The sequence below is a fragment of the Schistosoma haematobium genome, chromosome ZW, assembly GCF_000699445.3.
Source record: "Schistosoma haematobium chromosome ZW, whole genome shotgun sequence".
NCBI classification, from domain to species: domain Eukaryota; kingdom Metazoa; phylum Platyhelminthes; class Trematoda; order Strigeidida; family Schistosomatidae; genus Schistosoma; species Schistosoma haematobium.
The window spans coordinates 62122924-62195012 of NC_067195.1; the positions used below are offsets into that span (position 1 = coordinate 62122924).

At 37.3% G+C, this 72089-nt stretch overlaps 2 protein-coding genes across 2 annotated transcripts; one reads left to right on the plus strand and one right to left on the minus strand.

The window, feature by feature from the left end:
- Positions 1–2529: 2529 nt before the first annotated feature.
- TNPO1 (Transportin-1) lies at positions 2530–51680 on the minus strand (the record flags this gene model as incomplete). Its single annotated transcript, XM_035731826.2, has 26 exons — positions 2530–2916; positions 3773–3857; positions 5833–5966; positions 7850–8148; positions 14103–14340; positions 16561–16639; positions 16682–16867; positions 23847–29506; positions 31181–31469; positions 33018–33192; positions 41294–41369; positions 43158–43253; positions 44458–44803; positions 45352–45546; positions 45581–45805; positions 45837–46009; positions 46042–46243; positions 46280–46372; positions 46404–46583; positions 46618–46822; positions 48202–48335; positions 48369–48625; positions 48665–48740; positions 48772–48908; positions 49896–49995; positions 51663–51680. 18 exons carry the CDS (start codon positions 51678–51680, stop codon positions 31362–31364), a joined length of 2796 nt encoding a protein of 931 aa, XP_035589792.1. The 3' UTR covers positions 2530–2916; positions 3773–3857; positions 5833–5966; positions 7850–8148; positions 14103–14340; positions 16561–16639; positions 16682–16867; positions 23847–29506; positions 31181–31361.
- MS3_00004095 (uncharacterized protein) lies at positions 8800–9900 on the plus strand (the record flags this gene model as incomplete). The annotated part of the gene is made up of 1 exon (XM_035731825.1): positions 8800–9900. One exon carries the CDS (start codon positions 8800–8802, stop codon positions 9898–9900), a length of 1101 nt encoding a protein of 366 aa, XP_035589791.1.
- Positions 51681–72089: the final 20409 nt, after the last annotated feature.

Sequence of the window (72089 nt, forward strand, 5' to 3'; positions counted from 1 at the left end):
GCAACTAGATTTTAGATCAACCTACGTTGTACTAGGGTTCTGTACTAGAATTCAGAAAAGTTTATGGTGTCGAGTTTGTAATTTTAAAAAATGTTGCAAATTCATCTATTGGATTTCAACAAGGCTGATATCTACTGTGATGGTGATTTCCTTTAATTTTAAGACCTAATTAGAAAGGACAAAAATTCTAGTTTGATAACTACAGAAGAATCAATCCGACTGGTATAGTTTCTAAAATACTATCCTCTATAATCTTTTGAAGTGTAACTAAGGCTCGTAATGAGTAAACCAGACTGGTTTCATACCGAGACTTTAATGTACCAACCAAATATTCACACTCCATCAGGATTTAGAGCATGGGAATACTTGCCGACACCCAACTATAGCTGTATTTCTCAACCTCAGGGCTCCATTTGACTCTGCTGACCGGTAGGTTCCTTAATAATGTCTGCCATTGAAAGGCGTACGAAAGATGTACACAAACTTGCGGAGGTTCTCTATCCAGATACTATTGGTCAAATCGGATCTTATTAGCGAACTATCATCAAAATTCTCAATGTTTAATTGTGTTCATCACGGTTACTTACTGTCCCTCTTTCTATCTAACTTCATCCTAGATGTACTGGTAGGATTAATACTTCTTTCACCTGACTTTTCAACGATTAGTCTACCAGAAGGTCCACCTATTGAATTAGAATACGTAGACTACATAGTTATAAAAACGCTGACAAGGTGCAGACTTGTGATCACACTGAGCAAAAGTTCAGGCATGTTTGGAATGCAGCGTTCATCTATGAATACATTCCGACTCCATTTTTTCGAACCATATTTTCAACTCTCAATCCTCATTATTATTGCTACTACATTATTTCAATCTCGTTTGATATTCACCTCGTTATATTTATTTCGTCATCCTAACGTGATTCGCTAACGCACATCTGCGTCAGACTCGGTGTATTGTCTCTTTTTTGGAAAATGTGTATTTCTGAGTGAACACTAGTTTTACTGCAGAGTTTACATTCGTTGTTATGACTGCATCGAACTTTATGTATTACACTGATCAATACTTACTGTCCGAAGGTAGACACGATTACCAGATCACTGAAATGGCTATTATATTTTAATTGAGATCAGGTTGGCTTATTAGCAATAAAAAATCTTGTTCCTTAAGCGGTTAGACGATTTAGTTCTGATAACCCTTTAGGTAGTGGTGAACGAATCTAATTTGCCGAATATGGTCAGATATAATTCTTGATTATATGTATCTGGTCAATTATGTTGATGCTGATGTTAACCGGCAATTTATTTGCTTTAATTTACTAAAACATACACTTTGTTTACAAATTCTCCTCAATGTAATATATCTGTAATTCGCATTTAAAACACGTAATTCACCAAAGGGATCTCTATTCGACAAATGTATTATCAGGCTGTATATATCTAACGTTTTAGAGACTGATTTCGTGTGGAAATATGAATACTGAGTGAGCATGTTAATGTCATAAGATTTTAATACTAGGTTATTTAGTGCAAATAATAACAATAAAGGGTTGTATAAATTCTGTTAACAACATGATTAGACTGAAATTCGTGATTACGACCAACTGTCAGTTTTGTACACAGTTCAAAACAAAGTGATATAAATCTGCATAAAAGTAACCAAACCAAAATAGGAACTAGATAAGTCTAGTACAATCAGATTGCGAAGCGGTATGGACAGTTGTAGTTCAAAGAAAGTTCCATTAAAAGTAGGAGGATAATGAGTGCTAGTATTTCAGAACACTGATGATTGATTCGCTTTTATAATTTGGAACCAGATGATTCAGTTACATTATGGTCTAATGTAGGTTCATGTACTCGACTTTAAGCAACCCAATCCGTTTCTACTGATTTCTCTATCTGTTATCTCTTGAAGACTCACTGATCATTAACATGTGCCAAGTCACTAGTCGGAGGCATAATTCTAATTTGATCCGTTACTTACTCTACAGGATAGTATCTCTGACTTCGCCAATTACACGCCCGACCAGTACTATTATCTTTGATTCGGTAGCTAGGTTCCTATTGGCCCATTATTTGTTAGCCCGTCTCTACGCCCAGCCGTGAGTCCAGAAGTAGCAACCAGCCTCTACTGTATTTATATTCAAGACCTAAGTGGTTTATATACAGAAATCCCAGACCGCATTACATAATATGGGAAATAACAATTATACATAAACAGGTCAAAAGTGACTGTGGATAGGGGAGACAATAATAGATAGGCAATAAAATAAGAATATTAAGTCGTATGTTAGTAGTTTACGGGCTAGTTGGAAGCTTATAATAAAAGAAATACATATACATAACAATCTAGTTACTCGGTAATTACACAACAAAATTATCATTAATAATAATCCGGAAATCCAGTTCCAACTACTATAATATTCTTTCAGTTATGACACTATCCATTTGTCCAAAACTCAAGTAATAGTGAACCTGCGACCCATTAGTTAGGAGTAAAGTGCTTTAACCACTAAGCTACTGTTCTACGAATATAATTATTCAAGGATACAAAATTACGATAAACAAGGTTTTGCGTTTAGTCTTCCTACATTTTTGAATATCTCAACTGCCTATTAGAATATGAAGTAATAATAGACGTCATGCACTTGATCACAGTTAATTTTAGCTGTTGACAAAAAGTTAATAATGGAAAGGTATATAATATAAATTACTTATTTCAACACAAAAACGTGTCTTTACTATTTACATGGTTCGTTTAATGTCACATAAAAAATTGTTATTTGATGCTAATAACATTTTAGCATCTTGCTCCCTAAAATGAACACTGTCTCGATTGTTTAAAAATGCTTCCTGCATTTCGCGTAGATTCATTTCCAGTTGTTGGCGTAATTTCCGTTTATTTTCTCTGAGAACCTAAAAAATCAGTAAATAAATAAAAGATTTATTTAAGTTGATATAAAACAAACTATCATCATCAAAATATAACAAATGTTTGAGCTACTACTATTGAAAATGTCGAATCGGTTTGTAAACAGCGATCGATTATAATCAGTTTTTCATTCTTAATTACAAGAAACTGAATAGAACGATAGTAGTGTGGAAGATTTTGCATTCTGCAGACTTGATGGTTTAATCATGAAGAAATTTGACTGTGTACTGTCAATCCAATTCGGTTGTTTGTTTACTTTGAAAAAGTGGCTTACATTAGGTCACGAAACGTCAGAAATACAATATTTCTACTCATTGGGATATAACAAAAAATATATTTATTATTAATTATCTACCCAATGCTCAGTTTATTAGAAACCATCATGTCCGACCCTAGCATTGATACCTATAATGGCTAAAGCGACTGAAATACTTTTCTTAATAAGAGCTCAATAAACTTAAATGATCTCGTATAAATGAAAGTGTTCCATCACCTGATATACAGAGAAATAAAACCAACTTGTCATCAATACAGTCTAACGAATATTTCAATCATAACAATACTGATTGTAAGCCAGATCTACGATTGATTAAAACAACACACTTAGAACACAATGAACATCGTTTCACTATAGCGTATGGAAATAAGCATAATATTATATTTTTGAAAAATAATTAAGTTTCAGTCAAAATGTTCAGAAACAATACAAAAAGCTTATAAAGTAAGAAATAGCATGAGGATAATGGATTTTTTATAAAAGCATTACCCCTCTTACAGTTGGTTATATCATACATATTAAATTACATGATAGACTAAGTATACATTTGAATTCAGGCGTACTTTTTGTTCTTCACGCATACGAATCGATTGTTCTTCTCTTTCTTTATTTATCTTTTCATTCATTAATTCTAAGCGAATACGATGTCTGTGGTTTTCATAGAGACATAAAATTGTCAAAAAAAGTTAAATCAAAATAATCAAGTCTAGGATCAAAAGTGATAGTAACTTTTAAAGTAAATAAATAAATCCTCAATTATATTCATGAAAACGAATCCCCATAAAATAGCCCATCCAGTGATCTAAAATTAAGATACTCGTAGAAAGATCTGAAGGCCCTGAGTTAGATCTTAGGTGGCCGGGTCTTGGATATGCATTGCCAATCAGTCTCATACTAGGATGAAAAAGTTATCCAGTGTTTTTTTGTTTTTCAATGGTTATCTAATTAAGATCATTGTCTGATGTTACCTAGGAAATTTGTTTTATTATTGGAGTCTAACATAATCATTACCATCGAAGCAACATATCCTCTTGTTCCACAGTGTAGAAAAGTGACGATGACTACCAACAATCGTACGTGTTAATTTTTCATAAACCCTTGATACTTTAGCCATTTATGTTCAATGCATTGAAAAAATATCCCTAGTTTTTTAAATATTCCTATGAACGCATTCAAAATAGAAGTTGTGTGAAGTAATTGTTGTGACCTTTGCTCTGTTAATTATCATGTGATATGATTCCCAACGGAACACCAACTTATATTAGCTTGGCACTGTGCCAAACCAATAACGCACAAACCAGTACGAGTAGCCTAGAGTCAACTCTGAGTTCTTATTAGTCCTCTGAAAAACTAGCTTATCGCCTAACATAGATGGTTCAGTCCAGAACACCAATGTCAACCTCCAAGATGTACATCAGACATACGCAGTTTAGATACAAGCAAATCAGACCTCATCATACCATAAAATAGATTATAACAATCATACAACATCAGGCCAAAAGTGGCTGTGATTGTGAGACTGTAACTAATAAATTTGGGACTAACTTAAGAATAGTAAATCGTATAATAGAAGTCAATAGGTTAAATGCAAGCTTATAATAAAAAGAATATGAATATCAGTCAGTCAACTATAACGTGGGACCATGCACACATGTGCATCAGTCCAAGTTGCCATACCTAATTAACACAACAAGATGAACACCGGATTCATAGTAGTTAATTCAGCGTTGGTAATATATATGAATATACATATAATATTGTCACTTCATAGATATACAGTAAGAATATCTATATAATAACAATCCATAAATAGATCCTAGCAATTACCATTCACTTATTCCTTGTTAGTATATAACAGTAATATTTATTTTAAATTAGTACCTTACCAACAGCTCTACACTGGTGATGTGTGGTAGTGAAAGTAAATTATAATTGGTCGTTGAGCGTAGACAAATATCCACAGCTCATAGACTATTAAATATGTGATTTTCCTTCTTATCATTGATTTCTATTGTGTGTGACTGCTATTTTGGGTAGCGAAACCTGTTTCTGGTATAATGTGATTAGTCTTATTAATGTATCATCGTAATAAGCGTGTGAGAGGAAAAAATATTGTAAACCGCCCGTCATATCAACCGGTACGCAAGTTTGATTAAGTATAAAATATATACCTAAAAAAAGTGGTATATCAATTCAGAAATATATCACTATATTTTTTCTAAAGATAGTCACAGTCACTTACTCAATGGATGTAAAATTAATGTTAAAACAAAATTACATAAATACTCAACCAATAATGCAAGTTCATTTTATCTTTATGTTTGTTCAGCACCAAACTGCTTGTTACCTTTAGAGAAAATATTGAGATAAACTTTCAAATTGATACACCATCATTTATTTGACATTGATTTATAATTCATTAAGAAATCTACATATTAGTGTACATCTAGGATGAGGAACTAATTGGAAAGAAATACTTCTTTGATAAACTTGAGCTTTGAAATAAATGAAGATATATCTTATAATTAATAAGCATAAGTATCTTAGTAATCAACCTTGAAATATGACTAACAACTAATATCATAAACTTTAAACTGAGTTGAAAATAAAAATATGCTAGTACTCATGTTCTAACGATTCCATGATTTTCCTTTTTTGTTCTTCTTTCTGGAGATTTTCTTCACGTTCTAGTTTTTTTACCTCAAGAAAATATTCTTTTTGCTTTTGAATCAGTTGCTGAAAAAACTGTCGAAATATCTTAAATAAAAATTGAAAATCAACATAAATTAACATGAAAGATTTAGTGTGTTGTATGCTAATTATGTCAATAGACGTAAGCAGTATATAACAACAATTGCAAGTGGAAAACCTGGCAGAAAATCGAGTTGAAGACAACAGAAAGGAATTGTGAACTGGAAGAATCACGCATAATGTGAAGGACAAATGATGGAAAATTACTAATGGAGTATTCAGTGTATGGTTCCTATACATTATCAAGAAATTCTGTAATTACGTATTTGGATGCGACTGGTTGTCCCAGCCTGTGTTCTTGTTCATTATAGGAGAATATGAAATATTGGTTCTATTACTAGGCAACAAAAAATACAGGATATTTTCAAAGCTTTTCAGTGTGAGTGAACTTTACAATTTGCAAGACTTTGATTTGTGGAAAAAGCCCAATACATATGTGGTAAGTTGATTTGACAGAAATAGCCGATGTTATTTACTTGTATTTCAAAACAACTGTGTAGCATAAGTTTATTTTACTGATAATAAAATTACTGATGTAACGATTTAGTTATTTCAAGAGAAGCGGTTGACTATTTAAAGCACTTGATCGTCAACTAATTAGATGAAGACTCAAATCACATTTGAATTAATTTAATTTGAACAACTTTGTAGTATCATTACATCTAACATAACGAAATTGTCTCTCAAAGCTAGGTACATGAACTGGTACTTGGTAAATGTATTATAACATGAATTTTTTACTGGTTCAGAGTAATCGGAACCGTATAGAATTAATTTGAAACCTATAAAATGTGTTAAATTACTACTATTATTATAGTATTTATAGACTAATTAGTTCCTGGATCTCGAAATTTTATATATTTTCTTTCTTAATGCGACTAACACTGCTATTACTTCAACTACTCTGGGGTTTGGCTTGGTAATTTCATATCTCTGTGTTAATATGGTATGGTAACTTAAACAAATGCGCATATGCGCCAGAGGGTCAACGTACATATGACTAACTGAATGAGTTGGACGGAACACAACTAATACACTTCAGCTGGAAGAATTGTAGAGAATAATATGCAGAGACAATCAGAAGTAGCCTAATGAGAAGGTTAATAGATGGCGAGCAGGAGTAACCTAAAGGACATATGCATTTCATTGACTACGAAATAGATCAATATCCTAAGGATTAGAGTGGTATATATATGAATGAGTATTTGTGCATTTTATTCGGTAGTCCAATACACTTTCCCGCTCACAATTATGTTCTCGCCCAAGTAGTCAGTTGGGAGGTTAGCGCGTAGCACACCATGTATCAGTGTATCAGATCTCGCACACCGCATGTCACAAAAGCACCCATCATTGTTAAAATTATCCAGCACAGCTCGTTAGGACCCTACATTTGGTGCTTTGAAGTGTTAATTTATAAACGGAAGGTGGATGAACATCAACGAAATACTTCATAGTGTTTTATTCATGTTTATTATTGCTTACGTTGATTGTCCGTTAATCTTTCACTACTCTCAATACCAGTTTTGCAAATCGTCTTTCTAAAACCAACTTCTGTGATAATTTTAAATATTTGAAGCCGTTACTGTTATTCTCGTTTTCTGCCACCACTCATCCACTATTAGTCATATCCATTGTATAGTCTTAGTCGACTGGTTTTCAATATTGCTTCAATACACGGATTTGAGTGACACAGGGATAGATAATTGAGAAAACGATAACACTTACCTGAACGGGCTGACTTGAGAATTATGAATGAATTAAGTCATCTGATAAATCCCAGAACTTGTGGAATGACTTTAAATAAATTTTAGTTGACTTAGAATTATTACTAAGATAGTGTATGAAATTAAGCTGTAAAGAAACTACGTCTTATTGACTTCTGTAACTACCTTTTCATCAGTATTAACCTTGGCAATTTTTTTCAGACGGAATTCACGGACAAATTCGTCGAAATATTTCCGAGCTCTAATTAATTGGAATTTTCTCTCTCTCGCTTCTCCCCGGATACGCCTCTCGATGGTTTCGCTTGCTCTTTGTTTTCTGAGGTTTTCAATTTGACGATCATAATGAACTAACTGTGCAAGACGACGTCTCTGTCTTTCCTCAATATTTTGTGAATGAGATTCAGGAACATGTATGGGAGATAGACCAGAGGAGGGATTGCTTGAAAGCTGTCTCATTACGCTTACTTTGCGTTTGAAAAGGAAATAATTTAAAAAATTGTAAGTTCAAAATCACGAAAGTACTATGGCAGTAATAGTATTAGTAGAAAAATACAGATTTTTGCTGCACTTTAAACTTAAGATTATAGAAATCAAATAGTAGTACTGAAATAGATGCAAACCAAGTGAATGTTAAAAGGAGCTTTTACTACTTGAGGTGACGTAAACACGAGTGAAAAATTATTATTTAAATAACCCTAAACATGCAAATTATAAAACAATTTATCACAGGTATTAAAAGAATCTCAGTGACCAATTTACGAAAGAAAGTTGAAAATAAGCGTGGTTGGTATTTTTTAGAGCACGATGTCGAGTAGTAAAGGAAGGTAGTAAAATAAGTAGTAATTACGATTCTTAGAACGACATTAACACACTTGAAATATAAAATTTCCATAAGAACTAATGTATTACTAACTAGAATTCTGGAAAAAATTATAAGTGATGAACTTTCCAACTACTTACTTGCTGGAAAATTTATCAATGATACTCAACATGGATTTCTTAAAACTCGTTCTTGCATGACATGTCATTTTGACTTCTTTAATTTAATCTATTCTCTACGTAGCCAAGGATATCTAGTCTTAGTACTATATCTGGACATTTCTAAAGTCTTTGACATGGTTAGCCAACAACTTCTTATAGGTAAACTCGCATCTTATGGGGTTCAAAATCCCTTGCTGGTTCGGTTTGATTCCTTTATCAGCGATCAACATCAAATAGTTAAAATTAACTCTTCATTGTCTAACGCTGCCCCTGTTAGAAGTGGTGTAATACAAGGTATTGTCTTAGGCCCTTTGCCCTTTTTAGTGTTTATCAATGATATTTGTGAAAGTTTTTGTGTCCGTAAGCCCCTTCTATACGCAGATGATCTTAAAGTAGTATATTCATTTTCTCCACATGAGCTGAAAAATATGCAAAATTGCATCAGCATGGAGCTTAACAAGGTAGCACAGTGGTGCTTAAAATGGCAACTGGAGCTTAATACGGTTAAATGTGGATGGATATGCTTCGGCGATACATCACTCAACCTAGACCTTACCATAAATGGGGAAGTGTTATCTAGGTTACATACAGTAGTAGACTTAGGACTTAGATATTCCGAAGACTTATCGTTTACAGAACAGATATTGAAACAGACCTCTAAGTCTCAACGTCTAATAGGTTACATAACTCGAAATCTTTACAACACTGAGTCATGTATTTTAATGTACAAAGTTTGTGTCCGACCACTTCTAGAATATTGCACGTTTATTGTTAGCAGTGCGCACATAAAGGATAAATTAAAGCTGGAATCGGTACATGGACGATTTACACTTCGTATTCTTGGAGCTGATTGTACCTTAACTTATAATTCTAGATGTAATAAACTTGGGCTAGACCCTTTATGGAAGACGAGACCCAATCTAAATCTTATCTTTCTCTTCAAACTACTTAATAAACTATCCTTTACATCCAATCACGTGATTCAATATGCAGAAACTTCTCATTATGACATCCGTAATTCCGTGGCACTAGTGAAACAAACTTATTCTAAATCATCTCTTCATATGAATTACGTCACCTGTAAATTTTCTAGACTCTGGAATAACCTACCACAATCTATCCATACGATAAAACCACTCCCATTATTTTTTCGCTGTATCGATCCATTTAATGTTCTAGCACCTGTAAGTGTATCTCATACCGCAAGTGATATTATAGGAACTTTAAATGTTTAGCCATTTTTATTAGTGCACTTACTTGCCGTCGCTTTACGTCAACACCGTCCTTAGCAACTTTAACTAATTTGAATATCTAACAACAGTATATCACTGTGTCACATGCATTTTGTTAGACCTGATTGACATTTTGGTAATTACTGATTTGTTGTTCCGTGCTCTCTGTTCTCGTTTTACTTTCTGTAGTTGTAGATAATTATCATTAATTCGATCTGGCACAGGAAATGACCTTAATTACATCGTTCATAAATCAACAGGCTGTCCATTTAAGAAGTATAAAGAGTTCCCGACTGATGCATTGGATCGCTGTAATATATGTACTACCTAAACAATTACTGTACTAGTATACTTAAAACTTTTTTCTATCACATGTTTGTTCCGTACATCTAATGTTACTATTTATATCAAATTGATCATGCCTCTAAACTGACGTGAATTCTGTAATTATTTTCAGAATATATAAAATTATTATTTTGAATATCGGCATTTAGATTGTATTGGTTTTGCTTCGTTAATTAATCACCTTTGTAACCGTTATTATATAAGTCCCATGGTGTTTGATATCAGAAAGCAATAAGAAGCGGTAACTACAGATTATTAGCGGATAGCACAGATCACAAAGCTATAAGCACATCAACTGTATATGAAGCAGAGAGATAAATATGTGCGTGCGGGCCGATACGAAGACGAATTTATAGCCAAATCGAATAAGGGCACAGCAAGGCAAAACAAAGGCTAATAATAGGATTTGAGTGCACATATACATGGGGAAGAGAATGAATCACCAAGTGATATTTAAGCGATCAACATTTCAGCTAAAGTCTGTCATGTGATCAAGCGTATAAGTCTATACAGATATGGTAGTGATCATAATAACACAAAGAAAGATGCGAATTGTTACTATTCGAATAGCATTGTTTGTTAAGTTAATAAAAGGGCATAATCAAAATTAACCATAACCGAATTTGATTGTAGGGGAGTTGCTATAATACCACTCGAAAAATTACCATTCTTTCTTAAGTCAAAAAAGTCATTTCTAATCTCTGTCAAAGTCTAAAGATTTTGTGATGTGAACAGGGAAACAAGAAGCTCTGACAAACTATGAAACCTATTTTTCGGGACGTTATTTCATTTTATTCAAAGCTTGTAAAACATTGACATTTATTTTTGTCCCTAATCTATTCTACAGAACATGAGCTTTCGTTCGATGTATCATTCATTGCCATACCCTTTTTTGTTCCGAAGCCATTGTAATTTAAACATAATATTTTGCACCTTATTTTCTACTCTAATTCCCAGTTTTGTGCATACTCGTATTTTTCCAAATTATTGTACGTTGTGGTCGGGTTAATCACCTATATTTATTCATGTACCTTTTTGCACTAGTCTGAATTCAGAGAATTCACGGGAAGTCGGTATATCGGAATAGAGCGAATAGTGTTCCGATTGTCTTGTCTTCTCTCGTTACCGTGCTTGTCAGCCAATCAGGTAACAGGATAGTTTTCTTCTCTCTACCCCGCCTCGAACTCACGCGTACTGGCCTCAAGGTTAAACCGACCAGCCTATTGCGTCAAGGTCTTAATCTAGAGTACACAGATCAAGGTCATAACATTTTGATAACCAGTATCAAATATATTTGTATTTCATGAAACGCTAAACTGAAACCAGTGTTTGGTAATTCCTGACTGAGCTTACAGAAATCTTCAGAGGATTGTAAAGCCTACAGACATGAGGATTCCGGCTATGAAATCAGCATCCAAAGGTATTTTTATCTATTGAACTAAAGAAAAATTAGACATTTCACTCAACCGTTGAGTTCCCTTAGTGTTGAAGTGGTTCGAACTGCAGTTCAATTTGATTGAAATAATTCAGGTCAAATTCATTGGAACTTCATAAAACGTAGGGATTATAATCTTTTGAATGAAATCGAACCAATGACCTTTATACCTTGAAAGAATCTTTCAGGAGACCAAATCTAATTATCAAGAGTTTACTAAATTTGTGTTGAGAGCATTAATGTGACCAATTATTTTCCCACTTGTTTATATGACATAAATAAAGAGCCAAGAAATAGGAGCACGGGAAGTGAATTGATAACGCTGCGAAGGGACAGAAAGGTTACACAATCAACTAACTAATAAGGAGATTATTTATCAAAAGAAAATAACCGAGGTTAATTTAGCCCAAGTATAGGATTCATTTTACTTATACAAAGAGTTCAAGTAAATTATTAAGCCACCAAGTTCCATGACACGCACGACTCCAGCCAGAAATTCGGGATGGGCAGAAGACACTAATGCTATATATGTTTATATTTTGTGAACAGACTTATCCTCTGAGTTTCGTACCCAGTTATGTAATCATCAAATAATGAGCAGTTTAAAACCCACTAGGATGACGTACAGGATGTTTAAACAGTAGAAGCTGTTATATCCTAGTGGATATTAAATTACAGGTGACTTCTGAGGACTATTAATGGACTAATATTCTTATTGTATAATTATTCAATAGTTAGATTATGTATATTTATATCCCTCTTATTATAAGCTTCATTTTGACCTATAATCTATTATTATGCGATTTACTGTCCCTAAATTATGCTCAGTTTGTTAACTACTGACTCCCACGTTCACAGCTACTTTTTGGCTTTATTGTGTACAAATGTTATTTCCTATTTCATGGTGCGTTGCGGTTTATTTGTTTGATATATAAACACAGTATGTTTGAAATATATGATTCGCATATTGGAAGCTGGTATTGTTGTTCTGGACTCAAATGGACGGGCTAGGCTGACATAGGACCAATAAGGACGCTAGGCTGCTCATACCGGTCGAACGTCATTGGTTTTGGCACAGTGCTACGATTGTATAAGTCGTATTTTGGTTTGGTGGATAAATCACGTGATAAAAAGCCGGACATAAAGTCATAACAGAAGCCAGTGTTTCAAGATAGTAACATCGTGCAATTAGTTCCCTTTATTTAAATTGTAACATTGATTGAACTGCCATTACTGTACCATACCTCGAACGTGAGAAATCCCTCAGAGACTACGATGGCCAAACACAAGCACTTACCGAAAATTCCCAACTTCAAGAATCCAGGGTTCAGATGTATATTTTATTTGCGTACTCTATCTCTGTGAGAGTGGTTCTAGGTAAGAGTTGCGGTGGTCATCATTAGGAGAACATCCATGACGAAAGTAAACTAAAAGGGGAAGAATGCGCAGTCTTGACGGATACCATTTGGAGTAAACGATTACAATGACACTCTCCTGTAAATTGAACTTGAATTAACAGTGACCAAGTAAGGGCTCTCCTGTAAGTTTATTTAGTCATTTAGTATCCCCTATAAAAATAACCTATCAAAAACCTGTAAATCAGTAAGGTCAAATGAAGGAAAATGACTATCATTGTGTCATCAAGTATGCTTAGGCTTCGAAGTCAGTCGGTCACAACGTAGGACCATGCACATTTATGCATCGGTTCAAGTTGTCATACCTCATTAGCACAACAAGATGAGCACTCAAGACCACTCTTAAGCTTCAAAACCTGAGAAGAATAAGGATTCAACCCAAAAACTGCTTGATATTTTTACGTTCGCTATTTTCCAAGCTCCACTTGCGCCTTTAATGACTACAAAAGCTAATATTTTAAGGATTATATTGGTATAAGATCGATAAATATGTCAGATAGATAGCGAGAACACTCTAATAAGCCATCGACTACGTATTAGCCAGTTTGGAGCACATAAACCTAATTATAATCAATAAGATATACAATGAATAAGATGACAAATACTTATGCATATTGTCTTATGTCATTCCAAAAATTTCATTTCCCCAAGCAAATATGAACGCCTCAGACATACGACACTTTAAAATAAATTGTGGTTCAATAATACAGAAAACAAAATTGTGATACTAAGGCTAACTAGTGAAGTAATACCAGTTATCTGAACTCATTGTTTTAAAAAATTGCTTAGTGTAACACGTTCAACTCACCTCTCCTTATGACAGTGATTAGTAAGTTTCATTCGAATAGTTATTCATTAAAAATTCATATGGAATCCTGACACTTACTACAAAAACTATTTCATTGAACAGTTAACAAGACGCTGTTTTATCATGACTAAGTGAGAATTTACTATTATCAATAGATATAAATCTCATCAGTGAAAACCTGTCTTCAAAAAATTCAACTTACATGCCTTTTTGCGCAAAATCCGCTCCTCATGTTCATCTAAATCTATTTTAGGAAATCCACTTAATAATTTATAAAACGATTGATTGGACAGGTCTTCATTTTCTTTAGTAGGACTGACAAGGTATGGTACAGTTGAATGCTTATCGGCATAAATATGCAATGTATCCACTAAAGGTTTGGCATGTAATTTAAGTACACTTTTGCAGCTGCAGTTACAATTGTCAGAAGCACGTTTTAACTGAGATTACATTTTAGGAAGGAATAAAACAAACTCTGATAATGGATTTAAATAAATTTATGGTGAATAAAGCTTTAAACAAATATAAGTGCTGCACAGGTTCTCTCATACCACCAGCTAGAATGATATACTTATCTTTGCCACCCAGGTTTTAAAACAACTAGTATGAACCTCCTAACTTTAAGAGGTTAGATGTGAGCAGGTATTAATTCGGATCTCATGAATACAATTATTTCGGGACTTAGAACTTATTACCATGTATTGCTTTTATTTAAATACAAGCATAAAAAGTGATAGACAACTGATCTGGTACATGTTTACTTTTTCTGTTTAGTTTGACAGAAAACTTTAGTGCCTAAACCTCAGTGTTGATTAGATTGACAAATGAGTACTCTGATCCTGAGTCAGTTTTATATTGTCAGAGAAAGCTTGTTTATCTTATTGTCATGTTTGTACTCAGTTTTTAAGTCCAGAAGTCATTGCTTATCCATATCAAAATAGAAAGCTTATTAACAATTTCGTTGTCCAGATTGTTAGACTGGTTATATTTCAAAAATCGATTTCTACTTACACTCAGTGGCAGGTTGTGGAATGTATGTAGTTGCCAAAGCGCATTACATGTGTCAAAGATAAAGCGGAAATTTAGTATCACTTCCGTGCATTGAAAACCACTTAAGTCATTTCTCCAACAAGAAGTTAGTACATTTTAAAAGGTTTCAGGTTTAGTGATATAGTATCAATTTATGAAATTACAAAGTGAAAATGACACCGATTGGTTATCATTGAAATGTATATTTTCTTAGATTACAACACTAATATTTCACCTAGTGGTTATACGGTTGAAATTATTTCAAATAGTATATGAATGGCCTGAAATTATGATTATATGAAGCGATTAATCTTCAAATAATCACTTTTAGATTGATAAAAACCTAACATGGCAAAGATTATTCTAAATTGTCTGAATGACTTGTGGAAGCTAGTCTAATTTAAGGGTATCTTTAGTCACAAACTGACGTATACCAAACGGCAGCCTGAAACTAAAGAAGACCAAATACGTTTCCCTGCTCTGTCTGGACCTTGTTAGCCGTACCTATAAACTCACCAGGGATGACACGTAGCATCCAAGCCACTGTATTAGAATCCAGTGATCCACCTTTTGAACTTCAACTAATCCATGATTTAACGTAACAGTCATTTGATGTCATTGGCAAAAAACCGCCTCACTTCAGACCTAGATGGGACCCTCCAGCCAGTTCTTTCGTAGCAAGTTAGCAATAAATACAATTGCTAAATAATCTGGTGGATTGCAGGTATTATTTTGATTTAAGGACGAGTCCTGTTCTTAGTGAAGTTAAGGGGGTACAGTGATGATAGGCAGCAGAACAGCTTTTCAGTGTACCTTGTTTCCCAAGCTCACTTCATTTCATAACTGAAACTATTTCAAACTGTATCAGTTTTTCGATAAACTAATAGTCAGTAATCATTGACCTGAAACAATTTTAGTGGGGCCCTTTTATTTGCCGTCATTTTGACCGGACGATGTTCGTTGAAGGGCTCACCAATTTAGTGGCCCGTGGATCTGACTCCTATTTAGATCGTACGAATGATTGTTATCGCCTATTCTCGTATATAATCGTCGACTTAAATCGCGTTAGCCAATAATGGAATTAAATAAATCGAATAACGAGAATTGATTTGTGCATACATATATTTTTGTATATGAAGCGAATGAAACAGAGCAAAGCAAAATGACACGCAGGGAAGATGGCTGGGAAGCCAACTCCATTTTGGTCAAGCGTTACTCAATATTTATAGTCAGACAAAAATAAAGCTACAGACATGTGATTAATGGGATAAGAAGGGCACACACATATACGCTTATATAAAAACAGTCTAGATTGATAAGCGAATAAATAACAAGGTCAAAGTATGGCTCAAGTAGAATGAATAAAATGGGATGTCCGAAAGCTAGAATAAGATATATGGGCTTAAAATAATGACTGACACTACACAATAAATATAGGCTGTATATTCAGAGAACCAAAATTTTCTATGTGGTGTTGTATTGAGCTTTTTTTAATTTTAAAACTAACATAATTTGCATGGCAGTAACTAAAATATGAAAGCCTGATTGACTTAATATTTCATTTTTACACAAATTTGTTACAAAACCGTACAACGCATTGACCGGAACTTAAAAAAATCCAGCGAATCTACCTGTTGAGTACGAAATGAGTTTGACCGAGTTAGTACAGACACACCATCACTTTCTGAACTATTTTCGTCAAGCGGGATACTAGATAAACATGTCTTAAGTTTTTCTTGAAGATAAACCAACCTAGCGCTACTACCTTCTGTAGTTCTATCCATATTCTGTAATTTAGACTCCATATTATCGTGTGATCGTGATTCAAAGTTGTTTTGTGATTCCTGAAGTAGAATCGGCGAGGACGTTTGATGAGAGTATAAGTTACGAAGTTTCTCACGTTTACATGACACGTTTCCATACAATTCATCTGGATTTCTGAATAAATCAAGACGAAAATAATAACTAGTAAATGGCCAGTTTATTATAAGTCACTAATCAACAGGCATAGGTTAATGAAAGATCATATTATTTGAAAAAAACTTCATACGGTGCCTGCACTATGGTAACTAGATCCCCTTTGTAGTCGCAAGCACAGACGAAAAGAGGAGAGTTAAGATTATAGTTATGATCCCAACGTCGTAAAAAAACTACGTTAAAAATCGCCAACCAGAAAAAACAAATTAATTCCTATCCTGCGAGTTTAAGTCTTCATATGTAAGATTTATGTCACCTAATTGGTATACCAAATAGAGATCTTCACCAACTGGTTTCTGACGATAAACTCAATACCTCTTTTTTAAAGAACATATAGATAAATTATAACTTGCTTTGTGTTATCCAGGCCGGATTTCAGTCGACTTTACTTAATATATAACACAAAATAAAGCAGTCAGACTGAAACATCTGCGGGCAGATATATCTTGGCATAACAATATTAAAACTGGGATTAAACGTGTCGAGTAATTTATGGATAATATTGGTACGAGTGATACACGTGCGTTTATTCTTTCCAAGTATCCATAATTTCACTACTCTTAGTCTTTTTTTCCTCTTTTCCGTTTATTTTGACATACTTTTTCTCATAATCCTTCCAAGTGTATTGCAACGTATAACAAATAAAACCCATAAACGTTTGTCATTATACTAATATTACCTAAAGTTTGTTTAGATAGAATATATCTAAGTACTCATGAATTCTATTCATATGTCACCATTAGATCGTTTAAAATTAACACTGACAACCTTTTGCCTTGTAAGATGGATAAATGGGGTCGATAATCAGGAGTGGATTCAAGAATCCTGTAAACTTAAGCGACTAAAGAAGGAAAATATTTGAAACTAATCCAGACAAGTTATTGATTCCTACCGTAAAAATATCTAAAATTCGAACGTTTTGTTATTTTAAAGATACTTCATAACTATTTTTATTGTGGAGTAAAATTAAGTATTCTGCCATAGAATTTACTACTCTCAAAAGTAGTGTTGAGTATATAAGATAGAACTGGACGTTTATTGGCAAGAAACACGAGTTATCTCTGAATAAACTGCACAGATACGTAGAATTAATTAAGTTTAGAAGTTATGTATGGTAATAAGAATTGGGGGAACAATATATATCTGAAAGTTCATCAAATTATGGGCAGATCCCTTGGGTAAAGAAAGTTTCATCGCCCCAATTTTCTTTATCCTTATCTGATTTATCCAATTACAAAATGAAACATTAAGTAACATGCTGTAACATCATAAGATGTACTAATCGAAAATATAATGGAAATATGTCACAGTCTCGGGTGCAGTAAACATTTTCCTACTTCGACTGAGTGTGAATCATACTTACCTTCCATTAAATTAGACGGCACATCTGCATACACTAATTTGTCTAAAGTAATGTGGATTTATTTATTTAAACACATAAACATTGGTACAGGGATGCACCAAATAAATATGCGCCACATAAATCATTCGATTTGTGAGGGCTGGATACTGCCCGGGTGCCCAAACTAAAGCACGTGGTTTCCTTAGGGACCACTCTTGGAACCTTCGACTTAAAAGGTATAATCCATAAGGCAGTGGAGCAACGTCAGAAGATACAGTCACATGGTAGTCGGTGACCAATAATTGGTTCGCACGCCATTTGTTCCTTCAGGATCCTGAAGTTCATGTGCACCAATGGTTTGGAATCAGGGTTATCCGACTCCACTAGGTGAACCCTACGTGTCCACCAACCCGGTTAAAGCGCTGGACATCCGCTTCTCATCCTCTCAATTCCGTAAACACCGCCGCGAGAAGGCAGTGAGTAGGACTTCCCTGGCAGTGGTTGTATGCACACAGCCATATGAGAGCGTTTTGAAAGAGCTGACTATCTTCACTCTCGGCCGTACCAGGGAATTTGAGAGCCATGGTATATATATATATATATATATATATATATATATATATGTATATATATATATATATAAGTCCAAGTTACCACACCAGAACCTTACAGGTAGTGTTTTACGGGGACAGAAAGACGTAGGTGACTGTACATGATCGTTTTAAAAAAGCAACATACCACTGCAAAGCTGGGTTAAAACGTTTATTATCACGATCTCCTGACACACCATACATAAAATTCGATTGAAACAATTTCGAGATAAAATTCATCTGTATTAGACTGAATTATTTCCAGATTTTATGTACTGATTTAGTCTTCCGAACTCGTCACGTAAAGAGATATTAAAGTATGTAAACTTCCACGTCGTGTAATGAAGCATACTATCTCAAATAAGGAAGTGTGTTAGCATGTTCTCTCTGAATTTTCTACCGAGTGAGTAGCAGACAGAACTTCTTTTGATGATATCTAGTCTTAAATACCAGTAAAACGTTTTTGAGGACAGACCAGACTTGGATGTTTGGTTGTTACATCTGATAACTTCCCAATCTCCATATTTTTGGGAAACTTTGGGTAAATGTTGAAGTATCCCCCAAGTTTGATGGGGAAAAACTCCAAAGTGTTATAAAATTCTGGGGGAATATTGGGCTTTCCCCAGTATTTCTATTGCGGTTTCACCGAATTTTACCCGGAACGAACAAACTTTCTCCCAAAACAAGGAGATTAGGCTTTGGATCTTTACAACACGATAATGGCCTTAAATTTGTATATGTGAGTCTTTATGATGAACTAGACTTACAGCCTTTTGTTATGGATTTCTTCTGCCATTCTAAAGTCTTTCTGAACAACAGTATTTTGTGCCAATAGATCAATTAGTTCAAGAAGACTATATAAAACATTGGGATCGAATATGCGTAAATGTCTTATGGATATATAACCAAGCGAACTGCCTATCAATCTAGATAATGATTGCAGCAGGAAACCCCATCGAGGTTTATGATCTAAAGTAGCTACAAGTCATTAAAAAAATAGTGAAACACCCTTGCCATCGTTTTTGAAGTCACTAATCTTCTCTAGCATCGATTCGAAAAACTCTATGTTGACGTCAGATATATTTTTCGGTGCACTTAGTCCAACAGTTGAAGCCAGTTGGGAAGCAAAAGATATTACACCGGCGATCCGCTCCTGCCTAGGCGACATGCGAAAACAAACTTGAAATGCCTCAGTATTAAATTGATAAGTACTAATTGATCCAAACAAATACACAATGAATACATGATAAAGGTGTCTGATATTGAGTCGGAGACAACATTTCAGTGAATAATTCTGTCGATAACTTTCTTTCTTAGGAGATATCACCAGATTCAGGCAGTGACTACTACTACAGCTGATGTGTTGTTTCAAACGTATACGATTCATTTTCGGGCTTTGAGGACAGAAGGCCTACAACCTGTGTCCATCTGTTTTTAGTAGGCCCCTAAAAGTATCTGTTATTCTCTTAGGTGAATAAATCGATGATGCGAACACCACTTTCTCGAAGTTATATTTGAGAGTCTATCGATAGCACGAGAAGTGTTTGATCTGAGTTGGCGAACGGTTGTAGAATATTCTTGGCACGGAGTACCCACTTGTGGTCTGGTGCGCATCGGGTCCTTACCATCACCCTTAAATCCGAACACGGAAAAACTTGGAAAATAGATATTCAACATGTAGCACTAAGAGAAATTCAGTAATGGTGGTTGCAGTAAAATTCATTCGAAAATAAATTAATTGAATGTCATGACTCAACCTTGTAGATGTGGTCATTCCTGTTTATTTTTTATCCGTATTAAATATATTGTTCTACCTCTAATCTAAATCTGTTCTTCAGCATACATTGGTGATTGTTAAATTACGTTTAGACAATGATGTGACTTCCACGTAAGATATTATAAATTAGGTAGGTACATCACGAAACATCCTAGTTTCAGGGCTACGTCTACCATTAGAGCTGTACTAATGACGAAGTAGACCATAGTTCAACAAGCCTGCTTGTGTAATAGTTTAGATCCATATTCATCGAAGATGATGGATCCATGAATTCTCCTGGAGGTCGGAGTGTCGTTCCGTAAAACATTTGAGCTGTAGTGTATCCAGTGTCAGCTTTCAGTGCAAAAACCGAGTATAACTAGTGGAAGAGAGTCTATCCACTGTGTAACATTTGTGGCCGAGGGTGGATCTTTAGTCTGTCAGTAAAAGCGCTCTACCAACCCATTTGCTTGTGTGTGGTAGGCAGTCGTTAAGTAGATCATGTGATTATCAATAGTGTAGTCAGATAACGGAAACGTCTAGATGCGAACTGACGTTCACTGTCTGTAGTGGTAGTTAAAGGGCAGCCAAATTTTGCTACCCACCACTTGACGAAGGCGTTGGCCACTGTTTCAGTAGTAATGCCCTTGATGGGTACTGCTTCTGGCAATCAAGCGAAACTGTCTATCCAAGTCGGGAGATAAGGGTATCCATTTGAATATGCACAGGGTCCCACCAAATCAAGATACCGTATAGAACAATACATGGCTAGGAGTTCCTTACCAAAGGCACTATACTATTCGGTGTCTAGAAACCGTCTCGAATAGAATGTCAAAGATGCCAGAGGTGGTTAACACAGTTTTTCCATCATTATTTTCCATTTCATTTTCGCTTCTATTTGACGATAAATACATAGTCGTTTATTCATGTTCTGTGTTCGTAAACACGCCTACTAAACTATTTGCGCATTCCACGCCTCCTTTATTTCTATTCCCTTATTTTTTCCCTTTCCTTCTTTAAACTCAGTTCAATATTCGTCTCAATTACACAAAACCTGATTTATTATTATTATTCTATTAGTATTACTCTCTTTTTCAAATATGGCAAATATAGCGCTAAGATTATGGAAACTTGTGTATTATTGCATTTTTGAAGAAACACGAAATGGTGTCTTCACAACACTTATGTACCAATAAGGTTTTTGTGAATAACAATAATAATAGTTTTAATACTCCTTCTTTTTCTGATTCAGATGCGTCTACTGCGTTAATAATGGGTACCTGAGTGTTCTGATGTTCAAGCATTGTTGCTTTTGCGATAAATTCTTGAAATTCTAGAGGATGCTTTTCTCGCAGTATCGTCCAAATTGGTGGGTTTCGCAATTCCGCAAAGTTTGGACGCGCAGTTTTTCATGAACCGTGTATAGAAACTTATAAGACCGTTTAACATGCATGATTGCACAATTGTCGTCGGTTCTGGGTAATCCAGAATGGCAGTCTTTTTGTTTCTCAGAGGTCGGATGCCTTCAGAATCAGTAGTGTCCGAGGAAATCTAGGGAATCGATTCCGATTTCGCATTTCTGAATGTTCACAGTAATGCAATGCTTTCGTCGTCGTTCGTAAACAAGATCCAGATGCTGGAGGTGAGATTCATTGTCCGGACGTGCAATCATGCAGTCATCAGCATATGCATGTTCGAAGTTGAAACCTCGAAAAACGTAATCTACGAACATTTAGAAGTTTTGAGAACCTTTTTTTAGGCATGCACAAAACTCATATAGGCCGAGATGTGTGATGATAAGAGTGTTACAAATGTCGTCAGCAACCATGTGGAATTCGTTTGTATGCTTTAACCAAGTCGATTTTCGAAAAAAGCAGCTGTACTTTTCAAGGTAACTGTCAAATCGCGAACGTCGAGCAACAGGTAACGATTGGGAATGGTTTTCGCATCCAGTCGCCGATAGTCACCAGCTCGACGCCAGTAGCCGTCGCCCATGCGCAAGGGAGATGACGATAGGCTGTTTGGTGGCCGAACGACTTCTAGGTCCATCATGTTATCGAATTCGTTTTTAGCCAACCTCAGCTTTTTGGGAGCCAGTAGGCGCGCTTTTGATAATACAGATGGTTCTGTAGTGATGATATAATGTGTAACAGCGCTGGGTACGCACGGCAATTTAGGTTGCGTTTGATATATTTCAGAGCACTTATCGAGTAATTGTTGGTAGAATGGATCTGTCGTGCGCCTAACTGTGACGGGAGATAATCTAAGACCGGAAAAAGAAGTTACTCGAACAGATAAATTAGGGTTTCCGTCTAGTAACCTCTGTTTGCGCATGCCGATGAGTAATCTATGATATTGTAGCAGGTCTATACCGATGATTGACATAGAATCATCTGCAACAACGAAAATCCAGTGAAGTGGTTTGCATAAACTCACGTTAAGATAGATGTACCGTTTACCACATGTGGCGATAGGTTTTCCGTTTGCTGCTTATAATCGGTTCGTGCAGTCCGGCGTTAGGATTTTCTGAAAAAACGCTAACGTCTAAGCCAGCGTTGATGAGGTAGCGAACTTTCATTATCACATTATTGACACATAACAAATGACTGTGTTCGTTGGCTGCGGTTGTCCTTAACGCGTGCCGGCTGGGAATTTTTCCGAAACGTTTTCCGTGTCGGTCGGCTTGGGGTTAGAAAAATTGCATGGTTTTCTGTAATTTCGAGAAGATTTTCCTTACTACATAGGATATCAGCACCAATCAGGGTTATATGTCGCTCATGATCTAGATGCAGATCGTTTTCTGAAGTACTCCTTCGATAAGTTTATGATCATCCACGGTCCTGACGAATACGAAAGTAACGTGCCGGACTATGACATTGTCACGAATATCATTACGTGTCGATTGAGATTTTACTTCAGTGAAAAACCTCCGCATTAGAAGATTCGGTGATCTTCAAAATGAGGTCGGCGTATGCAGCCAGCTCGTCTACAGCGTTGTTTTGGAACGAAACAAGTACTGCCTGAGGCTGTTGCGAAAGCTTGGACATGAAAATGTATCTAAATATGCCATCATCGTAAGTTCCTTGTCCGATAACCTCAATCATTCTTAGCAACATGTCTGTCCCAGAACCATGTTTCAGGATGATACTATTAAGGAGTTGATCTAACCTTTGTCGATCGGTTCGGTCTCTGCGTTTAAGAGATTTGTAAGGTCCCAAATCTTCACTAGGAATCATACTAGGTGCGACGTACCTGTTAAATACGTGCTGTAGTGCCTTGACTACTGAGAGGAATTGTGCACGTGTGTCGTTTACGCTGTGCTTGTAGAAGTCAGCCTCTGCGTAGCAGAACCAGGCTTTGATATTGTCTGGCTAAAACGGCATTATTTGAAATGAAGGTGGAGTTATATCTTTAAATTAACTACATTAGGTGTCCGTTCCGTCATAGTGAATATGAAGTACAGGAATGAACCAGGAGAAGAAAAACACCTAAAATATGAAAAAATCACAATATATAAAAATCAAACTAAAGAAACGATATATAAAGTTCCAAATACAAACAGGTTCACAGTTCATAAATGGATGTGGCAAATCATGCCGGGTTTACCACTGAAGATGCTACAGGTATTTGGAGCTCGACAACACTTTAGCCAGTAAAATCTCCAGGAATCGAAAATTGTCAAAAGTGAAATCAAAAGTCAGAACCAAAGAGGTTCGAAGATGTATTTGATAAGCCAACGATCTATCGAGCAGTGACGGGTCTGATCCGGCTAGCGGTTGTACGAGGAGTTGAGCATAGCGTAACCATTTGTGATCTGGTGCAGATGCGTGATCGAGCGCTTTCAGTGAGGTGAGTCGATTAAAACTATTATGGTCAGCATCAAATGTCGAAAACTTACAGAACTATTAAGTTTCGGGATTTATTATCGCATACACATGAACAAACTCAGATAAAAACAGCCAGTGTAGGAGCAGTCTCTGCATCAGTAGGCCTCAACATACACAAGGGGACAACCAAGGTCCTCAAATATAACACGGAGAACACCAACCCAATCACATTTGACGGCGAAACTCTGGAAGATGTAGCATCCTTCACATACCTGGGAAGCATCATCGATGAACAAGGAGGTTCAGATGCAGACGTGAGGGTGAGGATTGGCAAAGCAAGGGCCTCATTCTTACAAGTGAAGAACATATGGAACTCAAAACAACTTTCAACCAATATCAAAGTGAGAATCTTCAATACGAACATCAAGGCAGTTCTACTGTGCGGAGCTGAAACTTGGAGAACTACAACAACCATCATCAAGAAGGTACAAGTATTTACAAATAGTTGTTTACGCAGTATACTCAACATTCATTGGCCGGATACCATCAGCAACAGCCTTCTGTGGGAAAGAACAAACCAGCTTCCAGCTGAAAACGAAATTAGGAAAAGACGATGGAATTGGATAGGAATACATTACGCGAATCATGAAACTGCATCACGAGGCAAGCCCTAACTTGGAATCCTGAAAGGAAACGTAAAAGTGGAAGGCCAAAGAACACATTACGTCAGGAAATAGAAGCAGACATTAATAAGATGAATAACAGCTTGAAAAAACTGGAAAGTATTGAGGCCTATGCCCCTTCATGAGAACTACGAGGCGTAAGTAAGCAAGTATGTCACTATTTGTAAATCACCGATGCTTCTGATATCTACTTCTAGTTTTCTCCAACTTACGGAAGGTGCATTAAAGTCACATTCTGTAAGGCTTTCACACGTGATCGAACACAGTTCTGACGTTACCCATGTTTCTGAATTGGCACTGGACTTAGGACTACTTGAGTTCACCACGCACTTAAGCTCCCATATTTTAGTTAGTAGGCTACGAAAATTTGTGTAGCACGCGTCCAATTCTGTCAAGAACTTCGTCACACCACTCGGAATGGTTTAAGTATCGTTCTGCTCCAAAGCTTCCAGCGTGTAAACCTTAGAATGAAGCGATTCTTCCGATTTCGACGGTGCTCATTAATTTGTGCTTCTGCTGAGCGTCCCTTCATAAGATCAAACATGTCGAAACACACACGGACACATAGCCAGCTTCAGTGAATCTCCTGGTATCAGGTTTCTTTCTTCAGCTGAAGCATAAGTAACCATTAGGATGCGGCTTGTCTACACACTTCCGAAATCCTCTCTCTATCCTATTACTTGAAGGTAAAAATGCCAAGTCATGATCCCATTTTAAAAACATCTTAATGAATTTGTTCACATTTAAAGTTGAAATCCTGATGACGCTTATTCCTTTAGAAAGACTTGACAGCTAATGTGTGCTTATCTGGAAGCATCTTCCTAGTCATTCTGTCAGTAAAACAACCAACAGAACCACTGTTGAACATCAAATTTCCCACATAAAAATGACAATAGATTGCGTTTCCCATTATGTGCACGTCGTGCAAGTTTGGTAAATGCATTTTCATAGCGAAAACTACACGAGTGGAACAGTCGGATTACACAAATCATTACTGATATCCTCAGAAACATGAATTGAAAGGTTATCGACTACATTCAGAAAATCGTACATACCATATAACTCATACAAGAAAAGACGCGAAGGGGTATTGGAACTTTAAAATGTTATGCTCAACAATTGTCGGTTGGATTGGAATACCGACAGTCGGGTTCCTCGAACTCAATAAACGAGGGAGCTAAACTACGTCTTTAAATCACATCAACTGTGAACTCAGTGACCAGTGCTAACAAGATAAAATCTTGACAGTTGCATACAAACTGCAAGTTCACATCGAAAAATTCTAACAGAGCCGCTTTTAATCAATTCTGATAAATGAGTCGGAAGTAAACTACAGGCCTTTTCTGGAAGTTCTAGATAAACTACTAAACTAATGATGTATTTTTTGGAGTTCCGGTTATTCGGAAAATTTTGCTCTAATTTCATCCTTTTTTATTTTGGAACAAGTCGAGTAAAATAAGCAAATTAGGAGTATCAGACAGTGGGGAACGTAACACGTAGTTGAATCCAACTCATCAAGCCAAATACATTGAATCACTGCAATCATAATAAGATTAGATCGATTTAGCACCCAGCTATTTTATCTTAGATAAGTTATCGAGTGGATCAACCTATTTATTATACAAATGAATATTATTCGTCTACTTGGGATGTTTTCCCAAGTGTATTACTTATATAAACAGACCTTAACATTTCATGAGCTTTGAGTTTCACCAAGATCTTGGTGCTAAATCATTAACGCACCTGTCATTAATCTCCACAATCGACAATAGTAAAATAATCAATAAAAAATCATTCTTATGGGGACCTTCAGGGATTTACATCATATCACGAAGCTAACAAATTCAGATCTGTGTGTTTATTAGATAGACCATGTGAATGTAGCCACATAACACAAAATTTATTAACTTAAGTTTAAAAGATCCTCATATTGACACTCAGTCACCAAAACATGCTAGTTACTTACTACGCTAACCAAAGTTCAAAATACAATAACCCTCAAAGATAAAACAAAGACATATTCGAGTGCAAAAGTACTGGAACAGCACAATCGGGCCATATGAAAACGTTGACATTCTAATACGTTTTGTACGATATACGAAAACGCAAAGACCACAAAGAACCAAATGACCTACCCTCACAATTATTGTGACTTTTTGGATGCGGTACCTAACTCCGTCTAGAGCTCTTCTATGGTTACTGCCGGTGGTCCCCAAGTCCGGATAAAAAAGGGGGTTAGGCAACAACAACAACCTAACAAGGGCAGAGCGAGCTAAAGCACAGGTCGAACACTGAGGCAAACACAATAGTGAAGAGGGCCATCACAGCTAATAAGCGAAAGACCTAGCAATGACAGCAGGAAAAGCTGGAAGAAGATATGAGACAACTATATAAAACAAGGAAGAAGCTGGAGGGGGAATATAGTAAACCAGTCAAGAACAAAGAAGGAATACCATTCAGAGATTCAAGGACAGTGGAACAGGCGGGTGCAACACTTTGAAGAGCTCCTCAATAAACTAACCTCAGGACAGCATTCCTACAGTTGAGGAACATATGGAACTCAAAACAAATGTCAACTAACATCAAAGTCGAAATCCTCAATACAAACGTCAAGACAGTCCTATTGTACATAGCCGAAACTGAGAGAACCACCACAACCATCATCAAAAAAGTACAAGCATTTGTCCACGCGAGACACTCCAGATCCGTTGGCCGGATACCATCAACAACAGATCACTGTGGGAGAGAGCAAACCAGCATCCGGATGAAGAAACGCAAGAGGTGGCTCGGACACGAAATTACAGGAATCATCAGACCGCATAACGAGGCAAACCCTGACGTGGAATCCTGAGTGTAATGAAGAGAGGAAGACCAAAGGACACATTGCGCTGGAAATCAGGGGTAAGCATCAAGAGAGTGGAGTGGCAGTTGGAAACAAATGGATAGGGTAGCCCAGGACAGAGTTGGTTGGATAGGCATGGTCGCCTCCCATGCTGCAGGAGAGGTAAGGGTATTGGGACTAAATAGGTTTGTCTACCGGACATGTTAGTAGTGACTACAGATCTTTCTATAGATCCATCTCCTATATCAGCAAACTTGATTCTGTAAGAACCGATTGTTCATCGACGAAATTGAGAAATGTCATTTTTCAATAATTAGCTGACGGAAACCCATTACTGTATATAAGGTTTTTGTACTGTGAAAACGCATTAGATAGCGTGGAGAGAACCTTACATAGTATACTAAAAAAACCCAACAATTTCATAATTGACAAATATCTCTACTTTTATACTTAATTCCGTGTTGGTTCAACCATGCGAAACTATAGAAAGTTATCTTTGAGTCTTAACCAAGGATCTATTTTTATTTCTTAACGATTCTTACAAAAAACTCTGGATTTATTAGTTTTGAAATAGCATACGTAAATTTCTCACCCTGTATGAAACGTCCATAAAAACCCGAGATAGTAACATGAATAGATAAAAAATAACTACTAAAAAAACTCATCTGTTTATTTCATCCCTATCTAGATTGAATAATCACTTTAACATATAAACAACACAAAATTTAAAACCGTTTGAAAAATTAAAAGATACGTGACTCACGATATTTGATTGATGAAACACTTAGTTTTTGACACAATCTTAGATGAACCGATATCATAAAAACGTGGAAAAATTTAAAATGTACAATACTGTTATTATAAGCGGTATACGACAATGAAGATCACAGAGTAAATGGTATCGACATGTACAAAAGAATAAAGTACAACACAACACTTAGTTGAATACAAAAATTGAAAGAAGTACAACAGTATAAGATGTGTAAATGTTTTTCCCTTAATTCTACTATTTATATTTAGTAGAGATGATAACTCCGAACCAGATGCCGGTTGGGAGAATGAATGTGCCCTAATCCCTGATTCCCATAAATTTTTTATTAATACCCAAAGGAAAGTCTTAATTGTTAATCTACTTGACTAATATAACCCTTAATCCCCTATCCCAACTAAACCTAATTATCCCCGAGTCTTAGCCCTATATGAACACCCAAACTAGTACTCTCAGAAGTAAAAAAAGAATCACAAGACAAAAAAGTAGAAGATAAGTAGACATGGAACTATTTGAAATTAAAAGGCTAGTTCAGTAGAGAAAACTATAGAAATACCTTAAAATAAAAGATAAAACATGTTGTGTTCAAACACTCTTTGACATACCAAAAAAACATGTCAAATATCTATAAAAAAAAACTCAGAAAAACATGTGCAAGTGAAAAATAAGGAAAACGGAGAACTGACAGCGATATTTCCAACGGATGGCGTTATATACGGCAGTGATTGAACCAACGGTGAAACATACAGACTGGAGAATTATTAAAGCGATATTCGTTCTTTTAATTTCATCTAAAAAATAAGTGGATATTACGATAATGAAATGGGGAATCATAACTAAACAATCGAGAAACAATAAATATACTTGTTGTGGATGCGGAGGAATAGACCAATAATTATCATGTTAAGTCCAATGGTGTCCTTGGACTTTAAATGGACATTTCCTATTGGTCGATATCTGTTCACTTGTTGAATATTGTACAAAATGTTGTTTTCTATTCTATGGTACGATGTGGTATGCTTGGTTAGTATATAAATAGAGTATGTTTGAAATATAATGATTCATATCTCAGAGGCTGTGGCTTGTGTTCTGGACTCAACTGGCTGGGCTGGACAGGGAAGCAGGACCAATCAGAACTGTAGGCCGTTCGTTCGTGTTTACGTGTCACTGTAGTCGGTCGATAAGTACGCTGCTCTCTAATTTTCCAGTCAAGGACACAACAATTAGCACAGGGTAAAAGTCGACAGCAACCTAAAGTCATAACAATACTGAAAGATGAGATAGTAAATAACATGTGATGATTAATTTATTTGCACTGGTTTGTACCACTAGAAGGGCAATATACTTCTCTAGTACTTTGAATCATGTTGGGAAATTGCTTAGAACTTCTAGTTTAGTTACATCTATAAAATGGTGATGGATATTTTACAATGTTAGTGACAGACAAATAATTCAAAGACCAAACTGGCAGGAGCTAACAAATGAACTGGTATTAAAGGCAAAACAACTGGTTGAAAAATGAGGTTTGCCTTTTAGTAAAATACACATCTGTAATAAACATAATTACATATAATAATTACATGTCATGGGACATATAGGTGGTTTTAGGAGATAAATTTTATGTCACTTACGTCTAAACGGATGAGAGCGGAATACTAAGGTTAATTATTACACGTTGTATCAATAATTGTATGAGGTGTAACACATGTTTACCAAGTTACGCTAAAGGTGTCTGAAACCAACCATCGTCAATCAGTCATCTGTAATTGATCGGATGAAAGTAACACGTTACTTCTGCAAACATATCGTTTTCCCTTTAGTTACAGAGTTCCTATACTTACTTTATCAAGTATTATGTGATCATGTTGCATTGTCGATCGCATATTTTCTAAACATCAAAATTGCAAACTTAGCAGCATAGAACTTATGGATAAGACAATAGTTGTGTTACGAAAACACTGTAATTTGTACGGGAGCACAATGCTATCATGCATTCACATCTTAAAACATTTCGACTAACATTCCCGGCAATTTAACGGAGAAGCAGACTGACTGTAGTCATATCACTTACACATATGTGATGCCACAGATGAATTAACGTTCTGTAATATGAAATTCAAATAAATTACATGGATACATCGTTTACTCTTTTATCCCGAACGGATATGTAAGTTGGGTAACTCGAGTAGACACTGTTTCTCTATCTAGTGAGGAATAAGGTGCACGAGTACAATAACCAGATACTACAAGTTGGATTAAATTTTTTCGTAATATTTTAACAATTCAATGTAGTCTTTAAGATATATATAACAGGAAGCCACCAGTACTATGAAAAAATGTGTAATATTTTTAAAAAACCTGTTTCTCAGTAACACAAGATGGTACACTTCACAACACGCTAACACTGACGAATTCAGCATCGATGAGATGGGTACTTAATATTTTCGATAAGTGACATTTCTTACCGCATTACATGAATCAGTTAACTTGGTTGATCAAAACACTGGATGCCAGATGTAAGATAGTTAACCATACTCGAGGAAAAATCGCGAAGGCCAATTGTAAAAACATTGAATCGACGTAAAAGTGGGTAGGCGCGAACAAAAATTAGGACCAAACCATGCATTACTCAAAAATCAAAAAATCTCAAAGATTGTACTGAAGAGATAACCGTTCACGAAGCATTGGAGGACACTGACTCCAGAATTTACTCCAATCATCTTCTCCAACCTGGACTTTGAATCCATGTAAAATCTGATAGTTGAATAAAGATAACAAAACACAAGAACATTTTCCAGTCATCACACAAATGTAAGCGATTCAATGAAATTAAACGAATGTTTCCACATGATAGTGATGAAAACAACCGTGTAGGGATTAATGAAATGATCAACGTTTTTGATAATTCATTGTCCCGACTTTAGCTGCTACCTTATGGTAGCGGTCGGTCTTGTATGTCGCGATGACCCAACCGAAATATATTGACTAGGATACTTGTTCCATAATGTCCTAACATATAAGGCAAGTTGGCTGGAGAGAGATACGAATAAAAGCGGCAACTTATAATCTAGTGGCAGAGTCGTAATGTTGGTAAAACAGATGTATGATGGAAGGTGTCTTCCACAGAAGATTAACACCTGTAGTGAGGCTGTCTTCTCGAGACGGAGGAAAGCGTTTGGAGGTTGGTCCTAGAAATATACACCTCACCTTGTTCCACAGACTTCCATTGCCGTTAGTAAGACTTTGGTGTATGCTACTTACGTCTGTCGACATAATCGGAAGTGGAAAAACTGGAAGCAGAAGGCTAAGATAGAGTTGAAGAAAGCAGAAAGGGAAATAGAGAGGGATTTTGAAGTCGAAGAATCATACAGAATGTGAAGGACAATTGATGGAAGTTTTACAAATAAAGTATTTAACGTATGGTTCTCATATTTTAAGGAGACATTCACCATCTCAGTCCTCGTTTACTACAAAACTTTCGAAGCACGGAATTAATTTCTTGTAAACTACCCACAAAAACCTCGATTTGACCAACCCCAAAACACTGACTGTTGGGCTCTGAGGCAACTCTTCCAGGTCACTAAGACTATTACGAGTAGACTAATTTTCTTCCCAGGTTCCTCAAGAGACATCTTTTCAAGATAGTCCAGTAATAAAAACTTTTTTTATACTCCTACCACCACCTGAGATCACCGTAAATAACTCAGTCATAAATAATGAACGTTTTAGGTCTTCATCAAGTTAAGCATTTATTACATGTCAAAATGACGAGTTCATTTGAATCACAAACACTTAATTCATTGATACTAACCAAGTTGAAAAACTCAAAAGTTAAATACAGAATGACCAATCAATTTAGATTTAAGCTTAGGTTTAACTGCATTCAGCCTGTGTAATTTATGGAATTCAGCTAGAAAGTTAACACCTAACATGGTTTCGACCAGTTTGATCATTCAGCCCTACATTTAGCATAATGTTAAGTAAACTGGAATATGTGAAATGCTTTAAACAAACTTTATTTCGCTAGGTTTACAACTATATTGACTGAAAGTCAGTAAGTTTTTGTCAGACCACTTATTTAGATATCAATTTAGAAGCAATATAAATTTTAAACATCTTTGAAGTTAATATTAGCTTTTTGATTAGTAATTCTGACCACCTCTGTGTGGTAGAATAGCAAACACACATAAGTGTAAAGCGAGTAAACCTAAAAATTAGTTTTTTTTAAAAAATAAACCATGTAGTAACAGATGAATTTCCTGACGATGCGTTACATATCAAGTAGCGGAAGGATACACTTACAGCATTAAATCTCTCTTTTAAATCGTCTTTAGGATTATTCCAAGAAGCTACAGCGTCACAAAAGAAAAGGAAATCATGCAAGACACCGGCAGGATTGAGCGTAATCAAATTACAAATACCACGAAATGCACTGTCTTTTTCTTCATTGTCCCTTATATTGCGCAAAAACAGACACCTGAAGAGCAAACAGAAAATCGACTGAGCATGTAACTAAAATAAGTAAGAACATTGAACATGAAATATAAATACGCGCATAACAGCCAAATTATCCTGATGGCTAGTAACTGTAAAACTAAACCAAGTGCAAGCCTACACTGTTATTTTACGTGAGGGTTTTAAATAATTCAGGAAAATATTAAACACTCGAGGAACATCTGTAGTTAACCCGCCTTAATTTAAATATACAAACCTAAAAATTATCTATGGAATGAAACTGTTATATCCGGTGAAGATTAAACTACAGGTAAATTCCAAGGACTATTCATGGACTAATATTCTATAAATATTCTTATTGTATAACTACGCAACAATTACACTATGGATATTTATATTCCTTTTATGATAAGCTTTATTTTGACCTATAATTTATTATTGTACGATTTACGGTCCTTAAGTTATGTTCAGTTTATTAACTACTGCCTCCTTCATTCACAGCCACTTTTTGGCTTATTTGTGTACAAATATTATTTCCTATTTTATGGTACGTTGCGGTCTGTATGATTGATATATAAACCAAGTATGCCTGAAATAAACGATCTGCTCTGATTCGGAAGCTGGTATTGTGTTCTGGACTCAAGTGGAAGGGCTCGTAGGACATAGGACCAATAAGGACGCTAAACTGCCCACACCGGTTGAACGTCATTGGTTGGCCTAGTGTGAAGATTCGTATAAGTCGTATTCGGATTGGTAGATAAGTCGTGTGATCGAAAAGTCAGACATCCAAGGTCATAACAATTGGCGACGGGGATTTTGGCAAAAACAAAATAATTATACGACAAGTGGTGACTCAGATTTTGGAAATAAATTAGCTATTATAATTGCCGGTGTTTCTTTTGGAGTTAGTATTATTATTGGCAGTAAAAAAAATGTCGATTTCCTTAGAACAGTTACAGTTATTATTACAACAACAGCAACAACAATATCAACAACTTCAACAACAACAGCAGCAGCAAATGTTAGCTTCTCAACAGAAACTCTTGGAAACACTTTTGGGGAAACTATCTATCCAACAAGAGATTCCAGAACATAGAAGTATCGAGTCATACCTTAATCCAGTTTCAGAATTTATATTTGATGCAGACAATGGTCACACTTTTGAAGCATGGTTTGGCAGAATTGAAGATATTTTCCGAGTTGAATTTGCTGCTATAGATGATGCAAAGAAAGTCCGGCTGCTATTACAGAAACTTGGTCCTAATGAGTATCAAAAGTATAAAAACCATATTCTGCCTAAACATCCACGAGAAGTTAATTTCGATGAAACTGTTAACATCCTAAATAAAATGTTTTGTGAACAGGCGTCTTTATTCCGTATCCGGTATAACTGTCTACAGCTGACTAAAGAGGCTGATGAAGATTATAATACGTACGCCGGAAGAGTAAATTTACAAGCAGAACGATTTAAATTAAATGTATTAACCAGTGATCAATTTAAATGCTTATTATTCATTTCTGGTCTGAACTCTCCTGTTGATGCTGACTTTCGCATGAAGTTGTTATCCCGTATGGAACATGATGATGAAATGACGTTACAAACTATCACCACTGAATGTCAACGATTAATAAACCTAAAACAAGATACAGCTATGCTGGAAACCAAAAGTGTTGTGCCCTCAAATTCTGTTCATGCTGTCAAGACAGGTCAAAGACAAAATAGTACCAAAAGTCATAAATATCACTCAAAAGCTCCTAAACCTGCAACTAAATGTTGGTATTGTGGTGCATGGCATTTCTCAAGATTTTGCCGGTTTAGAAATCATAGATGCACTATATGCAATAAAGTTGGCCACAAAGAATTAGTCTGCCGAACTAGAGAAAGTTTAAGACCAAAACGAACCAGACGTCCGCACCAGTACGAAAATAAGTATATAAACAGCGTATATTCTACACGGGCTCTAAGCGTAGCGAATAAAAGAAGATATGTGGAATTAATTGTTAATGGTGTTTATATTCGATTGCAATTGGACACAGCGTCAGATATCACACTAATCTCGAGACGAACTTGGTATTTAATTGGGTGTCCGAAAGTATTACCAACAGAGCACACTGCACGGAATGCGTCCGGAGATATATTGAAACTTGTGGGAATGATAAAATGCTCTGTTAAATTCCGAGGTAATTACTTTACAGGAAATTGCTACTTAACGAACAGACATGAGTTAGACCTTATTGGTATAGACTGGATAGATAAACTAAATTTATGGGATGTACCATTAAATGAAATATGCACAATGAAAGGCGCAAATAATCCTAGAGATCCACCCGCAGTTCATGTAACCAAGAAAGTCGTAACGATAGAAGATCTTTTGCAGAAACATAAAAACTTGTTCCAGAATAAATTGGGATGCTGCACAATTGAGAAGGCAAAATTATACCTACGACAGGATGTAAAACCTGTTTTCCGTCCAAAGCGTCAAGTTCCATATGCAGCTATTGACAAAGTCGACAAAGAATTAGACCGACTAGAGAAACGCGGTGTTATACAACCTGTTAATTATTCGGCATGGGCAGCACCAATTGTAGTAGTTCAGAAAGCGAGCGGAGCTATTCGCCTTTGTGCAGACTTTTCAACAGGATTAAATGACGCTTTACAAAATCATTCATATCCATTACCTTTGCCAGAGGATTTATTTATTAAACTAAACGGTGGACGTTATTTTTCTAAACTTGATTTGTCTGAAGCTTACTTACAGGTGGAAGTTGACGAAGATTCAAAGGAGTTATTAACCATTAATACCCACCGTGGACTTTATCGTTTTAACCGATTACCGTTTGGTGTTAAACCAGCTCCAGCAATTTTCCAGCAGATAATGGATACCATTTTGTCTAACGTCGAAGGTGTAGCAGTTTACTTGGATGATATTATAGTTGTTGGCTCTTCCGCGCAGGAATTAGTGCGTCGGTTAGATGTGGTGCTCACTAAAATATCACAAGCTGGGTTTCAGTTACAAAAAGAAAAGTGTGAATTTCTGCTCGAGTCTGTTAAATACCTGGGATATATATTTGATAAAGATGGTCGTCGACCGGATCCAGACAATATAAATGCTATCAAAAATATGCCCAAACCGACTGAGGTTACAACCCTTCGTTCATTCTTGGGGATGATTAGTTATTATAGTATGTTCGTACCCCAGATGTATAAATTGCGACAACCATTAAATCAGCTCTTGATGGCTAATACAACATGGCACTGGACGAAAGAATGCCAAGATTCTTTCGATGAAATAAAAAGGATTTTATCTTCTAAACTATTGCTGACTCATTATAATCCAAAGCTTGAAATAATTGTAGCCGCCGATGCTTCAAACTATGGAATTGGAGCCGTTATCAGTCATCGTTTTCCTGATGGTAAAGAAAAGCCAATTGCTCATGCATCCCGAACTCTTAACTCAGCCGAACGAAAATATAGTCAGATTGAGAAGGAAGGATTAGCTTTAGTTTTTGCAGTAAAGAAATTTCATAAAATGATTTATGGTCGTCGATTTACGCTTTTAACAGACCACAAGCCGCTTTTATCTATATTTGGATCAAAGTCAGGTATTCCTGCTTATACAGCGAATCGGTTACAACGCTGGGCTATTACGTTGCTTGCTTATGATTTCCAAATCCTATATAAATCAACTGAAAAGTTTGGACAAGCCGATGCTTTATCTAGATTAATTGCTAATCAGAAGCAGAAAAGTGAAGATTCTATTATTGCAACGATATCGTTGGAGAATGATGTTCACCATATACTACAAGTTGCCATAAAAGCAACACCGTTATCCTGTGAAGACATTAAACGTTATACTCAAGAAGATGATGAATTGAAGCAAATTATTAGATACCTCGAACATGGTTGGCCTGCCCATATACACGACAAAAATATTGAACAGTATTCCCACCGTCGGAATTCCCTATCACTTGTGGATGGATGCTTGATGTTTGGGAGTCGAGTAATCGTACCCATAAATTTACGCCGTAAGGTGATGTCACAATTGCATGCCGCACACCCAGGAGTAGCAAGGATGAAGGCACTTGCACGTGGATATGTATATTGGCCGAATATTGACGCTCAGATCAAAGAGTATGTTGAGACATGTTCTGCGTGTGCAAAAGCTACCAAAGCCCCTCGTAAGACAGAAATGCAGAGTTGGGGGACACCAACAAATCCATGGTCAAGAGTACACGTAGATTTCGCCGGTCCCATAAACGGAAAACAGTACTTAGTGATGGTTGATGCTTTCTCAAAATGGCCAGAAATCCACTACGTAAAGTCTCTTTCTACAAAAGCTACTATTGAAAAACTGAGACAAGTATTTAGCTGTTTTGGGTATCCAGATGTATTAGTATCCGATAATGGACCACAGTTCACCTCCGCCGAATTCTCGAAGTTCTGCGCCGCCAACGCTGTTAGACATATAAAGACACCCCCATATCATCCACAGTCAAACGGTCTAGTTGAGAGGTTCGTAGATACATTTAAAAGAGCACTACTTAAAGCTGAGGGAGAAGGTGAAATAGACGAGATGATTCAAAGATTTCTACAGACATACCGAGCAACACCAAACCCAACAACAAATAATCAAGAAAGCCCAGCAGAAGCAATTTTTGGGAGAAAGATTAGAATACCTATGGAGCAAATGAAACCAAAGCTTAGAGCCAACCTCCGAAAGAACAAACGAATGGAACAGCAATTCAACAAGCGGCACGGTGCATTGCCCAGAAGGTTTAAGGTGGGACAAGCGGTAATAACAAGAGATTTCACGGGAGTAAAGCCAACTTGGAAGTTTGGCATAATAATACGAAAAAAAGGGAAAGTTATCTACGAAGTAAAAGTTGGAAAAAAGATATGGGTGAGACATGCAAACCACATACAGCCAACCAGACAAGAACGAGAGACAGGAAATGCTACAAAGTCGAATATACCAATAGATATATTAACTGAGTTGAATAATGAAATTAAAAATTATCCGAATAATAACGAGACGTGTGAAACACTCCCAAGGAGGTCGCAGCGCATCAGACGAAAACCCAATCGGATAAAAATAAATCCTAAGGATCATTATTATCTCTAATGCTTCAAAAAAAAGGGGAGGTGTTATATCCGGTGAAGATTAAACTACAGGTAAATTCCAAGGACTATTCATGGACTAATATTCTATAAATATTCTTATTGTATAACTACGCAACAATTACACTATGGATATTTATATTCCTTTTATGATAAGCTTTATTTTGACCTATAATTTATTATTGTACGATTTACGGTCCTTAAGTTATGTTCAGTTTATTAACTACTGCCTCCTTCATTCACAGCCACTTTTTGGCTTATTTGTGTACAAATATTATTTCCTATTTTATGGTACGTTGCGGTCTGTATGATTGATATATAAACCAAGTATGCCTGAAATAAACGATCTGCTCTGATTCGGAAGCTGGTATTGTGTTCTGGACTCAAGTGGAAGGGCTCGTAGGACATAGGACCAATAAGGACGCTAAACTGCCCACACCGGTTGAACGTCATTGGTTGGCCTAGTGTGAAGATTCGTATAAGTCGTATTCGGATTGGTAGATAAGTCGTGTGATCGAAAAGTCAGACATCCAAGGTCATAACAGAAACAACTTGGTATTATTTCAAAAATTTATAACCAGCTACAAACAGACCACAAAAAATGTATCAGGATAAGAATGCCAATAAACGCCTTAAAATCAGATGAGATGGACACTGAAGAACTGACAAATTCAGGGTTGGCTTCATGTTTAAATGAGTTATTTGAAATGCCAAGCAAAAAGGAAGAGAATAAGTATGAAATCTAAGGATAAATATACGGAAGATTCCTAAGGAATTAATGTCTTCTTTACAAGGATGAAGATGACAGTATCACGCCAGCCTTAGTAAGTGGGATAAAACAATTGTAGAAAAAATTAACAAGAAGTACACAATATTTAGAGCATGAAATAAAGTCGATATATTTTTTAACTCTATAGACTTATGACATCTTCAAACATGGATTGATAGGTTATCGACTACATTCAGAAAATCGTACATACCATATAACTCATACAAGAAAAGACGCGAAGGGGTATTGGAACTTTAAAATGTTATGCTCAACAATTGTCGGTTGGATTGGAATACCGACAGTCGGGTTCCTCGAACTCAATAAACGAGGGAGCTAAACTACGTCTTTAAATCACATCAACTGTGAACTCAGTGACCAGTGCTAACAAGATAAAATCTTGACAGTTGCATACAAACTGCAAGTTCACATCGAAAAATTCTAACAGAGCCGCTTTTAATCAATTCTGATAAATGAGTCGGAAGTAAACTACAGGCCTTTTCTGGAAGTTCTAGATAAACTACTAAACTAATGATGTATTTTTTGGAGTTCCGGTTATTCGGAAAATTTTGCTCTAATTTCATCCTTTTTTATTTTGGAACAAGTCGAGTAAAATAAGCAAATTAGGAGTATCAGACAGTGGGGAACGTAACACGTAGTTGAATCCAACTCATCAAGCCAAATACATTGAATCACTGCAATCATAATAAGATTAGATCGATTTAGCACCCAGCTATTTTATCTTAGATAAGTTATCGAGTGGATCAACCTATTTATTATACAAATGAATATTATTCGTCTACTTGGGATGTTTTCCCAAGTGTATTACTTATATAAACAGACCTTAACATTTCATGAGCTTTGAGTTTCACCAAGATCTTGGTGCTAAATCATTAACGCACCTGTCATTAATCTCCACAATCGACAATAGTAAAATAATCAATAAAAAATCATTCTTATGGGGACCTTCAGGGATTTACATCATATCACGAAGCTAACAAATTCAGATCTGTGTGTTTATTAGATAGACCATGTGAATGTAGCCACATAACACAAAATTTATTAACTTAAGTTTAAAAGATCCTCATATTGACACTCAGTCACCAAAACATGCTAGTTACTTACTACGCTAACCAAAGTTCAAAATACAATAACCCTCAAAGATAAAACAAAGACATATTCGAGTGCAAAAGTACTGGAACAGCACAATCGGGCCATATGAAAACGTTGACATTCTAATACGTTTTGTACGATATACGAAAACGCAAAGACCACAAAGAACCAAATGACCTACCCTCACAATTATTGTGACTTTTTGGATGCGGTACCTAACTCCGTCTAGAGCTCTTCTATGGTTACTGCCGGTGGTCCCCAAGTCCGGATAAAAAAGGGGGTTAGGCAACAACAACAACCTAACAAGGGCAGAGAGAGCTAAAGCACAGGTCGAACACTGAGGCAAACACAATAGTGAAGAGGGCCATCACAGCTAATAAGCGAAAGACCTAGCAATGACAGCAGGAAAAGCTGGAAGAAGATATGAGACAACTATATAAAACAAGGAAGAAGCTGGAGGGGGAATATAGTAAACCAGTCAAGAACAAAGAAGGAATACCATTCAGAGATTCAAGGACAGTGGAACAGGCGGGTGCAACACTTTGAAGAGCTCCTCAATAAACTAACCTCAGGACAGCATTCCTACAGTTGAGGAACATATGGAACTCAAAACAAATGTCAACTAACATCAAAGTCGAAATCCTCAATACAAACGTCAAGACAGTCCTATTGTACATAGCCGAAACTGAGAGAACCACCACAACCATCATCAAAAAAGTACAAGCATTTGTCCACGCGAGACACTCCAGATCCGTTGGCCGGATACCATCAACAACAGATCACTGTGGGAGAGAGCAAACCAGCATCCGGATGAAGAAACGCAAGAGGTGGCTCGGACACGAAATTACAGGAATCATCAGACCGCATAACGAGGCAAACCCTGACGTGGAATCCTGAGTGTAATGAAGAGAGGAAGACCAAAGGACACATTGCGCTGGGAATCAGGGGTAAGCATCAAGAGAGTGGAGTGGCAGTTGGAAACAAATGGATAGGGTAGCCCAGGACAGAGTTGGTTGGAGAGTTATGGTGGGCGGCCTATGCTGCACGAGGTAGGGGCTAACAGCCTTAAGTAAATTCATAAGTGGTAACTAAATCGGGGAATCATACATTCGTTTTACAACTTACCACTGACGAATGAAAGTGCTTAGATGAGGAGCCAATTCACCAGGACAAACAAAACCAAGACGTCCAATTGTTATCGCTGTATGTGAAGTAAATAGAACAAAGTTTATTTGCATCTATATAAAGTGTTTGTGAAATTAGCTGCATTTTGTATTTGACATTTCAGATCTATCTTATTTAGATAACTACGTAAAACCTGAAAATACTGGACAGTTTTGTTTTTGTATGGAGCTTCTCAATAGTCAGCGTGCACAACCCACTCTGGATAGGACCCCAGACACTGGAGGCTTACGGCGAGCTCTTCACGTTTAGATTACTAGGTTTGCATCCGATGGTTTGAACTTTTGACCTCAATTATATATCTTATAGCCACCAACCAAATCTATCAGTGGGCAAATCGCTTACTATTGACATTATTAGACTATTAGTCACGATTTTTTACTTAAGTTCTGGTAATTACGTCCCAAAAATGGGCATCCATGGGATCGAACGATGGTCGTACAACATTCTAAACTAACGGAGGCTAGAAGGTTAAGGGCTGGTTGCGGGTCCTGAAGATCCTAAATTTGGTACCAGAGGGCCTTGAATATTATTATTATTTCAACACATAAATATCGGTACAAGAGGGCACCAAATATATATGCGCCACACCATATTTGTGTGTGTGGACTGTGATACTGCCCGGGTGCCCAGACCGAAGCAGGTGGTTTTCTTAGGGGGCCACTCCCCGAGCCTTTGACCTAAAGGTCTGACCCACAAGGCAGTGGGACATCGTGAGGAGATGCATACCCATGGTAGCCGGTGACCAGCGATTGGTTCATACGCCATTTGTTCCCGCAGGATACTGGAGCCCATGTGCACCATTGGTTTGGGATCCGGTTAGAGCGCCGGACATTCGCTTTTCGTCCTCTCATTTTCGTAAACAACACCCCCGCCACGAGAAGACAATGAGTAGGACTTCCTTGGCAGAGGCTGTATACGCGTGGCCGTGTGAGAGCATTTCGAGAGGGAGGGCGAACCCACCCCACTCTCGGCCATACCAGGGCATTTGGGCCTTGAATAAGCATCACTGTCATACACTAGGACGAAGCAGTTGTCCAGTTCTTCCTATTTTTTAGAGGTTGTCTAACCAAGGTCAACCAGTGATGTAAACAACATCCAAACTTTGTAAATACTGAACACTACTATTGTTAAGTCAAGAAAGATGTCAATCAGAAATCATATAGAAAACTACAGATTATTTAGGTTAGTAAAAAGTTATGTTACAATTAACAATAAAGAATGAGAGCTGTACATAAAGTGTGTGCCAATTCTGATTACCACCACTAGGAAAGTAATCATTTGTTGTACGATTAGGCTGAAAACAAAACACTAAAATTATTCGATCATTTGGTCTATTAAAGTGAGATAAACAAAAATACCCTGATCCTGACATAAACGTTTAGCGGTCGAAATCACTCCGCTTCACAAAGCCAATGAGACACTATAACTACAAGATGAATGGGATTTTAGTGACCTAAATATAAAAGTTAAGGTTACCCCTTTGTGTTGTTGTGAAGTGTAACCGTTATGTCACCTCCAAAACTACAAATTCAAAATGCTGCTAATCTAATTACATTATTCTATTTGACAGTTATGTTTTTATCTGATCGTGGTGTCAATGAGCATTTGCGGAAAAAAAGAGGACAAACAATTCATATAAACTCAGTAGTAAATGCTTATACAGCGCAATGAAATTTAGACCTATATGGGCGTAAGAATTAAATCTAGGAATTTTCCTCACAACAGTAAACTTTCCTGGAAATCAATATCATGAAAAACACATTGGTACGAAAATTTGTGATTATGCGACAAAAAGTTTACATACCAGTATTTTCGTGGAGTGTCTTAGGTGTGCTTTGACGATTGATAATTTCTATCAAGGGATGAATGAACAAAGAAGCAAACGGTGCCATCCCTTCACCTGAGAAACAAAAAACGCAATTATATCTCATATCAAGCATTAGCAGTAAAAATTTTCGCTTAGATTGTCATGCTGATGCTTTCTTATTAGCAACATAAAATTTGACAATAAAAAACGGAATACATTCAGCCAGTCGATTGTAGGGACGACGAAATCTGGGACAAGTGTGAATGGTTTAAGTTGATATAGCATAGTAAGAGTAAGTTAAACTAGAAAATGAAACGGAAATAATGCCATTTTCCGTGGGGACGAGTCAGATAAAAGACCAAAAATAAGAAGTGGTATCAAGTTTAATACTTAAAGATGTGGGTGGACTACTGAAATCTAAGATTTACAAATTTAGGGAGCTCGCAGTTGAATGCTGGTTTAGAGCTAATTTAATTCGTAGTCATCGAACTTGGTTGCTACACAGTAAGTTCGCATGGTTGGGAACAATAATTGGAATTTATGTTAGTTATATTTGTGTTCGGCTCTATTACATTCTCCATACTACTATTACACGTATTGGTATTTGATGAGTAAGCACGTGCAATCTAAATATCAAGAATCCAAATCAACGAAAATTTACAAAAAACCCAACTGGTTCACTTTTATCTGTAACATTACATTATGAATCTGTTATGTCCTGACAAGAATAATGAATGGTAACTTTTGGGTTCCATTTACGGACCAATACTAAACGTATATTTCTATTGTATAATTATTAAGTAACTAAACTATGCATATTCATATTCCTCTTATTATAAGCTTTATTTTCACCCATAAACTATTATGATACGTTTTAACATTCTTGAGTTATACCCAGTATATTAATTACTACCTCCCTCATTCACAGCCACATCTGGTTAACTTTTCTACAAATGTTGTTTCATATTTTATTGGTACGTTGTGGTCTGTTTGATTGGTATATAAACTCAGTATGTTTGAAATATAATGATTCATATCGCAGAGGCTTGGACTGGTGTTTTGGACTTAATTGGCTGGGCTAGGCGGAAAGCAGGACCAATCAGAACTATAGGCTGCTCAAACGGGTTCACGCGTCATTGGTCCGATCGATAAGTTACTGCTCTCTAATCGGCGGTCACAAGTTATAAAAAAATATATAAAAATCGTAAATACCATAACCCCAATTATCTAAATTTTGATCACAAATAATATTCAAAACGCTAAATACATGTGAATTGAATAACTAAAAATCACTCACCCAATTGAATACAAATTTCTCCGATTGCCCAAATAGCATTGTTACTAACAGATATATGCTCCGAACTGAGATTATTAGCCAAAATTGTCATAAACTGACCAATCTGAGGTTGGATGTGCGCAAAGCATGCTTTTGTTAAATCACCCAAGAGAGCAAAACTACTCTGGCGGACGTCTGGTTGAGCGTCTTGAGCTGCTTCACATAGTAACTTTACCAGGGGGCTACTTGATACTAAATGTTCCATCTGAGACCCAAGACCTTCCATAAGCCCACTTAGGAGATCCAGAGAAATCACCATAAAGTCTTTGTCTGGTGGTTCATATACATCTGGTTGTTGAGCATGTAGCTGTCAAAAATGAACATTTAGAAATATTCAACGAAACAATTACATTAAGATGTTCACTGAACATCTAACAGTATTTGTATCCCAACTCTTATAACAAATCAAAGAATTATTCGGGTAACTATTTGCGCGAGTAAAGTCAACGTGGATTCAAAAGGAAACAAGGGATTTATAAATACGGGTTGCTGTTTCAACTATTATTGAGTAATTCCACAACGAAATTATTGACTGGAAAAATTATGATACTAAGGAACATCAAGATCTTTAATAACCATTTCAGAAACCGTCAAGTTAAAAGTTATATTTGAATTAATCAATAATTCACAGAGATGGACTATGTTACTTTAATACGGGTAAGCATTTCTAAATCTTTTACACTAGCTAACGCTGTACAAGAATGGCTAAGTGTACAAAAAATACGGAAGTTAACTGACTGCATTTTGCTGCGTCTACGCTTATAACTGAAATCAGTTGAAAGTATGTAAGTTAAGAGATGAACACTATGGTTTATATCACCAATCTAAACTGTTTAGAAACTAAGACAAACTTACCTTACTGAGTTGTATTGTTCTATCAATTAAATTAACACATCGATTAAACACAGGAGAGCAGTAGGGTAGGAAACCTGTTCCTAGGGCAGTAGCCATGCTAGAAAGGCACTCCAGAAGGGGGAATAAATCTTTCTCGTCATCTCGTAAAACGTTCCACTTCTCAAAAAGCGGTGGCATAAGCATCTCTATGAAATCCTTTGAGGAAATTACGAGATTAATTTAAATTTACCGGTCGATTGAGATGATGACCAACAGAATCTGCAAGTGTACCTATAGCATCATACAAAATAAACAAGTTTTTGTGTTGATATTGTTTAAGCGCGTACACAAGAGTTCGTAGGATGAGGTCCAGATATGGGACGAGATCTGTACATGCTTCTTCTTCTAGAGTAGCGAAAGCAGAACAGGCTGCCTCCTGAACACGTTTGTTACAATCCAAAATTCTTTTGAGGAGCTACAACAATCAAGTTTAAAGGTTGACTTACCTCAATCATTAAAGGCTTGAAATATTGTTCATGAGGTTGTCCAACGATCCAATGAGAATAACGGCTTAATGTCCAACAAGTTATACTACGTATGAGAGGTCTGTCATCCGACAGACAACCAATCAGGAACGGACATAACTCTGGAAGGTATGGAATCATGCCCTTCATACAACCTTAACGAAGTCATTTACTATAATGAACTAACCTTCTGCAATAGCACCAAGAACCAAAATACCAGACTCCTTAAGTTCCCACTGAGGAGAAAACAGAAGTTCTTTTGTGATTGGCAACAAAATAGGTAGAAAATCTGTGTGAAACACACTAGCCAACACATCAAGGGCAGCAGCAGAACATTTCCTGAGAGTCCAGTTGGAAACGTAATCGTCGTCTTCATCTTCGTCATCATCCTAAACAAAAACCACTAGAAGGATGATTGTATTTACCTCTGGAGAGAAAAGTTTATTTTTTGTCTTATGAAACCGTGGGCGAATATCGCATTCCTTGTCAGGCAGATGAGCATCTTCTTCTAAATCATTCTACAAAAATATTTTGGTTTAAATGTCTTACTCGAAGTAACACCATATCACTTTCTGAATACTTCATTCCACAAACTAAGACTGGGATAAGTCGCCCGATATATGGCGACAGGGCTTGGTGGCACACAGGTTGTTCAGAAAGCGAGAGCCAAAATTCACATGCCTCTCTTGAAATATTTTCATCGTTTTCTTGAGTGCGAAGAAGCATAAACTATTTTTTTTTTCAATTAAAAACACAGCTTTACCTCAATGATGTCAGGTAAATTTGGAAGTAATTTATCCAAGTGAGCTTCCAGAAGCTGTACAAATGCAGAGCAAACATGTCGTCGGACATTTGGATCTTCATCTTCGGCTAAAGCGAACAAACACTCCAGAAACTCGTTAACAAAGTGTAGGAGAACCTGAGATTGGCTATGTATGAAGTGGTTGATGCATGCAAGAGCATGAGACCTAAATTATACGAAATTTTGTTTATTAGGTTTTTGAAAACTGTACTCGTTACAGGTACTGCATTAGAGAAATAAAGAATAGAAGAGCAACTAGGCCTTAGAATAAGTAGGACAAAAGTAAGTCTAAAGATTTGACTATGATCAAGCTAAATAACCAAGAACGAATTGCAGGACTAGCAAAATACTGAGCGCATAGGTGAGTGTTGGTTCAGAATGATCAGCTTGCGAAACTAATTAACTGAGTTACTTACAAATTGTACGGTCATGGCCAACAAGCCGAAACCTATCATTCTGGTGATTATTATTAAAGTATGTTGAAATCCAACAAGCTTTTTACACATAGCTACCACCTGGTAACATCGCTTTGAGCATTTGCCGGTATTAGCTCGATATTAAAGTGAGTCACCAGTTTCCCGTAACAATCGACTGACGGTAAGATCGAGTTAAATCTGCAAATACAAACTTTCAGTGACAAATGTTCGAGTAAATGATGCACTAACAAACGACATTGTATAAACCTACAATGAAAAACTGTAGTTTAATACGATGTGTACATTTCTAATTCAATATGGGAATTTTTATCTACTCGGTCTCAAACTAGATTCAAGTGATAACTCGCTGCTTAATGGAAAGTCAATATTGGGTCAAAACTATGACCTCTTAGTCAAAGACGACCATTTTGGTATAGATAACAGTAAGCAACTTAAATGAAAGATAAACATGTTCACGAAGACATTTTAGTGAAATTTATTACATCTTGCACCTGCACTAAGTGAACATCAACAAAAACAGGAAGCTTGAGCAATAAAAGTTTCACAACATAATGTAGGTCTAGAAGATACTTGTCTCAGACTTAAAAGCGTGTTGGCAGCACTAGTTATAAGCCACTTTAGGTTATAAAAAAACATTTCGAAACCATTACGTTCGAACATGCAAACCTGCGACAGAAAGCCCCTAGACTTAAAGATCCGAGAGTGGAGACCAGGGAACAGCACCATAATAATGTAACGTCAGTTAAAAATCATAAAACTTAAAATCCTCTTGAGTGTTCATTAGTGTAATCAATTGCGTTAATTCAGATGTACGGGAACAATTTTTAATGTGTTCTACAACTAGGTCAAAGCAGTTTAAGTCAAATGACACGCTACACGTTAAAATCCAGAGATGAACAGAACCCTCGCCTACACACGTTTTTACCAAGCAATTAACTTTAAAGACCTACTGCCGTGACGAGTCGTCTATATCATTAAATAACCCACTAAAACAATAGATATTTGAGAGTGGAAGACCACTACAAGCTCCTTATTGCAAAAGAAAATATATTAGCTGAATCTGATAGTAAGCTTCACGAGTACGTAACAAATATGAAGCATATCTCACCTGATTTTTGGACTGTCATGTCTAGAGTATTGTAAGAATTTCGGGATAAGCAGTCCTATAGGACAACCAATACGATCGGTCTCCAGTTGAGATGAAGAATCTTCGCATATTTTCTCGATCGCGCCAAAAGCACCCTAGAGACTTATTTAGTCATCGACATAACGAACCTCCATAAGATTAATATCATGAGAATCAATACATTCCACCAACTTTGGAAGCAACTCTGGCCAATTTTGTATGCCGTCACTAGTTACAATAGTGGTAATAAGAATTCCGACAATTGATCTGATCATAGGTGAACTATCACTGATGCACCGTAAACACCCATCCTTGATGTAGCTAATAAGTTCAGGAGGGCATCTCTTAAAGTGACTTTTCAGATTATTTTTCAGAATGAGTCCACTAAGAGAACGCGTGCTGTCACCTGGACAATATTTATAGTTAGATCATATTTTAAACTTACTTTCCGAACCTGCATTTGTCAAGATATAAGCTAGGTATTTGTTAAAATCAGGAACATTGTTCAACTCATTTAGTTTCTAAAACCGTTAAAGGGGGAACTTGATTAACCTCATGCACAACCCTTTGAACGTTTGTGTCAGTTGATTGGGAATTATGTAGCAAATCCAACGTTTGCCGTATCCCATCCTCATCTGGGAACCAACTCATCTTTACGAAATAACCGCCGACTGTCTTCAAAGTGTCGTCTAAACAATATTAATTCCTCAAAGCCATAAAAGTATGTTTCCTATGACTTAAATGATCAAAAGTGGATTTCCGACGGGTGTTCTTTCAATTTTCGGCTTTCATCATCAGGCAGTGGAGTTAAGGTTTCTCCAGTGAGTAGCACACAAACCGTTCCGTTATCAAGAATCTTACCGAGGATAAGCATGGCTTTTCAGTGAATTTATAGACGTCAAAGCCCAGAAGACCCACTTTTTATTCAAAAATGTTTGACTCATATAAATTTGTTTTGTACGTGTTTAAAAGACGCATGTCACGGTGAATATTTCCTCAAGATGAATACTTCAGTAAGTCTACAAAATGGAGACCGACCTCCTTCGTTTTACTACACACACCCTGCCTGAAGGTTCTTGATCACCCAAACGCAAAACCTTGCGAGTGGGCACGCCCTATTGTGTGTCCTTTGCAACTACTGTATAGCTTAAATCAAACGCTTCCCACCAAATCGGCGACTTCCCAAATAAACCTTTGGGTTTATTCACCTCTGACTTCTGATCTGACTGGGAAAATATCACTAAAGATGTCACAACCATTGGGAGTTTTTTGCCAGCAACACCTTCATAATCGAAGTATGCCAACCCAGTTAGATCAAAGTCAGGAGTGAAGGGGTTCGAAATTATATTTGAAAGGGTATCGAGAACTCGAGAAGCGTTTGATCTAAGCTGGTTAACAGTTGTAGGAGATGCTTAGCGCCGAGTACCTACTGGCGATTTGGTGTAGATATGTGACCGAGCGCCTTGAGCTAGATGTGTCCATCAAAACCAATGCGATTACCATGAAATGTCGAAGACTTATAGAACTATTCATATTGAGAATTTAATTATCGCAACATGTCTTTCGGTTATAAAGGTGTTACAGGCGATAGCGCCGTCAAACCTGGAATATCCGAGGCATCCTTAGGCACATAAACGAGCTGGAAACCGTAGATGATAAATAAATGTCGAACTCACTATTTTCTGAATCGTATTCAGTTTGTACATATTTCATTATTGGTTGTAAATCATTTAGTGTACACTGTAATGCTGCATTCCTGGTGTTCTTACGTAAAACCTATTGACCGATACTTAAAAATACACTATTTCTTAATTTACTATTCCTTTCCAACCCTTTCACATCCAACTTGCTGGTTCAAAACCGACCGAATGCAAGGTCCCAATGTAGTTTCGGTTTTCCCACTGTTAATCTTGTCTAATAGAGCTAACATACTTTTCGGGCACGATCATATACATGTTGCGACCCTGTTTTTGGTTAATATTGTGCCTGGATTCCCAATGCATGACTGGAGCTCAGGGTCAGCTGGGATATCTAGCGAAGGTACTTATGTTCTTTACGTTTAATGATGTTACCTGGACAGTTGGTGTCGACATTTTCGTTAATATTTGTTGTAACAACTAATTAAATTGTTGTAACTGCCGAATAAGCGGACTCCTGAGTCATTGCTTATTCATTGGTTTTGGTTTGGATGTTATGAACAGTTAATTGTGCTGCGCTTTACTCTCGACTTTGTATGTGGATACCAGGCTAGCAACTCAGTGGAATCGTGTTAAAATACCATTGGCTTGTTGGTGCTTGGCAATCGTTTGAAGTCCAGTCGTACTCAGAAGTTTAGTTAAGAATCGTAACAGTCCAGATACTGGTTGGGATCAACGTGAAGCAATGTCAACTTGTTTGAAAATAGCTTAATTCATTCTTTTTTTACAGGAGCCTTACCAAATGTAGAGAAACATAGTTGAAACGTGTAATGGCCATTGGAATGTAACCCAAGAGACATTTATCACTTTTAGTCACCTTGAGTTGTTGATAACTTACACAGAAGCGTGTACATTCCTACACGACTTTTCTCATTCATAGGCAGCGAAATCGTTGGAGAATCGGCTTGAGAATTCCCGGAATTACTAAATAGACCAGAATGCATGGTGCTTTAACGAAACTCCTTTCACGATTCAATGACGTTCACTCGCTTATGGCTTAATAGGTGTAGAATTTCATCTGATACGCCAATGAAAGTTCGCAAACCCACTGAGGGTTTGACTCTGCTTGATGACTGTCAGTTTTAAGTAGTCTAGAATAGCTTCCGCCTGTTTATCAGTGAGCAAATAACTTCAACTAGCTGACTTTTCTAACTGGCTTAATGTATGTACTATGACGTGGAAACGTGCTACGAACGGATAGCCCAGCATGTTCATCAACCACCTGTACGTAGCTAATTTCCGCGCATCTCAAGATCGTGTTTCGTTGTATTGCCTAAAGGGTTGTTTTACGTCAGTTTCGAACTTGATAAACCCCCTCGTTAAGAAACGCCAAAGAATTGGAAGTGTATCATAGCATGAAATGACACATGCAAAAAAACTACCATTTTACACTAGCTCAGATATCAGAGGACTGCTATGAACTCCTACAATCTACTATGTTGGTAGAACATGCTGACGAAGACACTCATGGACAAATATAGCATCTACTTTAATTATATCCCATGAGGAATGTTGTCGCGTCATCGTTTTCCCTTACTTATTTACTTACACCTGTTGTCCTCGTTGAGAAGCATGAGTCGTCCCCCAGCATCCATCATAGAACTCTGTCTTGAGCAACCCCCTTCAGTTGTTCCCAGTCGCTATTGATTTATCTGATGTCTGTTCCTAATTCCCGTCGCGATGTGTCTCTTGGTCTTCCTCTATTTATTGCCTTCATTTCTTTCAGGATTTCAAGTTAGTGCTTACCTCTTGATGCAGTTTCATGATTTCCACAGTGTGTCTTATCCACTTCCAACAATAATAGGGACCTTCGGAGTATTTGTTTGAAATCTTATTCCAGGTTTAAACTCATTGTCACGTTATATACAGTGCAACTATCCGAATTTTTAGCCGTAATTCCATCGAATCAGACCATCTAGAAGATAGAAGACAAACAAGCTAAGTGACGCAAATCACTTAGCAAGTGTTATTGGTAGACATGGAATAAAAATCTACACATCCGTTACATATATAGACACAATAGAATGTACAGTTTTAGCCACTAACAGTAACAACACTTCCAATGGGGTTTCATTTCACGGATGAAATATAAAAAATCATGAAATATTCGTGTGTACAACATTACTATTATTCACAAACAGCTTATTGGTAAATAAGTGTTATGAAGAAACAGTTTCAGGCTTCTTCAGAAATACAGCTATGTATGAGCTTCAGTAGTTTTCTCGTAATATTTAGACATGTTCCGTGGAATTTAGAAGAATACTGAGTTGACTTTAAAGAAAAGATAAAAAACATGGAGGAAAGAAACGTGAAATGTGTAAATAATTTAATAAGTATGTTTGCGAAACCGAATAGGAATAAACGGCAATATATGTACTACAAAACGGAAAATATATATATAAGGAAGCAACTTGTTAATGCAGTAAGATTTAATGGTAGAACAAAAGTTTGTACTGTAACAGTTTATGATGATGCTATAAAAGTGTCAAGTCTTTGCTTAGACTAGTCGTTGTATGTCAATTTGTATGGGTATTATAAATATGGTGAAGATAAAATGGGTCTGAAAAGTTAATTTATTTCAGTGTAGCACGAGATATTATCTTAATTACAAATTTAGGTGTTTAGGAATAAAATTTATGTAGAAGGTGAAAAGAGTGAGGGAATAAAGAAAGTAATAAAAGGATATCTAACGTGACAGGGGATCAACCGTGATAACAATAACGATAATAATAACAATAAGTATGCACATAAGCGAACTTCGGATATTTGGATGAAAAGAAGGGAAACACAGTAAAACAAATGAACAAAATTTCGAAGGTTCTACTTTGCTTCGCAGTCAATTAGATGAACACCGGACCTCGTTCTTATAAATAATTGTTAATCACACTAATATTTAATAGGTGATACAGACCATTGTCGGGAAGAATGTCACCATGTAGACTTTGGAAACGTGTTACAGTTTTACTGCAACGGATGTTTACTGGTAGTCCGTTTCACATGGTTGAACAGCGAATAAGGGAGAAATTATGGAGTAAGTCTGTACATTTTCGGAACCGTTAGAATATTCTATTTATTGTGCAGGTTATGGGATGAAATGATAGAGCACGAATGGATGGATGCCAAAGAGTAAGAAATACCATTCATAAGCCGGTAGATGAAGACTAGGTTTGATTTAATGCACCTTATTCACAGATGTCCTAGCTTGAGTTGTTGATATCTTTGATGGTAATTCTTGTTTTCGGAATACCCCCAAATGGCTTTAGTTAATCCCCCGTGAACACTTCAGATTTATCAGTTGAATATGTCTGCAATTACTATACACCAGAACACGGTATCTAAGGTTTCGTATGGTACATTTTTTATATAATAATAATAATCTCGACTCAATGTTTTTGAAATTTATCATTGTGAATCCAACGAGCTTTCTTGCTTTAGGTACTTGATTTGCGGTGTGTTCAGAAAAGTTCAAAATGGTACCATGTCTCAAACCCAAGTCACGAACAGTGTTGAAGGGTTTCAGTATGTATTTTGTATGGCCGGATTCCGGTCAGAGCTGGGCCAGTGTAAACAAATCCACGCTTGTCAACATTTCACGACTCAGTTTATTCGAATAACTTCTTTACGTCACTAAGTTTGCCTCTGAAATATAAATTTTTCTATAAGGGACGAGATCATCGACAAAAAAGAAAAAGTGACCATGTTGGGAGAGTAAGCATGTGGAATTATAGTCTACTTCGATATTAGTACCGCTCATATAATGGACTTAATCCTAAAATCATACATTTTTCATGATTTAACTACCTAACCTATAAGATCTTGCGTTGAAGTCACATCATTATCTACAACCACTCATCGTATCGTTGCAATCATCAATATATGATGAAGAACACACTTAGGCTGGAGATAGAACAATATATTTATTATGAATAAAAAGTATATGACAACACTCAAGTGTGATCACGCCTGCAAGGCCGGGCAATGCCATCCAGCGTATTTGAATTAACTGAATTTGATCCTTCCTGCCTTCTCCTTCGTTGGGTTTTTCTCTGCGTCAGTGTTGAATATCTATTTTTCCAATTGTTTCGTGTTCAGCTTTGAGGATTGTGTGGTTTCGGCCTAATGTCACTTCAAGCAAACGTCATTGATGAAAAGGAGAAAGAGTAATGGTCTCTGTTTAACCCTACTGGTCGCATTCACAGGCTTAGAGTAGCAAGATCCTGTGGTGGACCAGACGATATATAAACACAAAAAGTATCAACAAAGTTAATAACAATCAATAGTAATATTAATATATACAAGTTAAATGTTACAAATACAATAATAATTAAGGACGTTACTTAAATTGCCCAAACGTTGCGTGTTCTGATTAAGTCCAGTAATGTAAATCCACAATTATAAATGCTTGATGACTCTGAGCAGGTTGGTGAACTCTCTGGCGATATAGTCCAACGTAGGATGTGATATATTCCGATTATAGTCTATAAATGTAGATAGTATTTGATTTAAACTTCCATTAACTCAATCACAAATGAAGATAGAACTAGGAATGCGTGAGTAGTAATGTATTTGTTAACCAGCACGAATATGTCACGCTATGTAGTAGCTCAACGGAAAGTGTCTTCAAGGTCAATGACTAAAACAACACGTACAGTCATTTAATGATGAATGTACATACAGTGGAAAATTGACAAAATAAATACAAATAATATTAAAAACTATTCACAAAATAAGCTTGTTAGAGTTATCTCCACATAGCTCCCCCCAGAGTGTCCGGAGGTAACACTGGTTATAATAACAACAAAAATGTGAGAATATGATATGTATATAAAAAAAAAATTATATTTACAGTTATAACAAACAAAGATGCGGAGATGCGTATGATATGTATATTAGTGAGACATACCGTGTGTTATCGAGTGAAAAAAATAACAGTGATGTCACAGAATAACAAACACAAAAAAAAATGAATATACTGTCATTTAATGTCTTGTTTAGCTAACAATGATAATGTGTAAAACTGTTAATGACCCACACACACACAAACAAAATTGAACCGTTTATTTTTGTGACAAAATTTTTTTTTTTTGAAAAAGTGACAAAACGAATAATTGTGGGAAAATGTGATTAATCATATACACTGTTAAAAAAAAATTTTTTTTAGATGGGATTGATAGTGTAGGTCCTCGATAATTGTTTGCTTTGATTGTTTTAGTTTTTTTATATGGCAAAATGTACGTAACGCTTTGGTTTTTATAAGTCTCCCAGAACGTGTTAAACAAGAGGGTGTAGTGCTAAGTTTTTCCTCTTCCTCTTGTTTCTTAGCAATAGATGGGAGTGATTGTTTGTTCGCAGTATTGTCTTCTGTGTCATGAGGGACTTCGTAGGAAGCTGGTTTTATTCGGTCTATAGAAATTGTCTCATGGTTCCCATTTTTGTTGATAATGAAATATTTGTCAGTGCGTTTTATTACTTTATAAGGGCCTTCATATGGTGGTGTCAGTGGCTTTTTCACCGCGTCTACTCGGACAAAAACAAATTTGCACGTTTCTAAATGTTTATCGAGATGGACTCGGTTGTCGTATTCTCGAGGTGGTATTGCTCTGATGCTCTGCATCATTTGTAGTAATCTGCTTACAAAACGAGAAGGGTCTCCTGGTGTTGTGGTTTCATTCTTGACCAGTTGTCCTGGTAACGTTAATGTCGTGCCATAGACTAATTCAGCGGCCGTGCATCCGATGTCTTCCTTTACAGACGAGCGAATCCCAAGGAGAACGAGCGGTAAAGCATCGCTCCATTTTGAAGGGTCCGGTTGTGCCATCAGAGAGCTTTTTAGTTGGCGATGGAATCTTTCAACCATGCCATTAGCTGCCGGATGATAAGCTGTCGTTTTAACATGATTTACTCCAAGAAGTTTAGTGAACTCGTTAAATAGAACGGATTGGAATTGGGGACCGCGATCTGTTGTGATTGTTGATGGTACGCCAAAGTTGGATATCCAGCGGTCGAGGAAAACTGAAGCCACTGTCTCTGCCGATGTGTCTTTAATGGGGCATGCTATGGCCCATCTTGTGAACCTATCTATTGCTGTGAGGATATGTGTGAAAGAGTTTGATGGTGGCAGAGGCCCAACTAAATCTAAATGCACGTGCTGGAAGCGTTTGTCAGGGATAGGGAACTTCCCAATTGGACTGTAGGTGTGTTTTTGCGTCTTACTGCGTTGGCACTGGAGACAGTTACGTGTCCAACGTTTAACATCCGAGTTGATTTTAGGCCACACAAAACGTTCGGTAATGAGCTTTGTTGTTGCTCTGATGCCTGGATGTGAAAGACCATGCAAATGCTGGAATATTTTTCGTCGGCAAGCATGTGGGACAAACGGACGATTGTTGCCTGTTGAAGTGTCGCACATGATGAATTCGTCTGAAAGGGGAATAGGTACAGGTTTGAGGTCTAAGCTAGACTTTTCTTTGCAGACTTTTAATTCTGCATCGTCTGCTTGTAATTTAGCCAAGGTTTCAAGGCTGATGTCATGATTGAGTACCATCGTATTGATATCCCTCCTAGATAGTGCGTCTGCAACAATGTTCGAGTGACCTTTGATAAACCTGATGTCTGTGGTAAATTGTGAGATATAATCAAGTTGTCTTGCTTCTCGTGGGGAGTGTTTGTCATACGATGTGCTAAAAGAATGGCAAAGGGGTTTATGATCTGTCATAATGATGAAATCACGACCCTGTAGCAAAAAGTTGAAATGTTTTACTGCTAAATACATAGCTAAGAGTTCGCGTCCAAAAGTACTATAACGTTCTTGTGCTGGCGATAATCTCTTGGAGAAAAAGGCAATGGGGGTAATCGTGTTGTTTACTCGCTGTTGTAATACTGCCCCTACGGCTTTTTGTGAAGCATCCGTGCATAGGATCAACAGTGTTGTGGGGTCAGTATTTAGGTGTTGGAGCATGGTGTCATTAGCAATCATGGATTTAGCTTTTTCAAATGCTACTTTGGCATCGAAAGGTAACTTGAATATTTTGTTCTTTTCTTTCTTGGTACCTGATTTATCGTTTTTCAGTAAATCTGTCAATGGCTGTAGTACATCGGCACAATTTGGCAGAAATCGTCGATAAAAATTACATGTTCCAAGAAAACGGCGTAGTGATTTTACTGAGGTTGGTTCTGGATAGCTGGAGATGGCTTTGACTTTCTCTTCAAGTGGTTTAATTCCTTGGGAATCAATGTGGTGTCCCAGGAATTCCAGAGATGAGGCGCCAAATATACACTTCGAAGGGTTGATTACAACACCATAACTTTTGAAACGTTCAAAAAGCGTGTGTAGGTGTTGAACATGTTCGTCAATGGAAGAACTAGCGATTAAAACATCGTCGATATAGACAAATACGAAATCCAGACCTCTAGTTACTTCGTCCATAAATCTCTGGAAGGTTTGAGCGGCGTTTTTTAGTCCGAAAGGCATCCTCAAGAATTCAAACAAGCCAAAAGGTGTGATTACAGCTGTTTTCTCGATATCCTCAGGTGCCATCGGTATTTGATGGTATGCTCGGACTAGATCTAACTTTGAAAAAATCTGTTTTCCATGTAGATTTAAAGAAAAATCATGCAGGTGAGGGATCGGATACCGGTCTGGGATAGTCTGGTTATTCAATCGGCGATAATCTCCACATGGGCGCCAGTCTTGATCTTTCTTGGGAACCATATGCAGCGGCGAGGCCCAAGGACTGTTAGATTGTCTGATTATCCCAAGTTGCATCATATGTTCGAATTCTCTCTTAGCGAACTGCAACTTGTTTGGAGGGAGTCTTCTCGCCCTGGCGCGAATAGGTGGTCCTGTAGTAGTAATACTGTGTTGGACACGATGTGTGGAGCATTCGTTTTGGTAATCAGCTCTGGTTATACTTTCATAGTTCGATAGGATATCGGTGAAAATTTTGTTTTCAGGTCTTAACATACGGACTCCATGAATTTCGTAACTGGAGATAGTTGTGCCACTGACCTGTAAGCTTGTGTTTTTGTCGATTAGTTTCTTTTTTGCCATATCTACAAGTAGGTTGTAAGCACCGAGAAAATCGGCCCCGATAATGGGTTGTTTGATTTCAGCTACGATGAAAACCCATGTGAAACGTCTCCGGAGACCGAGATCTAAAATAAGTGATTGCTCGCCATAAGTTTTAATGACTGTGTTATTGGCTGCGACTAGAGACAATTTAGTACTCTGAGGGTGCCGTCGTTGAGAGAGCTGTAATGGGATAATGCTGATTTCGGCTCCTGTATCGACCAAAAAATCTGAGCCCGAAATTCGATCCCTGACATGAAATAGACGGCTCGGGTAGTGGCCAGAAACAGGCGCCGCCATCACTGTCTGGCCGGGTCGTTTCCCTGATTTTCTGTGTCAGACGCAGAAAATGTGCACGGTCGTGTACAACGCCGTGCTTTGGTGCCGTATTTTTGGTGGTACCAACAAACATCAAATGTTCGCTTCGGTGACCGAGACCGTTGTCTAGAAAAAGATCTTCGTCTGGAGGGGGATCTCGATTGTCTAGCTTGGATGGTTGCTATGGTCGATTGCAGTGACGCCAGCTGGCTCGTTAATTGTGTTAACTGCTTTTGAAAGGAGGCTAAACAGCTAATATCTGTTGGTCCAGGTGGTTGCAATGAGTTTACACAGTGATTATCGTGGTATACTTCCATCATTTTATCTGCCATGTCGGCTAAGTCATCAAGTGCGACGGATTTCCCTGAAACACTGAGAATTTGTCGAACGCTGTGTGGTAATCTTTGAAACCACATTTGCTTTAGGAGGGCTTCGTCTAGCTTGTATGGACCGGCGAGTTGTTTCATGTGGCGGAGAAGTTGCGAGGGTCTTTTATCACCCAAGTCACAAGATGTTAACAACTGTTGTAGCCTTTTCTCATCTGAGACCGTGGTGCGTTGAATAACTGCTGCTTTTATCTTATCATATGGTTCAGATTCTGGCACGTGATCGATTAAATCACCAACTTCAGCGGCAATCTCGATAGGAAGTGCGCCGACTACGTATGCATACTTTGATGCCTGAGATCTTATGCCTCTAGCCACGAATAAAGCTTCAATTTGAGCAAACCAGACTCTGGGATTATTAGCTCCATAAGTTGGGAGTCTGAATTCTGAGATAGAATTAACTGGACTAAAATTATTTTCGGGAGAGTTCGACAATGAGACAAAAGTTGTTACTAGAGGCGAATCCATATCAATGAGTTTAGTGGGAGAGGACATTACGAGAAAAAAATAAGCCAGTAAATTGTGTGAAATGAAAAACAAAATAACCGTTAGGATAAACACGAGGCTCACCAAATAATTGTGGTGGACCAGACGATATATAAACACAAAAAGTATCAACAAAGTTAATAACAATCAATAGTAATATTAATATATACAAGTTAAATGTTACAAATACAATAATAATTAAGGACGTTACTTAAATTGCCCAAACGTTGCGTGTTCTGATTAAGTCCAGTAATGTAAATCCACAATTATAAATGCTTGATGACTCTGAGCAGGTTGGTGAACTCTCTGGCGATATAGTCCAACGTAGGATGTGATATATTCCGATTATAGTCTATAAATGTAGATAGTATTTGATTTAAACTTCCATTAACTCAATCACAAATGAAGATAGAACTGGGAATGCGTGAGTAGTAATGTATTTGTTAACCAGCACGAATATGTCACGCTATGTAGTAGCTCAACGGAAAGTGTCTTCAAGGTCAATGACTAAAACAACACGTACAGTCATTTAATGATGAATGTACATACAGTGGAAAATTGACAAAATAAATACAAATAATATTAAAAACTATTTACAAAATAAGCTTGTTAGAGTTATCTCCACAATCCTAAGCGGGCGATTTGGCTACGTTTTGTTAAAAAATATTTCAGCCGAAATAAAAGGGGATTCCTTACCATAAATGAAAAGAGCTTTAGGAATTTGTGAGAGACTTTGTCGGGAGCCTTACTAAAACTGAAGTGTGGAATAATTACTGACTGATCAGCATCTCTTTTCTAGATAATTGGACCAAAATTTTCCAAGTACGATATGGAGTATGAGGGTTTATTCATAAACCCATGTTGAGATGGACTAATCAGGCTTGCTGGAAGTAAGAATGCTAATGGCTGTTTGTGGGTAATTTTCTCCATGAATTCTGATGGCATAGATGTCACATTAATAGACCTTTAGTTAGCAATATTACCACGTGACCCCGTTTTGAATCTACGGGCGATAAGCGATGTTTTACATACAGATGGATAGGCTCTATTGTCTATTTATGGATTGAGCAATTCTAAACAGAGCGACGAAAATTCTGTACTACCGTATTCCACGAACGACTCTAGAATTCCACCAGGTCTACCATTATAAGACGTTTTTTGGGCAACTATGGTCTGTTAAATGTTGGTTGATATCAAGCCAAATGTTGATAGATGGACAGATGTCAACATTGGAAGCCTATCCATAGGTGTTTCGGCTTTGTGTTGTAGCATCGTGAGATATGGTGGTCTAATCGTTCATGAATAGTATTAGGGTTGTCCATAAAGTTCCCGTTGGCTATGAAGAATCTGGTTGTATTAAGAGAATTTGATGTAATGTGAGATTTGAAAAAACCGAAGTATTGATTAGTCTGGATTTTTGCCACCTAAAGCTTTATTCTCTACAGTCAAACGACACGTGTGTAGAAATAAATTGCTTCTGTCAGTCAACTTCAGCAGACTCTGAAGTGCACACACATTATACAGTTTGTGTACGGTAACCCGATCGGAGTCACTTATAACATCAAGACATTCATTATCAAATTCACACGCTTAAATATTCGAACTGACATAGATAATTGTACTGCTTCCTATTCCATGGCGTCAATCTCGAAAGGAAGCATTGTTATCTACCTTTTAAAGCATACATGTCGGACATATTATACCGATTGCACTGCTGGAATGTCTTATTCTTTTGAACATCTCTGAAGCAACGTGATCCAAGAAATTGTTTGTAACGTTCATGTGATCTGTACTTTCAGCGAGGTTGAGATTGATAAGATACTTAAGCGGAATAAGTATGTTGATGTAAACTTGCAATCTTTTTTATTTCACTCATATAATTGCAGTGATTATTGTCGTCACTGTTTACCAACAGAGCTTTCATCATGTCTCGAATGGCGAAAATTGGCATACGTTTGTCTGTTTACGAATTAGTCGAGTAGCACAAATCGTTAAAACTACCGGATGTCGTGTTGGTAGTAGTGTTCGATCGTGCCCTTTCCCTACGTTTCGCTGGACGCTAAGAGGCAGGGGAACTCAAAATTTCCTAGGCATGATTGGAAAATAATTAGTGTTACGATCACATTTTTGCTCGCTTCGGTTACTGAAGTACGATATATCGATCTATTTGCAACTTACGAACCCAAATTAACAATAGAACTGAGGTCCAATTTAGGTACCAAAACTTATTCGCAATTTACAAATAGTTGACCCAAATGCCGTTCTTCAATTTTGTAGGTACTCGAAGTAAAAACTCGAATGCCAAACCAAAGACAATAAGAAACCTAAATGTCGGAAAATAATGATATAAACAAACAAGTTCAGAAGTTGAGTAAAACAGATGCATCCCAAAAACACAGTCAAATTATCAATATCTTTTGTTCTCCTGTAACAGGACAGTAACATATGGATTGGAGAAAGTGTTGAAATAGAAATAGGTATGCAAAGATCAAGGTAGAGGGCTCAAGATGACTCGGAAACGAAGATCTGTGTTTGAAACAAGTGTTAGAGTATCGTAATCAATAATTAATATAAAAAATGCAAAAGGGGGAAACGGCAGAAAGATGGTAGTGGAGATGCAGTATGTAAATACATGTTTAGATGTAAAACAGAACAGAAAGGTGCATATTGGGTAAATGTTAACTTAGAGATTACATGTAAAGATTTGCCTCATATATCAAGGCAATCTTAAACTGCCGATATTCAATATTAAATGATCAAAATTAGTGGTGAATGCGGTACATGTACAAACTTAATGCCGGCATAAATTAAATTGGATAGAATTGTAGTACGTAGTATAAAAGTGGATTAATACTATCTAGAAATCATATGATAATTTCTGACCAAAATTTATGAATGGTTTTTTAAGTAAAAGTATTGTCCGAAAACTATGACTGACTCACTGAATTGAACAGGTAATTCCAGAAAGTGAGTTGTATAATCCAAATATTATTATATTATGTAAAAACGGTGTATCATGTTTAGATTTTAGTGCCTCGTCATATATGATTATATATTTTTGAGTGCTAGATTGAGGTCTGAAATTAAACAGTAGTTCCATAAAGCATGTGGGTTATGGCATCCAAACAAAATAGAAGGAATGGATTTGAATTACACATCTCCATCATATATGATTGCACATGCACTTCAATAACCCTCGTCCAGGTCTAAGACTGAGCAATTTTGGAAAAAATGGAGCAATGCAAACTGATAAGAATAAGACTGCTACTTCCAAAGGTTATCGGATATTATAGGTTATTTGTAAGTTCTTTTCCAATTATGATGAAGAAGTGTTGAGCATATTGTACCCAGTGATTGTGAGGCACCATTTAGAATGTGGTGTTCAGAAAGTTAACTCTTGCTTCACTCGTGGATTCCGAAGAAGTTTCATTAATAAGAGATGAAGATGGAGAAAGACCTTTTTCACTTGCCTTATGAAGGTAGGATGAGACGTATCAACCAGTTTTATTATCGTATCGTAGATCCTAAATTATTTAATACTGGTTTGTCGTATACCGAATGGTGGTTTTGATATTGATATGTCATCTTTTTCTTTCACATGATAGTACACTTTAAACTGGAAGGGTATTCTCAAAAGTTTAAAAACCAAAATCAAATCGTTCAAGTCTGGAATCTCATTTCTTGTACCAAGTCGTGATTTACTAAAACTTCCCAACAAAGCACATAATATCAGAACCTTCTGTTGATTCAGAATGGAAGAGATTGGATCTTCACAGTACTATAATCACCAAAATCTAAAAGGATCACTTAACCTCTTATCATATCATCTGACGTTTGAGGACTGACAAGTATGATAATAGCTATTTTCTTGTATCTCTAGATGCCACAGTAAATTATTTGGACGCACCTTCGCATACCGTTTGTTGTCTGAGGACGTTGCCGATGGCGTCAAAATTTGACCAGAAGTTTTAAAGATGCCATAAAACACTGTTTAAAAAGAGGCTTAGGCTTTCAAGAAAAATTACAGAGGACAGCCATCATCTCTGATCAGAACTGATTGTCCTGAAATTAACTTTCGATAATCTACCTTTGTTTTTGAACTTTATCGGAGTCATTAGCTAACTGTGGTTGTATCTAGCTTACTATATGGTTTTTACGGTTTTTCACGTCGATACTAGTTTTAGTATATCCTAAGATTTTGTACTGCCTGTTTTTATTCGCTTTATTTGTTTTCAGTAGATTACATTTTTTATTTCATGACTGTGATCTTTTGAGAAAATTTGTCCGACAACTTTCATTTAACCATGGTCACTACAATCACATGTAATAGAACTGGTATTTGGTGTGACAGTTGCAGATATTGGTTTTACGAAGCATGGACAGACCTTACAGAGGCTCCTTACAACAGAATTAACCAGGTCGCAAGTGGACATGTGGTACATGCTAAATAAATGCTGAAAGTTTGTTGAGCATGAAGATTATTCTCCTGATAAGTCCGCGAAAACACTATCGTCAACCCTCTAAAATGGTAGTCCGTGAACGGATAAACAAATAAAGACTCTTAGTAAAATAAGAAATAGGGTCTTCAACAACGTCAATATTGGTAAAAGAAGCTCCAACACAAGCGTAGATATGCTGATACTCAGCAATGCCGTAACATCGGTGTTGAACTCACGGTAAACTTGTGTTCCTCAACACAGCATCTGGATACGCAACTTTGGTAACCAAAACTTATGCTATAGGCAGATGAACTACCATCAACACAAATAAAAGGGATTGAAGGCTACCGTCGAAATCACTGAACGGCACATAAATCTATGCTCTGCAAATCATTATGTCCCGTGAACGGTCCTAAAAATTCTCAGGCAACGTACAACCATAAAGACTCGAACGCTTCGCATCCTATAACTCAAAAGTTACTCCCTGACTTAATACAAACGAACTGTTGATGACTGCACATACAAGCAGATCAAAGAAGCAAGAAACCAATGCACAAAGGAGATGATACAACATATGCTTCAGTATCAAATAAGGTGATCAATAGCTTTGTCTTCAGTCAGAAAAACGTAATGTATCATTCAGCTTCTCTTCAACAAACCAAAATCAGCGTTTCCCAGTTGTTAAGTCTCACTGTCCCAACCTCCATTAACAGTGGCATCCTGGCAGAACAGTAATTTCAAATGTTTCAACAATCATACACAAAATACATCGACGAGAGCTTCACTTGTAAGTCAACAGGACTCTCAGAGATGAACCCGAGCACTGACTTGCATCATAAACAGCATCTAAACACGGACATTTCATTTAGCTCTGACATGATTCATTCTACTGTGCTGAGGGAAGCGGCTTCAATCTTGGAGAAACCGTCTAGCGTGACCCCACATTTTCTAAACTGAGACACTCTCCCCTACAGTTACAAGCTGAAGCACATCACACTGATTTTCAAAGGAGATCAACTCGGTCAGCCTTCAAGGTTGTGGCCCGTAGCGTCTCTCTCAATACTGTCAAAAGATATGGAGTCTCTGATATATGATGGTCTATGTGACTTATTACTATCCGTAAACTTCTTTTCACCCCAAAAACACGGTCACTCTTGTGTAACCAACCTGCTGACCGAAAGGGACAGATGGACAACTTTCCTCGCTCGAAGCAGGAAGAGAGATGTTATATATCTCGACTTATAACTTTTGATGGTTTAAACCATATATGTTGCATCAACAAGCTCAAACATTTAGTTATGAAGTCACAGCTAATATATTGGCACACCTCGTATCTAAATAGTTGATCTTATATGGTCACAGTAAACTTGACGTTTTCCCAGGCTACAGAATGTCTCAATGGGGCCCACAGGTCTCAGTACTATGACTATTTTTCGTAATTTATATGAATGGCCTACATCATCAAGTATTACCTGATTTATTAATTTTCGCTGACATCGGGAAACTTAGGAAAGAAATTTGTGAAGATAATAAGCTGGGACTTCAAGAGTATCAGGTTAAACTTCAAAGTTGTGCTCATAACAACGGACTTACATTCAACACCTCGAATTGTAAGATAATTCATTTGAAACACGTTTCAGACCACGCATACAACTTGGGTAACTCCTCTTTAGAGGTATGCCAATTTGAAAAGATCGATGAGTGTTGATACCTTATGACTTAAAGTCTTACGATAACTGTGACAAAAATGTCTTTCAAGAAAACCTTGCACTGGCACAATTCGTACATTTGTTGATCTAGGCAACCAGAGGAACGATGAAGAAAAACAGACCCTAGAAGAAAAGTGTGCCAAACCGAATTGATCAAGCATAACTCAATATTTTTAATCTGACAAAGATAAGCTACAGATATGTGTTGAATATGTTCAGCGATATGCACACATATACACATCTGAAAACAATCAAGGTTAATGAACGAATAATTAACAAGGCCAAACTGTGTCTCTGCATGCATAAATAAACTGGCCTATACCGGATCCAGAATAAGCCATGTGGTCTTGATATAGCACTGGCCTCTACACAGTGAAGATGACACCAGTATTCGGAGTTTGACAACGCTTTAACCAGTAACACCTAATATGAGTCGTACCCACCAAGTGAAATCAAAAGACAGAAGCGAGGAGGTTCGAAGATATATTTGATAGGCTATCAATATATCGAGGATCGCCTGATCTAATCTGAGTAGCGACTGCAGGGGTTGTTGAGCACGGCGTTCCCACACGTGATCTGGTGTGGATGCATGACCGAGCGCCTTCAGCTGGGTGAGTCCATTAAAACTAATCTGGTCAGCATCCAATGTCGAAAATTTACAGAGTTATTTATTTTGGGGATTTATTTACCGCTACAGATCACTCCTCTCTAGTGAGGTAGTGATGACCCTAAGACGTGGCCAGCCAGAGGTTTAAACCCAGCGAGTTTGTCGTTGGTAAACACTCTTCTGATAGCTTGCTATGCTTAGCAGCGTCTGGTCGTCCTTCCTTACTATAAGGAACCATGAGACACAATATAGTAAGAAAAATAATGTACAATGAAACTTTTGGTTCATCGTAAACCTCATCGTTCCATTCATCGTCTTTTCCAGCCGTCCTGAAAAAGAAAAAAAGAAAATGTAATTGCACGTCGAAACAAACTCGTACGCGCTTTAAGACAAAAAGTGGGCGAAAAAAAGAAAAATGAACTCATGTACATGGGATAGCGCAAAAGCCATTTTTACAAAATGTTTCTTAAAAAAATTTTTAATATACATATTAACAAACTAATAAATATACGTAAGCATAAGCATATAAAAGTTGATCTTTTTTGAACTTATGTATAATGCCATGGAAAATCGAGATGAAGCGAAATGTTAATCAATGTCTTACGGGCAATAATCGTTTAGGTGTTCTGAAAATCTTACTCTTCTTCCAGAACGCGTTGTTTTAAGTTTATTTTCAGATACTGTCGAATCATCATCGTGCGTGTTGGCTGTCGTATGAGGAGCCGTGTCGTTGGATTGTATAGAAGGAAAATCGACGTAGATAGGATTTCCTTTGAAATACGCTGCTTTGAGGCGATCGATGCCGATGTTATCGTTTGTTCCGTTCTTATCGATTATATAGTACTTCGGTTCGCGTTGAAGAACTTTGAAAGGTCCTTCGTATGCTGATTCGAAAGGTTGTCGATGCGAGTCTCGACGTACGAAGACGTGTATACTATATCGTAAGTCAGGTTGAACGAAAACATCAGTTGATTACGGTCGAGTGGAAACAGGTTTAACTGAACGCATTGCGTTTGTAAGCCTGTTCGTGTAGGAGGTTAGATCCATACTCATTGAAGAGGATGAAGGATCCACGAATTATCCTGGAAGTCGAAGGGTCGTTCCATAAATCAGTTGAGCCGCAGTGTATCCAATGTCAGCTTCCACTGCATTGCGAATACCTAGTAAGACGAGTGGAAGAGCGTCGGTCCACTGTGAAACGATTGCGGCTGATAGCGAAGCTTCTAGTTGTCGGTGAAAATGTTCTACCAACCCGTTTGTTTGTGGGTGGTAGGCAGTCATTTGGAAGTGAGTGATTCTTAATAGTGTGGTCAGACAACGGAAAAGTTCAGATTCGAACTGGCGTCCATGGTCTTTAGTGATGGTTGAAGGACAGCCGAAGTTTGCTACCCATCATTCGATGAAGGCGCGGGCCACTGTTTCAGCAGTGATGTCCCTGATAGGTACTGCTTCTGGCCATCGAGTGAAACGGTCTACGCAGGTTAAGAGATAAGAGTATCCATTTGAATCTGGTAATGGTCCTACCAAATCCAGATGACCATGGTAAAAACGGGCGTCGGGAGTTTTAGATGAGCCTATGAGACATTTGTTGTGTCTAATTACCTTAGTTTTCTGGCATCTTACACAGGAGCGTGCCCACTCCCTCACATCTTTATTCATGCCACGCCAGAAAAACCGTTCTGCTATAAGCTTGATGGTTGCACGAACGCCTGGATGAGAAATTTTGTGCAACGTATTGAAGACATTGCGTCGATAATGTTTCGGCACGATTGGGCGATCCCTACCTGTAGATGTGTCACAAAGTAAGGTGCCCTTACCTGTTCCAATCTGTTTGATGCGTTGCTTGAGTGTTGTAGACGATAACTCGTGCTGGAGATCAGTGTCTTCTTTTTGAAGCTGGGCGAGTTTCCGAAGGTCGATTCCTTGGAAACTGTTCAAGGAAGTTATACGAGACAATGCGTCCGCAACTACATTGTTTGCTCCAGAAATGTGTTGAATATCTGAAGTAAACTGTGAAATGTAATCCAGTTGTCGAGACTCACGAGGTGAGTACTTGTCTGAAGAGGAGCTTAGCGAGAAAGTAAGAGGTTTATGGTCAGTGAAAGAGGTGAATTCACGACCTTCGATATGATGTTGAAAATGCCGTACAGCACAGTACATAGCTAGGAGTTCCCTACCGAATGTGCTGTGCCTCGGTTCGGTGTCTAGCAACCGTCCAGAGAAAAATGCCAAAGGTTGCCAGGAGTTGTTAACCCATTGTTGTAAGACTCCTACGATTGCTGAGTCGGATGCGTCTACCGCGATGCTAATGGGTGCTTGAGTGTCCTGATGTGCAAGCATTGTTGCTTTAGCGATGAGTTCCTTAATTGTGGAGAATGCTTTTCGTGCGGTGTCGTCCAAATTAATGGATTTCGCATTTCTACGAAGTTGGTCGGTAAGAGGTTTCATGAGTAACGCGCATTTAGGTATGATCGTCGACAGAAACTTACAAGGCCGTTAAACGTTCGTAGTTGCTTGATCGTGGTCGGTTCTGGGTAATCCAGAATTGCCGCCACTTTGGTCCTAACGGGTTGAATGCCTTGAGCATCTATAGTGTGTCCTAGGAAGTTAAATGAGTCGGTTCCGATTTGGCATTTCTGAACGCTTACAGTAATGCCGTGGTTTTGTAGTCGTTCGAAAACAAGATCCAGATGCTTGAGATGTGATTCTCTGTCTGGACTTGCGATTAGGCAGTCATCAACATACGCATGTACGAAGTTGAGACCTCGGAAAACGTCGTCTATGAATCTTTGGAATGTTTGAGCAGCGTTTCTTAGACCGAAAGGCATTTGCGAAAATTAATAGAGTCCGAAGGGAGTAATGATGGAGGTTTTCGATATGTCGTCTGTGGCCATGGAGATTTGGTTATACGCTTTAACCAAGTCGATTTTCGAAAAGATAGTTGTACCTTTCAAGGTAGCTGTCAAATCGTGAATGTAAGGCAACGGGTAACGATTGGGAATGGTTTACGCATTCAATCGCCGATAGTCACCAGTTGGACGCCAATCGTTGCTGTCCTTTTTAGGAACCATGTGCGACGGAGATGCATATGGGCTGTTTGACGGTCGTATGATTCCTAAGTCCATCATGTGACCGAACTCGTTTTTCGCCAACCTTAGCTTTTCGTGGGCTAGTCGTCGTGCTTTAGAGAAAACAGGTGGTCCTGTAGTCGTGATGTGATGTGTAACGTTGCTGGTTACACACGGTAGTTTCAGTTGCGTTTGTTGTATCCCAGGATACTTATCGAGTAGCGTTTGATAAGGTGGATCTATCGTATGCTTAATTGTGACCGGGGATAATCTGCAACCAGAAAAAGAAGTTACGCAAACGGATAAATTAGTGTTTCCGTTTACCAGCCTCCGTTTGCGCGTATCGATGATTAGATTATGGTGTTGTAGAAGGTCCATACCAATGATTGGCATAGAAACATCTGCAACAACGAAAATCCAGTGAATGGGTTTGCGTAAACCCACGTTAAGGTAAACGTACCTTTTGCCATACGTAGCGATAGGTTTTCCGTTTGCCGCCTTTAAGTTTAGAGCCGATTCGTGAAGCCGGTCGTTGAGATTCACTGGGAAACGCTAACTTCTGCGCCAGTGTCAACGAGGTAGCGAACTCTTGTTGTCACATCTGTGACGTATAACAGACGGCTATGTTCACCGGCTACGGTTGCCGATAACGCGTGCCGGCTTGGAAGTTTCCCGAGTTGTTTTTCGAGTCAGTCGGTTTTGTGTTTGGAAAATGCAGGGTTTACTGCAATGCCTGGAAGACTTTCCATACTGGTTAGGATACCAGCACCCGTCGGGATTATCCGTCTCTCGTGGTCTAGAGACAGATCGCTTACGTGGAATGCTTCTACGTGGGGTGTGTGATCACTTACAGATGTTACGAAAATTAAGATAACGCGTAAGTGTATGACATAACTCGGTTATGTCATTCTGAGTCGTTTGAGGCTTTTCTTTGACTGAAAAACCTCGGTAGTAGATTTCGTAATTTCTAAGATACGATCGGCAGATGCAGCCAGCTCATCTAAGGCGTTGTTCTGAAACGAGACCAGAACCGCTTGCACCTGTTGCAACATGTCCGTCGCAGAACCATGCTGCAGGTCTATGTTATTAAATAGTTGGTCTAACCTTTCTCGATCGGTTAGGTCTTCTCGTTTAAGAATGGAACGCTTTAAGGTTTCGTACGGGTCAGAAACATCACTAGTAAACATACTAGATGTTACGTACCTGTTGAATCCCCGCGGTAGTGCCTTGACTACTGCGAGGAACTGTGCACGTGTGTCACTCACGCCGTGCTCGTGGAAGTCGGCTTCTGCGTAGCGAAACCAGGCTTCGATATTGTCGGGCCGGAAGGGCATGAATTGGAACGAGGGTGGGGACATGGTCTTAATCTTAAATACCTTAGGAGTCTGTCCGATCATAGGTGAAAATTAAGTACGAGAATATTAGGGAAAAATATATAGATATCCTGAGACACGGGGAAAAATATCACAATGTATAAAAAATTAAAATAAAGCAATGACATTTACCATCCCAAAATGGGACAGACTCACAGTTTACGATTTGCTGTACCAGATCACGTCGGTCTCACCAATGAAGATGGCACAGGTATTCAGTGTTTGGCAACGCTTTTACCAGCAACACCTTCTATTATAGCTCGTACTCATCAAGAGAAATCAAAAGACAGAGTCGAGGAGATCAGAAGTTGTATTCGACGATTGCCAATATATCGAAATTTTCTGATCTAGTCCGGCTAGCGATTGCGGTAGATGTTGAGCACGGCGTTCCCACACGTGATCTGGTGTGGATGCATGACCGAGAACCTTCAGCTAGGTGAGTCTGTAGAATTATGGTCTACTATGATATTAGTACTGCTCTTATAATAGACCTAATCCTAAATTTGTAGATTTGTCATGATATAACTGCCTAACCTATAAGATCTTACGTGGAAGTCACACCATCGACTACACCAACTCACTGTATCGTATCAATTACCAATACATGATGTAGAACAAGGTTAGGCTGGAGAAGGAACAATATATTTAATATGAATAGAAGATATAAGGTAACATTCAGCAGAGACCACGCCTGCATGGCCGAGCCATGCCACTCGATCAACTCCAGTCCATTCAATTCATTCTCCGCGCCTTCTCCATTGTTAGGTATTTCCCCGAGTTAAATATTGAATATCTATTTTCTGAGTAGTCTCGTGTTCACAGCTTTGTGGATTGTGTGGCTATTGTCCGATGCCACTACAAGTCCACTAAAACTAATCTGGTCAGCATCCAATATCGAAAACTTACAGAGCTATTTGTTTTGGGGATTTATTTACCGCTACAGTTTCATTTCGTGTCTTGGTTTGGGTGCTGATTTAATTTTAGTATTGATTTACAATAAAACTACAATCTGATTTAAATACATTTGTCGATGCCCATGACGACGGGAATGGTACGCTTACATTTACCCCTCAGATCCATGGTAAACATATGTTTACTTTACGTAAGCTTAAGAATTATGAGCGCTTTCTTGTTGTCGTCAAGTGAGCTTCAAACGTCAAAAACCCGGTAGTACAAATGCATATGCAATGATATTGATGAATTACTAACCACTAATTATGGTACTTCTCATCAGAGAATTCACCTAATAAAACTGATGCACAGCGACCAACCTGCTACAATATAAAAAGATAAACAACCAAACGTAAGAATACGAAGTAAACAAGTAACTAGAGTGTAGCAGCTAATAAATTCCCGAAAAAGACAGTTCTGTAGGTCTTTGGCATTTGTGCTGAACTTATTAGACTTGTTGGATAACCAAATCTATCTATCAAACATCCTCTTCAGATCTCCTCGCCGTGCATATATCATATACTATGTTTAACATCGACTATCTTCCAAGTATATCTTCGTACACTTCATTCAAGACTTCTTGTTTGACTGATTTTGATGTTCTCGACTATAAAGATATTACTAACAATGTTGTCAAGCACTTAATATCCGTAAACTCTTTAAATCCACACTCCACAACTCTCTTATTATCTCAGAATATGAAGTAAGTTTTGCGCGATGTTCTGAAACTATCTCACTACAACTCATATCTAGATGGAAGATTTAATA